The sequence below is a fragment of the Aotus nancymaae genome, unplaced genomic scaffold, assembly GCF_030222135.1.
Source record: "Aotus nancymaae isolate 86718 unplaced genomic scaffold, 86718_ANA_hifiasm-v0.15.2.pri h1tg000038l, whole genome shotgun sequence".
In the NCBI taxonomy this organism is placed as follows: domain Eukaryota; kingdom Metazoa; phylum Chordata; class Mammalia; order Primates; family Aotidae; genus Aotus; species Aotus nancymaae.
This window is the reverse complement of record NW_026988452.1, coordinates 4,145,964-4,217,864: the sequence shown is the minus strand read 5'-3', so window position 1 is coordinate 4,217,864 and position 71,901 is coordinate 4,145,964. Positions and strand designations below refer to the sequence as shown.

The 71,901-nt window shown below is 44.7% G+C and overlaps 1 protein-coding gene and 1 long non-coding RNA gene across 2 annotated transcripts; both read right to left on the bottom strand.

Annotated features, from left to right (window-relative positions):
* Nucleotides 1-24,373: 24,373 nt before the first annotated feature.
* Nucleotides 24,374-39,333, bottom strand: CX3CR1 (C-X3-C motif chemokine receptor 1). Its single transcript, XM_012455625.2, has 2 exons — nucleotides 39,251-39,333; nucleotides 24,374-27,967 (listed from the first exon to the last, which is right to left on the bottom strand). The coding sequence occupies exon 2, from the start codon at nucleotides 27,956-27,958 to the stop codon at nucleotides 26,900-26,902; it is 1,059 nt and encodes a 352-aa protein (XP_012311048.1). The 5' UTR covers nucleotides 27,959-27,967; nucleotides 39,251-39,333; the 3' UTR covers nucleotides 24,374-26,899.
* A 10,974-nt stretch (nucleotides 39,334-50,307) lies between these two features.
* Nucleotides 50,308-53,894, bottom strand: LOC110567317 (uncharacterized). Its single transcript, XR_002477769.2, has 3 exons — nucleotides 53,664-53,894; nucleotides 52,430-52,513; nucleotides 50,308-50,654 (listed from the first exon to the last, which is right to left on the bottom strand). It is a non-coding gene; the product is annotated as an uncharacterized LOC110567317 (long non-coding RNA).
* Nucleotides 53,895-71,901: the final 18,007 nt, after the last annotated feature.

The following is a 71,901-nucleotide window of genomic DNA, read 5'->3' as shown; positions in this document are numbered from 1 at the left end:
GTGGTTCTATTTCCTGCCAACAGCAGCAGATCTACTGACACCCCAGCAGCTAGTGGGCGTCTCCTTCAGCTGAGAGGTGAGAAGATCACACCCAGGGAGCTGCTGTCTGCCCCTCCCCTCCTGCGTTAGTGTGGTGACCGGGGTGAGGCGTCCTTGCTTCTGGACGCAAAGACTCCTAGCTGGAAGTCTAGGAAAAATGACCCAGGAAAAAAGGCTTCAATTGTAACTGATAAATTAGAGAAAGTTGATATTTAAGGATTAGCTCCATAGATGACTTCAGGGCATTAAAATTTGGAGCATTAAAAACATCACTTACCCCAGGGAAGAAATTAAGAACTGGCAAGAAGAGAGAGCTGGGGTCATAGTGGACACCAAATGGAGATGTAATGAATGCACTTACTGTTAGCAACATGGCAGTCAATGGGGAAAGTGGGACAGGCCTTGGGATGGTGAGGAAATGGCTGAAATGGCCACAGATCCTGGAAGAAAAGACAAGGAACTGTTTACAGTAAATCCATAATCATCTCAAGGGTTAAGGAGGAGTATGAGGCCAGGAGTGGTGGCTAATTCCTGTAATCTCAGCACTTTTGGAGACCAGTGGGGCAGATCGCTGGAGCCCAGGAGTTCAAGACCAGCCTGGGCAACATTGTGAGACCTCATCTCTATTAATAAGGTTTTTAAAAAAAGAAAACAAAATTTTAAAAAGAAAAGAGTATGAAGAGATTTTTATGTAATCATTTCCCGTCTTTAGAGGGGAACCAGTTTTTGTGTGTTTTCAACAAAAATGTGTTTGTGTGTGTGTGTGTGTGTGTGTGTTTTCAGCAAACGTGAAGGAGAACAGAGCTACAGCTGACACATCATTAAAATACACTTTGATGACAGTAAATTTTCCATGTGATTTTTAGCATTTCACCTGGAAAGGGTTCAAAAAAGTGAGAGTCATTGCTGTTAAAAGATAACCCAGCTGGGTGCGGTTGCTCGCACCTACAATCCCAGGACCTTGGGAGGCCAAGGCAGGAGAATTGCCTGAGTCTGGAGTTTGAGACCAGCCTGGGCAACATAGGGAGATCCTGTCTCTTACAACTAAGACATTTGAAATCAACTGAGTATGGTGGCACACACCTATAGTCCCAGCTACTCAGGAAGCTGAGGCAGGAGGGTTGTTTGAGCCTCGGAGGTTGAAGCTGCAGTGAGCTGTGATGGTGCCACTGCACTCCAGTCTGAGCAACAGAGTGAGACCCTGTCTTAAAAAAAAAAGAAAGAAAGAAAGAAAGAAAGTCCTTCCATTCCCATCTATTTATTTGTATAGTTAAAAAGACAGATATAGAATTGATACCAAATTCTGTCTTATTCTGCAATAAGTTATATTCACCTATGGAAATACAAACTAATTAGGAAAAACCACAATTTTTATCCCAGTGAAACGCATATTCATTGGAATTTATTTTTTATGTTTACTATTTTTCAAAATATGTGTTATTTTGATTCAATGTTCACCAGTAGATAACTGTAATAGTATCAAATCCAGAAGAAACTTTAACACTTAGAGTCTTATGGTTATAGGAAATTTTTAAAACCCCATTTCAAATAAATAGATGGTTTTCTTAATTTATTTATTTATCGAAAAGAAAATACATATTCATAATAAAAAATTCCAAGACTACAAAAAGAACCCAGGCTGAGAATGAACCTTCCTCCCACCCCTGTCCCCAGCCAGCCTGTGGTCCTGCCAGAGACACCCTCTGAAGCCATTGGTCGTCCTGCCATAGATTCTACGTGTGAACATTTGAGCGGATAGTTGGCGCTCAGTAAGTGTGTCACATTTTTATTTTTTGTCTCCTTCATCCAGAAAAATCCTTTTATGGCTCCAGCATGACTCTGAAGTGGATGTGCACAGCCTGAGATTAGGTCCTGCGGAAGACAGGACACCTTCCTTCTGCAGGTGCCACTTTGGTGGTTTCTGCCTTGGAGAGGCTGGTGGAAATGTTGGGAAGCCCAGAGAGATCCCGCCGAGCGACACACAGAAGTGTGCGGTTCCAAGGCCACAGGCTGCCTCCGCCGTATTTCACATCCCAACCCACTGGCTCAGTTCCGGGCTCTCCCAGCTCGGGAGTGTTGCAGGTTAAATTGTACTTCCCCCAAAAAATACATTCAAGTGCTAGCCCCTGGAATCTGTGAATGTGACTTTAGAGAGTCTTTCCAGATACAATTAAGTTAAATGAGGTCACTCTGGATTGGTATGGACCTACATCTGATGACAGGTGTCCTTATAAAGATGCATGTGAAGACACAGAGACACAGGCACACAGGGAGGACATCACGTGACAAGAGAGGCAGAGGCTGGAGTGATGCGTCTTCCAGCAAAGAAATGCCGAGGGTTGCCAGCATGCACCAGACGCTAGGAGAGAGGCATGGAACAGATACTGTCTCCCTCAGAGCCCACAGGAGGAACCTCAGCCTCTGGGACTGTGAGAGAATCAAGTTCTGTTGTGTTAAGGCTGCAGTTTGTGGTGCTGTGTCATGGTGGCTGTAAGAGACCAATACAGGTGGTTTCAAGCTATTCCAGTGCTCACCTCTCAGTACCTGAAGGAGGGTTCCTTCCTGCAGCAGGGGCTACCCTGCCCAGACACCTGACCTCCGTTTTAGCAGCTAGAGTTGCTGCTATAGGCTTGTGCCAGGGACCGTCTCTGGAGGCTTGCTTTCTGGAGGATGGAGCCCTGCTCCACAGATGCCTGAGAGGTATGCACCCTCCACCCATAACCAATGACACTCTGGCTCCCTGGCCTGGAGGAAGACAGACTGGGTGCTCTTTACAGTCCAGAGCTCTCCGAGGCGTTGGGCTGAGCCTTGACGTCAGCTGGCCCCGCATCCTTGCTTAACTTCTTCCCCTGCCCCATCCTGCTTCCCTCCCTCCCTCCCGAGTTTCTCCCGAGAGTGTCTCTGATCCCAAATCACCTACACCTGAACCCTGTCTCAGCCTCTGCTCCTAGGGAGGCCGAGGAGACACTTTCCAGGGCCCCACTCCTCTGTTCTTGGGTTTAGGGCTGTCCGGAGGTGCTGCGGTGTGGCATGTCCATGTGGTGAATTTAGACCAGGACTGAGTGAAGCCTTGGGGCTCCACCGGGCATCAGTGCCGTTGGGTGATCTGTAGGGGAAGACACTAATGAAGTCCTTGGGAAGGCTGGGGGAGGGAACAGCTGGCAGTCCCTGGTGTAGGTGACAGTAGGACCTTCCTCAATGGAACCCTGAGAGTCACAGAAGGTGACCGAGCACCCCAGTAACATTCCTGTGGCCGTTTGTCAGACTCACCTGCCAGCTCGTCCTGGAGGGCAGCTTCTTGGCTCTTTCTCCAAGGCTCTGAAGTCTCTCCTCTCTCAGCGCCCTTTTTCTCTCTCTTGCCTCCCCCTCATATATTAATTCATTCAACAAATATTTATTGTCAGCTTTGCCTCAGGCACTATTCTAGACGCTGGGGACAGAGCAGAGGATAAAAAAGACCAAGTCTGTGCTCTCACGGAGCTGAGAGTCAGATGGGGAGACAGGAACACACGCAGCTGTGTCAGCTCAGGTCCAGCCTGGGAAGTCTCCTCAGAGGCAACCAAAGCGTTTCCTTTCCTGCTTCTGTCAAGATGCTGCAAGCCCTTCCTCCTAAGGATTTAGAGTCTACTAATAATAGTCATTATAAATATTATTGTAGCAGCCGGCCTTCTTGTAGGATGTTTCTTTTCTGTCCTGTCCATGCTACCCGCTAATATGGAAGAGAAGAATAACATACAGGGGGAAAGAAGCACACATTAATATCTCAAAATATTACCAACCTATGTTTTACTTGTTAAATCATATCATTAGGTGTCAGCTCATAGATCCCATTAGAGAGGGAGAGGTGAGGGGCTATTTCTAGAACACTCCATCACTATCTTAAGGGGTTGGGGAAGGATATAGGAAGACCTTCTGGGTGACTTTGGGTGAGTCCCTGAACCTCTCTTAACAACCTCAGCAGCATCTGTTATTTTTTGACTTTTAGATAATCACCATTCTAACTGGCGTGTGATGGTATCTCATTGTGGTTTTGATTTGCATTTCTCTAATGATCAGTGATACTGAGGTTTTTTCATATGTTTGTTGGCCACATGTATGATGTCTTCTTTTGAAAAATGTCTGTTCATGTCCTTTGCCCACTTTTTAATGCTGTTGTTTTCTTCTTGTAAATTTGTTTTTTACTTATACATGCTGGATATTAGACTAGCACCCAGAGTATTTTAAATAAAACTTTGAATTGGTTGCTAACTAATATCAGGAGACTTTGCTTTTAACATTTCTATTTTCAGATGTTACGAGATTTGGAAACACAGGTCCTGAGCCTCCCAAAGCCAGTGTCCCAGAGATGTGTTGCTGCTGCTGTCTTATCATTCAAGGCCGCAATGTCAGCTCTTCCTTAGCTCTTCCTCGCCAGCTTCTCTGCAGATTTTGAACTTGCCATTTTCCGTAATCTTTCCTTAAAGTCTCTCTGTCTCGCTCTTACACACACACTACCACCACCAGCACCACCAATAGAGTATATGTCCAGCTGGTGCTTTGGAGAACTCTGACTAGTGCAGGTTCTAAGCTAAAGCATGCTTTTACATAACATAATTTACGTCATTTAACGGTCACAGCATTCCCTCAGAAGTAGGTATTGTTGCTTCCACTGTGTGTGTGTTTGCTTTTGAGAATGCTAAAGGGACAGAGAGGGGTATTAAGAGATTTTTTCAGGTGGGAAAAACAGATCCCTAAAGGCAGGTGTATCTGGGTGGAGAGTCAGCACATTGAGTCAGAAGATGAAATAAAACCAAGATGTGAAGAGGAGAGATGGGCTTCTTCAACTCTTTCAGGTTCTTTTGTTCTCTGGCTGTTTTTCTTGATCCTTCTTCAAGTAACAGTCACCAGAGACGTTCAGGGAGCCAAGCTGAACTAGGTGTGAGAATGCTCAGGCAGGCAAAGCCTCTCTAGTGGGTGGGGGTGTGTGCAACTTAGACAAACGAACTTCCAGTAAGAGATGTTTAAGGAAGTCCTAGTCTCTAAAAGAACCATCTCAGGGTGAGATTCTGTTCCATGTTCTTCATTGCCCAATACTTTAGGTTGCAAGCGATGAAAACCCAGATCAGATTGAAATAAATAAAAAAGGGACTTTACTGGCTTACATAATGAAGAGGCCAAAGCTTGGGTGTGTTGGGATCCAGGTCCTTGAACTAGATCATTGGGACTGTCTTTCTTTCACCATCTTTTGGTTCTGCTTTTGTCTCTAATGGTAACAAGATATTTATGAGAGTTTATGAGATTAGATTTTCTTCTTACCAGTTGAGAAACTCCAGAAGAGAGTGAGAGAGAAAGAGAGAGAGAGAGAGAGAGAAAGAGAGAGACTGCTTCCCAACAGTTCCCACAAATATCCTGAAATTGAATTTGACTCTCTTTGGGCCATCTCAATACACGTGCTTACCTATGACCAGTCTGTGTAGTCAGAGGTGTGAAATATGATGGGCTCCCCACTGGGGTCCATTCAAGCTCTGAACAGCTTAAAGCATATCAAAGTCCTTGATTTTAACAAAATAGTTCATAAAGGAAGCAATTAGTAGATTTGTCTAACTGAAAATTAAGAGCATTTGAACATCAACATCCATTATAAACAACATGAAAGAGAAAACAGAAAATTGGACAAAAATATTTGCCACATTTGTCACCAGCAGTCTTATAACAGTCTTTATATAAAAATAGCACGCACCTTGGTTTAAAAAACGCTGACTCTGTCTGTGACTTAGAAAAATGATTCATGCGTGTGAATGTTCATTGCAGCACTATTCACAATAGCAGAATCATGAAGTCAACCTAAATGCCTATCAACGGCAGACTGGATAAAGAAAATGTGATACATAGACAACGTAGAATACTATGCAACCATAAAAAAGAATGAGATTATGTCCTATGCAGGCACATGGATGGAGCTGGAGGTCATTATCCTTAGCAAACTTACACAGGAACAGAAAATCAAATACTACGTGTCCTCGCTTACAAGTGGGAGCTCAATGATGAGAACACGTGGATACATAGAGGGGACCAACACACACTGGGGCCTATTGGAGGATGGAGGGTGGGAGGAGGGAGGGGATCAGGAAAAATAACTAATGGGTACTAGGCTGAATACCTGGGTGATAAAATAATTTGTACAACAAATCCCCATGACACACGTTTACCTATATGGCAAACCTGCAATGTACTCCATAACTTAAAAGTTAAAAAAGAAAAATGAAAATTGGCAGCACCATTTAGATATCCCACAGATACTTCAAAATCAGCTTGCAAAGTGGACCCCGTTCTGTATAGCAGGTGGAATGCTCTCAGAAGTCAGTAACAGGAAATCTGACTCATACCAGCTCTGATCATAAAAAACAGAGGTCTAATGGACTCAGATATGGTTTGATCAGAATTCTAGTTTGATGTATCCGAAATTTCCTCTTTCTTCCTTTCTCCCCTCGTTCAACCTTCTCCTGAGGCTGGCTGCTCTCATGGAGACGAAGAGGCTGCAGCAACTTCGGATTTCATGGACTCAACACCACACTGTCCAGAAGGTGTGTCCCGAAATTCCAATCAAAACACTTCACATTGATTGGGTTATCCTTCAAGCCACACACAGGCAGAAAAATGCCATAGGCTACTTGGCTTAGACCTCGTTTTTTAACTAGTCTTTTTGTAAAGAGAAATTATTCTGTTTCCTCTAAGTCTGTCAGAATCTACCCTAGCAACTGGGAGGGGTCAAACTTACCAAACTTCGTGGCTACTGTCAGATGAGATGGGGGAAGAATCGTTGCTGGAGAAATGGTCACAAAGTCCGTGATTGGTCTCTGTATTCTCAGATGTCGTCTCTCTGTCCCTCTACCTTTCAGTTCTATGATGACAGAAATGAGTTTATTTTATACAATGCTGTTTCTCTGTTGTCTTCCCCTACTCCATCACGCACAGAATGTGTCCAATAAATATTTATTGAATAAATAAATGAAATAACAAAGGAAGTATAATAATTGAGAAACCTATGTAGAATATTTATCTTTGGGAAGTGAGATAAAGCTAATTTTCAAATAGCTTTCCATAATGTTCTAAATTTTCTTCAACAGCCTTTGTTATTTATATAAATACACAGTGAAGAAGAAGGCAAGTTCTTCCTAATGTCAACTGGAGATCTGATTTCTGGTAAACTTCCACACTGATCCCGGCTCTAACCCTGGACATTTGCGCCTTTTGGTCTTTCTTAAATTCTATCTTCCCCGTTTTCTAATCCTCTATTTAGCTATATTTATTCTACTGCTAAGTCTGTCTTTTGAGTTTTTAGTTCCATCATGATTTTTATTTCTAGGAGTTATATTTGTTTTTTCTGGAGCTGTTTCCCTTTACCTAATATTTTCAAGCTTCTCTGTTATTAATTGTAACATATTAAATATACTTTATCTTCTATTTCTTTTATTTCCAATATCTGAATTTAGTTAGGACTAATTCTGTCAGGTTTTCTTCCCTGCTAGCCTTTATTCACGGTGCCTTTTTTTCTTGTATGTTTTATTTATTTATTTTTGACTTTCATTACTTTGGAAATTTGTAGATATTCTTTCAGAATTGGGATGGGGGAGTTTCCTCCAGAGATTTGGATTTACCTTTATCTGGCACTAGGGATACGATCTGTTCCAGGACCACCTGAAGTCATTAGGTGAGTTTTTCTGACCTCTGGGAAAGAGTGAATTGAGGCTTCACATTTATATGAGGGAATGGCTCACGGTTGCAATTGCCAGGAGAGATATTTCCTGCTTCCGTTCAGCACAAAGGGTCAAGACCTTCACTTCCCTGTGTTGGGATGTAGGCAGTTCATTGTTACCCTTAGCAAACTAAGGCAGGAATGGAAAAGCAAATACCACATGTTCTCACTTATAAGTGGGAGCTGAACACTGAGCACACATGGACACAAAGAAGGGAGCAACAGACACTGGGTAGGCCTGGAGGGTGGCAGGTGGGAGGAGGGTGAGTCGTTGTTCGGTTCATTGTCATGCTGTGGGTACAGCTCATCGTTGTCGCTGGGTTGTTACACTATGGATGCAGTCCTCCGAAGTTCCTGCTTTGGGGCATTATCCTCTTAGACTCTGCCTTGGGCAAGCCGTGAGCTTTTTCTGTCTCTGGCTCCTTGAAGTAGAAAAAGTCAGTTAACTTCATGAGGTTTTATAAATGCCGTTAAGGTTAAAGCTGGCTCCAGAGCTCTGCTTACACACATTAAATTAGTCCCTGCTTGAACATCCCTCTTTTCCCATATTAAATGTGTTTTCAAAAGGTGGGTTTTAAAATTTATTTATTTATTTAGAGACAGAGTCTCACTCTGTTGCCAGGATGGAGTGCAGTGGTGCAATCTCGGCTCACTGCAACCTCTGCTTCCCGGGTTCAAGCGACTCTCCTGCCTCAGCCTCCTGAGTAGCTAGGATTACAGGTGCACGCCCCCACACCAGCCTAATTTTTTGTATTTTTTATATTTAGGGTTTCATCTCGAACTCCTGACGTCAAGTGATCTGCCTACCTCGGCCTCCCAAAGTGCTGGGATTACAGACATGAACCACCACACCCAGTGGAGAGTCTATTTTATTCAGCATTTTAAATTGTTTTTACCACGAGAGACGAGAGCTACAAACAAGGAATGCGGTATTTCCATTGTATTGTTGGATTAAAGTCAGCATCAATACGGACTCATAATTTTAAAAAAGAAGCGTGTGTGTGTGTGTGTGTGTGTGTGTGTGTGTGTGTGTATGTGTATCCTAACTCTATCCATAGAAAAAGATTAGAAATAATGACATCCAGTAATATGCAGGACACTTACTCCAGATGTTAGTGTTCTTTTTTGCTTCCAACTTTATTTTAGGTTCAGGGGATACGTGTGCTGGTTTGTTGCATGGGTAAATTGTGTATCACTGGGGTTTGGTGTACAAATGATTTAATCACCCAAGTAGTGGGCGTAGTAACCAATAGGTAGTTTTTCGGTCTTTACCCTCCTCACACCTGCCACCCTTAAGTAAGCCCCAGCGTCTGTTGTTCCCCTTTTTGTGTTCATGTGTGCTCATCATTTAGCTCCCACTTATAAGTGAAAACATGCAGTATTTGGCTTTTCTGTTCCTGCGTTAGTTTGCTAAGGATAATGCCCTCCAGCCATTATCAGTGGGATGGCCTATTAAAGTAGTCCCAGGTTGGGGTGAGGGACCCAGGTCTTTTTATTTCCCAGCTATTCCCCCACATTGTCTAGAATGAGGCCTGGGCATCATTGGAGAAGGCAGCTCCTTCCCATGGAGGAGGATTCCTGGGGACGGCCTTGGCTGAGAGCCCTCAGCAGACAACACTCCGAGCAGCTGGGGAAGGAGAGCCCGGTCTAAAGGAGAATCAGGAAAGCAACCACAGCATCCACTATGACGCCAGGTAAGGAATGTAGAAGGAATGACAGAATTAGAAAAACACAACTTTTCCAATTCCAATCTAATAATGGATCCAGGCGAGGACCACTGGTGATGCTAAAATCATTAGGTGAATGGTTTCAAGGGCACAAAGTATGGCTCAAAATTTGTCCCCTCAATTTTATTTATTCATTTATTATTTATTTTAATAAGGTACGGTTGACAAATAATTACATATATTTATGATTTGCAATGTGATGTTTTGAAATGTATATACACATTGTGAAACAGTAAAGCAAGTGAATAATCATATTCATCATTTCACATACTTATTTTGCTGTGAGAATATTTAAGAACTACTCTCCTAGGAATTTTTAAGTATATAATACATTGTTATTAAGCATAGTCACTATGCTGTGCAATCTCCTCACTATTTAATTACTTTACTTTTTAATTACAAACAGGAAAAAGTGCCTTTACAATCGAGAGATCTGACAGATACCATCAACTTAACCTACCAATAATGTCACAAACTAACTTCATATACCTCCTGATATATGTTCCATAACTTCATCTATATTGCATTTTTGCCTAATATTTTAACCTGATATAATAATGAGAAAATAATCAGACAAACCTAGTACATATATAGGATATCTTACAAAATAGTGTGGCCTGGATTTCTCAAAAATATAAATGTCTTGAAAGACAAAAAAGTCTGGGGGAATGACCCACGAATGTTCGTGGGTTGACAAACTATAGTCCATGGGTTAAATCTGGCCCTCCACCTCCTTTTGTAAATAAAGTTTTATTGGAACATAGCTAGATCTATTCATTTACTCATTGTCTATGGCTGCCTTCACATTGCAATGGCAGACTTGGGTAGTAGAGACACAGACCTGTCTAGCTCTTCATAGAAAAAGTTGGTCTGACTTCTGCCTTAAAGATGACTAAGGAGACATGACGATCAATTGTCAATGCAATGCTGAATCTTGATTGGATCCTAGATTTTTTTTAAAAAAAAGCTGTAAGGAAAGATTTGGGTCCAATCGGATTGTACATCAAGTGACATTACTGAATCAACATCACATTTCCTTGTTGTGATAATAATACTGTGGTTATATGGCAGGAGTCCTTGTTCTTAGGACACGTGCTAATGTGATTAGGAGTAATGTATCAGTCACTTACTCTTTAATAGTTTGGTCAAAGAAAACTCTTTCTGTCTCTTTTTCTCTTCCTTTCTCTTTCCCTTCTCACCCAAAGAGAGATCAAACACAGCTCGCAGAACGTGGAAGTTGGCGAATCCAGATAAAGGTTAAATGGTGTTTGCTGTATCGCTCACTTAACTCCTTAGCTTTGACACTTTATAAAATAAAAAGTTGGGGAAAACAGTGAAAGAAACTTTCTGAATTTAAATATTTGATCTAGTTAAATATTCCGGCAGTCAGTTTTCAGGCTATTTAGTGGTTTGTTTAATTTTTGCCAAATCTGAAACTCTCCCTCTATTCCCATAGATAGAACAATAGTTCTTGTTTGAGAGGAAGAGAGCTGGGTGCTTTCAGCCTGTGTGAGGCATTGGCAACACCCAGCAGGCTGGAAGGGAAGGCTGCCATGATGTAAAAACACCTGGTAGTACCCAGGGAAGATGACTTCTCTACCTTTCGGTTCCTAATTTTTAGTTTTGAATCTTAAGGAATGGACATTTCCAAATTAAAAACAGCTTCTTGGAAAGAGTGTGGCCGGGTAGTAACATAGCACTAAGTTCAAATCCCAGCCTGGGCCACTTTCTACTGCTAGGACATATGTAATAACGATCACCATCGCCACTATCACAAACAGGGTTCATGGAATGTGTGTCATGTGCCAGGTCCAGGTCGAAGAACTTCTCAAATACTAATTCATTTAGTTCTTACACTGTGAAGTGAGCCATTTTTAATCACTTTCATTCTACAGAGGAAGAAACTGAGTCCGAGACGTGTAAAGAGCTTGCCCAACGCCTCACAGCTGGTGGGAGGGATGACTGAGATTTGCATCAGGCAGTGTGCTTGGGAGCTCCCACTTATCACCACTACACCATAGGCTCTTTCGCGTGGATGCAGGCTGACCTTCCAGAATTGCAATCTGGTAACTCGGGTCTATGACATTTCTCTCTGGATTCATCATGCACCCAAGTCAGCCATCATGGCCATGCCATCAGATGTGGCTTTTAAGGATAAGAGTTATGGTAAAGGTCACTGGCTGATGGTTGGGTGTTGAGAAGAGGCTGGTCCATGGACATGTTGACCTTTAATGACCCAAGCAGAGCAAGGACATATCTTACCCAGAGTGGTCACCCTTATGATTGGACCATTCTAGATGCGGTGTCTGTAAGGGCAAATTTTGAAGGAATCAATCCCAGTCCACAAAATGAGAGAACCTTTATAGGGGATGAAATAAAGTTTCATCAGATTTAGTTCTGGGTGACAGGTGGGTGAGCTAGCAAGTTCCAAAAAGACCAGCCCTTTTCTTTGAGTATATGTGCCTGAAATTCCTCCTCGTAAACATCTGCAGCTCACTCACACCTTGGTTATGAACTGCCACCCTCCTCCCCTGAGAGCAGGAAGACAGCACCCAGAGTGGATACCACAGCGGCTCAGCCAGACGACTGTCTGCCAGGAGGCCTGAGGCAGGAGCCAGTCACGTAGACACTGCAGGAATGAACTCAGGAAAGATCATGCACTTGGTCAACCTGAAGTCATACCCTAAAAATACCCTAAAACCTCTTTCTTGGCCTCTTGCAGGTATCACACCACGAATGATGCTGTGACTAATTTTCAGACTTTGGGGACTGCCCTGTGGTTGGGTACCTATCACGAAGGGCCATAGAGGGCTGAGGACAATGTTGCCGAGGCTGCTTCAGCACAATGCCTGTGTGCAGCAGGCACACACAGACGGCAGTTCCTTTCTGAGTCGGTTTGTGCTGGATGCTGACATTTCCCCAGACGATGCCACCCTTTTGGGCATGCATAAGTTCCTAGACTGTCTCACCCTGGGCCATGTTCCTTAAATTAGAAATACAAGGTAAAAATGCGAGGCGTTGTCTCATCCTTCAGGGTGCACGGCTCCTCTCGTGTCCCATCCAGGGTAGCGACGTCCTGCTGGAACAGCCCCTCTTAGACCTCTTCTCTTACAGCCTTGGAAACTCAATTTCAGGATAAGTCGTGGTTTCTTTTATTAATTTTTAGAAAGGTGCTATTTGGATTTCGCACATGGCTGTGAAACTAAAAACAGGATTTATAATGCTGAAGATTGAGGAAGAGTTTTGCAACTCAAACCTCAAAGGAGAAGTATTGGATCCTCAGCTTCCCCCTGACAAGGGAGATTAATGTCATTCCACTACGCTAGTGACTAGCTGGCAGAGGGAATTAAAATAGATCTTTGTCATGCCAGGCAGGAGAAAGAATGTTCGAAGCTCCCAGCGCTGCTCTCTTCTCGGCGTTTTAGGAGCTGACAGGTGAAGGCTGGATGCCGACTGGCAAGGGCGTCCTAGACTCCTGTGGGAAGCAAGCCAGGGCGGAGGTTCAGGCACGGGTCCCCTAAGTAGGGGGCATGGCTGTGACTCTGAGGGGGACTCCTGCTTGGCCCACACTGCCTGAAGGTTCAGCGTGGGGAGGCAGAGGCACATGGAGGCATCGGTCTTGGGCCTTCCCTCACGCACGGCTAGGGCTGCGCTCTGTGGCCCACCCCACCCATCATGCACTCCCCCTGCCCAGTGTCATTTCTCCCCTGGCCTCCCGCTCTGGGGCCTTTCCGTGTAGCGGGGAGTGGGGAGCAGACAGAAGTTTCCAGAGGGCTGGATGTTGGGAGGAATATAATGGGGGCTCAACGTGAATAAGACTAGCTCTATTCTCAGCACTTCATCAGAATTAGGTACATCCTTAAATTCTGCGACAGCCCCATGGCAGACGTGAGAAAGTGCCCTCAGAGCGCTCGCTGTGGGAAGAGAACTTGACATTGAAGTTACTCCCCCTCGAGAGACTCGGTTTGGCCAGCCCGTTCCTGGGAGACGTCACCTGGGCCCCATGACATCCCAGTGGCCTTACCAAAACTTTCCTTCCATCTCTTCAACACCGGAGACAGACCTGTGTCGTGGTCTGAAGGCTCCTTGGCCTCTCCCAGCCTCCCCTTTTCCCTCACAGGTGTTCTCACTAACACATCTCTCACATGTCCAATTCCTCCCCATCTTAGCATCTGCTTCTTGCAGAAGCCGAAATAGCAGAAACTCCAACACCGGGCACCATTGTTATGTTTATTTTACAGATGGGAAAATCAAGGCACAGAGACATTAAATGAATTGCCTCAATTTTGTGGTCAGTACATACGTGGCGGGGCTGGGAGTTGAACCTGCTTCAGCCCCGTGCTGCTCTTATTACCATTTTTCACATGGAGAAGCCGACAAGTTTAGAAATAAATGCACTGTCCCTTGGCTATTGTGGCTCAAATGCCCCAGGATACTAATGGGGCCCAATGAACATCTGGAGTCTCCAGTCTCCCCTGAGGAAGGACAGCATCTCCCAACGCCTTTCTGGAGTGAGGGCAGCTCCCAGGTGCTCAGGGACAAGTCCATGCCTTCTAATGGCATCCTACACATCTGCCAGGCACCAGGCGTCTCCGGCCTGTGATCACATCTCCTCCTGGGCTCCCAGCAGCACTGTCTGTGGTTCACTCCAATGACTGCAGAGTTCCTGAGACCCCAAAACTGCCACAGCCTTGCTGGCTCCCACGCAGATCCAGGGAGTTCTCAGAGGGTCTGAAAACATCTGGGGCAGGTTTGGGGCCAGATACCTCCTGCTTCTTTTTCTCCACACTTTTCACATTGCTGGTCCCAGATACCTTTGCACAGAAGTGGCTTTCTTAACCACATGGCAGTTACCCACAAGAAGACTACATTCTGCTGACCTGGGAACAGCTGTCTGGATTCAGGAGGGCTCAGATGAAACACTCTGCACAGCTGGGAAGTGCTAGACCGAGATTGAAGCCTGGGTCTGCCTCTGCGTACAACAGCCCTGCTCTTCCTTATAACTGAGGAGGAGAAACCTGGAAGAGAGGGAAATCACAGAAGCTAGGACACAAAGTGATGAATGGAGATGGGGACAGTGATGCTTTGGGACGAGGAGAGATAAGGAGACCAGAGAGAGGGGCATCTCTGTGGATGTCAGGCTCCCTCACTAATGGTCCTGCAGGTGGCCATGGGCCAGGAGGGCATTCGGCTTGTCTGGCTGTGTGAGGGCTGTTTGGGGAAGCATCTGTCTGAGAGCTGGGGACTTTGCCTATGTGTCAGCAGGACCTTTCCAAGTCCCCGGGATCCCTGCTCTTTCAAGCAGCCACCAACCTTCTTAGCCTGGTCTCAAAAACCCAGTGACTTGGGGCTTCTCCCAGAAGCTTCCTCGGTTCCCACAGGCCTTTTTTACTTTTTCTTTTTCTTTCTTTCTTTCTTTCTTTTTTTTTTTTGAGATGGAGTTTTACTCTTGTTTCCTGGGCTGGAGTGCAATGGTGTGATCTCAGCTCACTGCAACCTCTGCCTCCCAGATTCAAGTGATTCCCTTGCCTCAGCCTCCCAAGTAACTGGAATTATAGGCATCTGCCATCACATCTGCTAATTTTGTGTTTTCAGTAGAAATGGGACTTCTCCATGTTGGTCAGGCTGGTCTCGAACTCCCAACCTCAGGTGACCTGCTCACCTTGGCCTCCCAAAGTGCTGGGATTACAGGTGTGAGCCACTGCACCCGGCCCTTCTTATTCTTAACATTTCCATGTCATTAAACCTGACTGCCACACCCTCCATGAAACGTGGCCCTTCTCTTGCTCCTAGGAAGCATGTGTGTGCGTGTGTGTGTGCACATATGTGTGTGTCTGTGCACACACACAGACCTTCCACTCCATGGACTGCTGGCCAGCCCCCAGCACAGGAGGAGTGATGGGCCACAATGGTGATGGAGGAGTGAAGCGAGGAGGTGACAAAGACAGAAAGGGGCTCCAGCAGAGGTGATCCCATTTCCCTTCATGCTGAGACTCAGGCATGCAGGCGGTCACCAGGCAGCTGGGGAGACCGACCGTGGTGCTGGCGGTGGAATTAGTGGTGTGCAGAGTGAGGGCAGGGGAGGCTACTGGCAGAGGGTCTGGCTGAAGGACAACAGGGATGGGTGACTCTGAGGGTTGACTGTGTGAAGTGGAGGACGAAGAGGACTTGGGGGCTGCTTTTGCCTGCAGCTTCCCGTGCCTCTGTGATTGCTTCTCCCTCGCCCCGTCCCCAGTTAGCACTGCGCATCTGTGGGATTCTTCCAGTCTTGCCTGGTCCCTAAGCCTCCAACCACAGCACCTGCATTATCTGACCTCCGACGTTCATGACTCTGCCATGCCCTGTGGCACACTGGCCCTCTCTTTTATTCCTTCTTTTCAAATTCATTCACTTTTATCTGACACCTTGTCTGTACTACGCCCTGTGGAGCAGAACAAGCCATGGAGAATTTTAACCTATTTTTTCCTGGTTCTACTTTTTAAAGGTCTAAATTCCTTAGGCAGTGGTAAAGAGGAAGCTGTCCCCTTTCCTCTCCTTCTGGACCATAAACAGATTTCCTGGGCAGGAGGAAGCAGGGGTGGGCAGGGCAGCTACGAATATACAGCCTTGGGTGAGCCACAGAGAGCAAGGCCCTTCTCTGCCTCTGGGGCAGAGCCCTGCAGATGCTGCAGCACCCATAATCATCTGCAGGATCCAGTGGCAACGGGGCCTGTGCCCTGCTCCCTGAGCACGGTCCTAGGAGGGAGCAGACCCCAGAGAGAAAATAGGTCTAGGCGGATAGCCATGTTTCAGAGGCCCACGATGTGGTGTGGCATGGGTCAGCAGAGTGACTCTGGCCTGCGGTGTGGCATGGGGAAGTGAGCGCAGTAGCTGGACCCGAGGGCCAAGGCAGACAGCAGCAGGGGCCGGACCACCGATGTGGCTCGATGGCCGAGGTACAGTGGGGAGACGTCTGGTGAACACCAGCCTGGCAAGCAGAGGATTCAAAGAAGGGTAGTTATCAGCTTACTGCGGGGGCCGAAAGGAGCAGAAAACCCAACAGAAGGTGCTACGAACAAGTGGGAGGCTTTGTGACTCTTGTGCTAGGAAGTCCTGAGCGGGCAATCCCAAGTGGCTGCAGCACCATAACACCGTCGCCTGGCGCCCGGGCACCTTAGGCCTGTTCGCTCTGCCATTTCCTATGGTTGGAATATGTCCTCTCCAAAATCCAGGTGTTGTCAATGTGACGCTATTAAGAGGTAATTGGGCCATGAGGGCTCCTCCCTTGTAAATGGGATTAAGTCTCTTATGAGGCTTCGTGCAGCGTTTGGCTAGCTTGGCTGACCTTCTGCCGTCTGCTGTGTGAGGACATGGTAAGAAGAGCCTCATCAGACCAAATGCTGGTGCCTTGATCTTGGAATTCCCCGTCTCCAGAACTGTGAGAAATAAATTTTTGTTGTTTATAAACATTCTAGTCTGTGGTATTCTGTTATAGCAGCACAAGTAAATTGTCTAAGAAGCTATTCTTTTATTAGGAAAAAATAGCAAATTTTGGTTTTAGATTTAAGAGATAAATTTAATTCAGAAAAAAGATTCATCCTATAAAGATGAGTCATAAGTAGCAAAGAAGTGCGTTTTTCAGACGTGCTTAAACATAGCCCACAAGTACCAATGCACTAACTGTAGCTGCTCCCACAGCCTCGAGCTCTCTCTTACTCAGCCAAATGTCAACACTCTATCAGTGAAAACTTAATCACCGTTTTTCTGGCTGCATTAATTTCACCCCACAAGCCTTTAGTACTTTAGTAATATTTTGCGCCATCTGAATATCAGCAGCTGAATTTACCCAGCACATGCCATGAAACCCAAAGCCATGTATTTCGAAGGGCCCACTCAGGTTCATCACAGAGCAGAACTCTTGCCTCCTCAACTCTGTATCCTTCACATTCTGCTTCAGGGCAAAACTGTGTTTATGAAAAAGCACGTATAACTTTAGGTCCTACTTCAGCCCCAAGATAGGTTCAAATCTGTGTATGCAGCTTAGGTGCTACTGGGGATCCCTGTGTGCATGAGGTCTCAGACAGCAAATCTTCAACTCATTCTGCTCCTGAAGAGGAAAGAGAAGAGTCCATGGGAAGGTTCCTAGACACTAGAATTAAGGCCACCATGCTGATTTCATGCACAAAAGAGGGGAGACAAAGGATGGAGGAGCATGAGCTCACCTCAAGGTGAAAGACAGGCCAGGGACACTGGGTTGCGGGCACCGGCAGATCACAAGGTCAGGAGATCGAGACCAGCCTGGCCAACATGGTGAAACCCTGTCTCTACTAAAATACAAAAAAAAAAAAATTAGCTGGGCATGGTGGCGCATGCCTGTAATCCCAGCTACTCGGGAGGCTGAGGCAGGGGAATCACTTGAACCCGGGAGGCGGAGGTTGCAGTGAGCTGAGATCGTGCCACTGCACTCCAGCCTGGCAACAGAATGAGACTCCTTCTCAAAAAAAAAAAAAGAACGGTTACAAATGGGGCAAGGAAAGCTTCCTGGAAAATCACCAAGAGCAAGGCTGACATTGTGGTGTATCTGGAAAGAACGTAAGCAAGCTGGTCCAGTCGACTCTGGGAGAGGGAGCAGAGGGGCCTTGGGGGAGGGCCCCTTGACTTTGGGGAAGCTAGCTATGTCCTCTGGGGCAACAGACAGAAGAAAAGGGAAGTGAGTCTGTTCAAAGCCCCTCTGTGGGCGACACACTGTGCTAGATGCTCTCACTGTCATCTCTTATTTTCTCTTCAATCCTGAATATAAATAATACCACCCCACTTTTCTGAGTAAGCTACAAGGCCTGAGGTAGTTAAGTAATTTCCAAAGACCAACACTCTGAGTGCAGACGTCTAACCTTCAAGTTCAGGCTCATCAGCATCAGAGACAGGGTCTGAGGAGAGGCCAGTGCAGATCCCTGAAGACAAGAGAGTGGCAAAATGGCCTCAGAGCCCTGCTGGTCTCACTGAAGACAGTAGTCGGGGAGTCTGGACTCCACGATGGCACCTGTAATACTCGGAGGAAGAGGGTGGTCTGGGGCAGGTGTTCCCTTAGACCGGGCTGAAGGGTGATAACCTGGGCTGCTTGCTTCTCTCAAGGTTGCTCTAACACTGTATTTAGGATTTACACCAGGTATTTTCAATTCTTTTTTGCCAGTAAAGGTACAGGAGATTTCAGAGATACTTTCAACTCTTAATTGCTGCAATTACACGCTCCTTAGACTGAGCATTTAAAAAAAAAATGCTTCCTGGTATAAGGTTTGGCACTGTCTTAGCGGTTCATGCCACCACAGGTAGAATACCTGGATGCCCTTATGAAGTAGCCAAACGGAGTAAGATCAGTACTCCAAAGAGTTGGCATGGACATGGATGGCTTATTATTTTCTCCAGCCTACATCTATCTGCCTGTACTTGGAGTACTGATGAATTGACGCAGTGTCGTCTGCTGCCTCTGATCAGTTTGCATTCACGGCCATGATAACCATGTTGTAACCAAAAGTCATTTTCTTGACTCAACAGGTTTCCATGGCATCCGGCTAACAGCCTCTGGGCAGCCCTTTTCAATATTCCATTAAAATGCTAATGAATACGTAGGAAAAGATGAAAATGCTCAATAAAGCCACAGACGAAGACTGAAATAGATTGATTCTCTTGTGAGAATCAAGGAGGAATCTGCATTCCACATGGTAGAGCCATTTTAAAAAAGAAACCACTGTGAGTTTTGCCGCACATGCAGTGCCAGGGAAAGAGGAGCATCTGGGATGACTCTGAGGTTTTTGACCAGCGCAGCTGGAAGAATGAAGCTGTCATTACTGAGACAGCACAGACTGCAGGGGAGCATGCTTTGCGATGAGTGCCAGGAGATGCCGATTATACATCCCAGGGAAGCTGTTAGGGAATTAAATATACACATCTGGACTTCGGGGAAGTCTGAGCTGGAGAAAAAGGCTTGGACCTTGTCAGTGTGTAGAGAGATGGTTTTGCCACTGGCTGAGATTTCCAGAGGAGGAAGGAGAGAGGACAGAAGAGAAGGGAGGGGAGGGGAGAAAAAGAGGGAAGCTAGAAGGGAAGAGAAGAGGATAAGTCTGGAGACTGAGCCTGAAGCCCGTGAGGCATAGAGGTGAGGGAGGCAGGAAGGAACCAGGAAAGAAGACTGCAGAGGAGCTCGCAGTGAGGTGGTTGGAGAACCGTGAGAGTGGCGTCTCCAACGCCGACAAGAAAAGGTGCTTCAAGAAGGAAGGAGCCATCAACTTCGCCTAATTCTGCTCATGGGTCGAGTAATGGGAGGCGTGATTACGGATCATCAGATCCGGCAATGTAGAGAACACTGGTGACTTTGACGAGGGTGTGTCTGGGGGAGGGGTGAGAAGAAAGTTCGAGAATGAGAGACAGGGAACTGGGGAGAACTCTCAATTGCCTCTGCATGGACAGGAGCTGGGGGAGACGTGAATAGAGGAGGCTCCTAGAAATGAGAAGTATTTTGGCCTGCTTGCACGCCAAGTGATAATTACCCAGCAGGGAGGAGAGATCGATAAGGCAGGAGAGAGGGGACAAATGCGGGGGGCGGCGGGGGGAAGGTAGGAGGGGCTGGGGTGTAGCATGCAGGTGGCAGGTTTGGCTTTAGATAAGCACAGGCACGATTCTTCCATGATGCCAGGAGGGACAGCAGGCTGCCCTGGCACAGCTGCAGGGAGATGGGAAGGTGTGGTTGGGGAGGCTGTGGAACTTCTTTTCTGGTTCTATTTCTTCAGTAAAATAATGTTCTTTTTTTTTTGGACCGAGTCTCGCTCTGTTCCCCGGGCTGGAGTGCAGTGGCACAACCTCTGCTCACTGCAACCTCTGCCTCCTGGCTTCAGGTGATTCTCTTACCTCCAGTCTACCAAGTAGCTGGGATTACAGGCCCGCACCACCATGCCCAGCTAATTATTGTATTTTTAGTAGAGACGGGGTTTCACCATGTTGGCCAGGATGGCCTCGATCTCTTGATCTCGTGATCCACCCGCCTCAGTCTCCCAAAGTGCTGGAATTACAGGCATGAGCCACCGTGTCTGGCCTAACAATGTGCTTTCAAAGGGAGACTCATGTAGTAGAGCTGGAAGTGTAAGTGAGCCTTTTAGTATGAGGCTTCCCAGTCTGGCAGCTGGGCGTCCTCCTCCCTAAAGCAAGGGCACCTGGACATGCCCAGAAGTTCTCAGAGCTGGAACTCACGGGCTTCCCTGATAGAGGTTGTCCACAAAGTCACTATGGTCTGAACTTTTAACAAATTTCACTTCCACACAAAGTATAAATAATTTGTGAAATGCAACCCAGAGAGAATTTACTTAAATAAAGTTGCTAATGCTTGATTTCGTCCTTTCTTTTATTTTACAGGTGTGAGCTCCACAGTATGCTGTGTTTGTCAGTAGGGTTTGGATGGATAAAGTCTATTTTTGAGTCCTATGCAATCACTCAAAATCATGTTGGAGTATAACAGATGAGAAAACGATCATACTATAATGCTAATTGAAGAAAGAAGATACAAAGCTGTGTGTATGTTCTGATCTCAAATCTTTTAAAAATAAAAATGTGCTTATGTTATATGTTTAACTCTGAAATTTGTCTTTTCGACTTAAGAATATATTATGGACATAACTTTAGGCTCATATTTATAGAATGGACTCATTCTTTTAAATTATACAATATTTTATTTTATGGCTGAATTGAAGTTTACTGAACCATTTCCTTATTGATGAAATTCAAGTGCCTTTAGGTTTTAAATTGTAAATGGACAATTTATGATCATATAGATTATGGAGTAAAAAGCATCGTTATGATTTATGAATACAATGTGAAATAATTAAATCAAGCTAGTTAACATATTCATCATCTCAAATACTTAACATATTTTGTGGTGAGACCATTTGAAATTTACTCTCTTAGCAATTTTGAAATGTGCAATACTCTGTTATTAACTAGATTCACCACACTGTGTAATAAAACTCCAAAAACGAAAAAAGCAACATATTCCTTCTGTCTAACTGAAATTTTGTACCCTCTGACCATCAGCTCTCTCTTCTCTCCCCATCCCCAAGCATCTGTAACCGCCATTCCACTCTCTGCTCCTATGAGTTTGATTGTTTCAGATTCCACATATAGGTGAGAACAGGCAGTATTTGCCTTTCTGTGCCTTATTTCACTTAGCATCATGTTCTCCAACTCCATCCATGTTGTTGCAGATAGCAGAGTTTCCTTCTTCTCAAAGGCTGAATAGTGTTCTGCATATCTACCACATTTCCCTTCTTCGCTCCTCTGTTGATGGACACTTAGGTTGATACTAAGACTTGGCTATTACGAATAGTGCTGCAGTGAACATGGGGGTGCAGGCATCTCTTGAACAAACAGATTTCATATCTTTTGGGTAAATACCCAGAAGTGGTATTGTTGGATCATATAGTAATTCTATTTTTAGCTTTTGAGACGCCTGTAAACTTTTGTCCATAACGGTTGTATTAATTCATATTTCTACCAACAGTGCACAGCGTTCCCTTTTAGCCACATTCTTGCTGACATTTATTATCTTTTGTCTTTTTGATAAAAGTCATTCTGACAAATGTGAGATGTAGCTCATCGTGATTTTAATTTGCGTTTTCCTAGTAATTAGCAATGTTGAGCATTTTTCCATTTACCTGCTGGCCATTTTTATGTCCTCTTTTGAGAAATGTCTATTCGTAAGTCTTTTTAAAAAAATATCATGGGCATGGAAGAAAATAACCTCAGCGCTAAACCACAGTAATCTCTGGGAGGTTGAATATTGTGTAAATAAAATTTTTTAAATTTAAAATTGTATATTTTTCATATTTTCCATAATGAGTATCTTTCTTTTAGAATCGGAAAAAGATACAAATAATTTAAAACACACACCTTGAAAACCGAACAATCTTACCTAGTATTCAAAGAAATACAAACTAAACGATACGTTTGTTTCTGTCTCAGTAAATAGGAAAATGTGGAGTAAAAGAGCAATTTTCCTGCTGAGCATGTTCTGCGGTTGCCAGCGCTGCTGGGTGTGTCTGGAGGAGCTCTCACTGTTGCCTAACAACGTGCCGTAATAGAACAGAAATAGAAACATCACACCACATATCCCTCAGAAAACGACCTGGCCCTTGGCCCTCCCGTGGATGGAGAGTGTATTGAAGAGAAACCGGATATTTCTAAATTTGCTAAGATCCACTTTTCTCACTTGCTGTCAGATCACACTACTCTTAAGTGGCCCCAAATTTTATTGCCAACTCAGCAAGTTAGGCAAACAATATTACAAGTCATGTTGAATCTGAAGTGGCCCCCCGGGGCCAGTGAGTGCGGTGCAGGTGGGGAAAAAATTAGCTGCGGAGATGGGATGAACTGCTCCAATTTTGAAGGCACAAATGGGCATCATCTTGGGCCCAGGCACTACCCAAGGTGGACCTCTCAGTCAGGCTGCTGTGCTCCCAGGTGTAGTTATCGGACTTTGTGGCCAGAGGTGAACTCTCTCCCTGGATGCTCAGGGACAGCATCTCAGAGAGAGGTGAACAGAAAGACCGTGAGACCCTGTCCACACTCTAGGTGCAGTGGATTACAAGGGTTGATAGTTCTTCTTAGTAACTGAAAGCATATATGCTCCATCTTTCTTGATGGCAAAATCCCTGGGAAGGAGACACTCCCTTAGAATGTCATTAAATGAGCACAGAATAAGCATGAAGTGAGTGGAATTATGTGGAAGGGATTCTGCATTTTACCCAAGCACTGGGCAGCCCCTGGGTATGGCTGTCCCTCCACAGTGCCCCGTCTGTCTAAGGCTTGGCCCACCCACTCAGATCCTCCTGGAAGCCACTGATACAGCATTTGCCTCTAGGAATTCTGCAGTGTTTGCTGAGGAGTCTCGGTTGACACCATCTGTCATTCCATATACAGATGTCTCCAAATGGCTATTGCCAAGGGCTGTGCCACACAGCACACACCTGTCCACATGCGGATTGATTCTGTTAAACTCTGCAGCCACCTTGCGGGCTGCTCTTCCCTGCCTCATTCCCTGCCTGCAGACCTTCCTTCTGTGCTCTCTGCTCTTAGAGGCCAGATTGATCTGTATTTTGATCAAGATGAGAAAGGAGATGGTAGACTGTGAATCAAGGATCTACCTCTCTCAGTAATTCACTGTGGCACCTTGGGCCACCTCCTGGCCCTCTCTGGGCCTCTGTTTTCTAACCCACAAAGTATGGATTTGGACCCAGTTACCTCCAATCACCCAAGTCTGCGAGTCTGCTACTAAGAAAAGTAAAAGGCAAGGAAGGACAGGACAGTACATATTGAGTTGCTGGGAGAAGCTCAGTCTAATAAAAATAATAAGTATAAAAATAATCGCCACCATGTACGTGAGCTTGCCTCGCCACGTCTGCACTGTGATCTTTGCGGGAGTAATCTTACTGAATCCTCTGCGCCAACCCTAGCAGGTGGGAACTACTTTTATCTTAATTTTTCTGATGAGGAGACTGAGCCTCAGAGATGTTAAGTAACCTGCCCAAAGCAGAGAGTTAATATGTCGGGATTCATCACAGATTCCTCTGCTCTTGGGAAGCCCAGAGCTCAGAAGCAGGAGTGGACCTGACTCAGGTGTGCTCTGAGGGCCAACTGTCCTTTCCAAAATGCCTCCTTTTATTTAGACACCAACATCCTTGCTATGTTGGGTTTTTCAATGAGCTTCCTTATTTTCTCCCTATTCTGTCCCATTCAGCAAAATGAATGAATAAATAAATATAGGTTTCTAATGAGATAAATGTAATTTTCTTCTAGAAATGAAGTGTTTGTTTCTCTTATTTCTCAAGCCAAAATAAATATTTCCTCTGTATTGGAAGTCCAGAAATAGGTTAAACTTTAATTAGAGTCTCATGGTTCAACAGTTGGAATGAGGATCAGGTAATAATGAAGAAACCCGTCCACACCCTGAGGAGAACCAGCGCCTCCTCCATTGGCTGTTTGAGCTCAGCCCACACCTAACAGCTCAGCTCAGAAGGTTTCTACCACCCACTCCACTTCCAATGCCTTTTAATATCCGCACAAAGTTTTCTCACATCGTGAGCTCCTCATGCTGTCACATACTTCCTGTACACATGCTGCTTCCTCAGCCTGGAATGCCATTACCTGGAGAACTCCATTCCCCTAAAGACTCAGGTCAGAAGTCACTTAGCACTCCTGTGCTACTAATGCAAAGCGTGATTATTCCTTCTCTTCTCTTCTGCATTTAAATGTTAAGCTATTGAGGGAAGAGGCTTGGTCTCATTGTCTTTGGAAAGCCTCATTGTCTGTGTTCACATTTCGTATATAATACAATTCAGTAAAGGTTTTGTAATATATGATTTTCATGTGTGTGTATCAAAAGCTAACATGCTCCCATGTCCTTTGGCTCAGTTATCCCCATGGCAATGAATTTATCCACAGGAAATAATTGAACAGGAGAAAGAAAGTTACACAGATGGAACTTCTATAAAATACGTATTTGCTAAACATTGGAAACAAGTTAAATGTTTATCAACAGAGTAAGGGTAAGTAAATTGAAGAAACATGACTTATTCTCTCATTCATTATACAAACATATAGACTGCCAAAGAGCTATCGGATGTACAGCAATTTATCAGATACCATCTGCCTTCAGTGAGTGCACGGTCTGGTAGAGTCTTCTAAAATGATAATTACCAAACTACACAGAAACTGAGCACTATTTGTGGTCTAATGTTAAGGGGAAAAGAAATGCGATTGTAAAACCATCTGTACATTATGATTGCAACTCTAAACATGTGAGAGTGTGAACAGCGTCTGGATGGGTGAATGCAGGAAGGACAAGATTGATGTGGTTAGACTGGATGACATTTTCTTTAGCATTATCACAGTCGTTTTTCAAACTTTAAAGTTTTAGATTGTCCCAAACGTTTCTAGGAAGAAAAAAAAAAGCTGTTCCCATGGCCCCGGCTCCCCAGGTTGGCAGTGGCATGAATGACGGGGTATTTTTCCAGAGGGGCAGAGGCCTGCCACAGGTGATTGGGAGGGAGTATTCGAGACGGTCCGGGAGAGTCGCTTAAGGAAGGCTGTCACTCAGTAGGCTGGGGAGTGCTTGCTGGGTGCCATTGTAAGAACTGGCCTCTTCTGTGTCTTGGCTGCGTCATGCAGCAGCACCGGACGCTCCTCCAAGTTTCGTCAGCATCACCACTTGGGCACAGTGCAGCAGCACCAGGTGTGGGGAAAGCAAAGGTCTAAGAAGCAGACAAAAAGGTTGGACCTGTGAGAGCTGGTAGCTAGTTCCCCATGCTGGAAAGGGTGATCTCTATGCAAAAGGTACCTTATCCCTCTTCTACAGACAAGGGAACTGAAGCTTGATTGGTCTCAAGCTGCCCAGGGGGCAACTGACAGAGTTGGGGTTGGAATCCATCCCTCCTTATCTGGGGGCAGAGTTCTTTCTATTTCCCCTACTGGCCTGGGAGCAGGTGGAGATGAATGAGGTCGTATGGAAGAGACGGGCTGAGAAGGTGGGTGGAGTCCTTTGGGAAGGAGGAGGCAATGGGAAATCTGTTGGTGGGAACTCATGGTGGGGGTATGAGAGGCCAAGCATTTGAGTTTGGACCTGATGCAGTAGGCAGCAGGGAGCCCTTGCAGGTTGGGGACGTGATGGAGGAGGGCTTAATGAAGAGGAGGCTGGTGTGATCAGGGGAGACACGGGGCCAGACACACGGTAAGGGTGATGTGTGGCATTTGTTCTGTGTAATCAAATAGTACCCACCCACTCAACTTCTTGGAAATACGTCTTTCTGCTTCTCTATTCACAAGATTGAACTGGAAGCTTCCCTCTTATATATCCCTTCCCCATGGAAACAGTGCCTTCCAGGATGAGCACTTGATACAAACGTGGTCTATCAGAGCACTTCCCTGGGAATTTTGCCTTTGCAGCTAGAAAAGCATGAGTGTCAGTCCCTCTCTGGTGATAAAGTTGTGTCACATAAGTCTGGGGAATCTATAATGACTAAAAGATTCAAATGAGGGAAGGGTTCAGGCCCTGGTTTCCCCTCAGTTTGAGAGCTCAGACACCCTTTTGCCTATGCCACAATGTGAACAATATTCATCACCCCCTTTTAACTAAACTAGTCTGAGTTGAATTTTTCTCATCTGTAAATAAAAAAGTTCTGACATTTGCAGTAAGAGACACGTCTACTCTTTGTCATTCAAATTTTGAGCACAATTCTCAAAAACACTCTGGGTTGTTTTGTGTGCATTGGGTCCATCATTTTGTGCTTGTAAGAAACAACAACAAAAATCTTTCCTCATTATCCAGCATCAGATTTAGGAACTCCAGTTTCTCTGTAGACACAAGGCTTTGTGAGTCCCTTCAGAGGAGGGACACACCTCCATCACTGGTGTGGTAGGTAAAATTGCTGCTCAGAACACTTCCCTGCCTGCTCCTTTGTGAGCTGGCTGGGGAGAAACCAACATGGACCGAGCGCCCGCACAGGACAGCCAGGCATTTCCCATACAGGTGGTAGAGGTATCTTCTGAACTTCTCCCCAGCAAACGCATAGATGAGAGGATTCAGGCAACAATGGCTAAATGCAACCGTCTCGGACACACTGAGGGCCAGCTTCAGCTCCTTCCTCAGGTCACAACTGGGAAAGAAGTCATACAGCTTAAGCGTCTCCAGGAAAACCATAATGTTGTAGGGTGTCCAGAAGAGGAAAAACACGACGACCACCAGAAGGATCAGTTTGACGGCTTTGGCTTTCTTTTGGTTCTTGCAGGAAAAGAGCGTCCGGATGATTCTGAAGTAGCAGAAACTCATAACGAGCAGGGGAAGCAGGAAGCCAAGAAGATTTGCTTCCACGTTGCGGAGCACGGGCCAGATTTCCTGGAGGACCTCGGGGTAGTCACCAAGGCATTCGTTTTCTTTCTCCTTTGTGAACATGAACTGGGGGGCTGCCACCAAGATGGCTGCTGCCCAGACACCTAGGCTGATGGTGACGCCATGCTGCACGGTCCGGTTGTTCATGGAGTTGGCTGCCAGGACGATGGCCAGGTATCTATCAATGCTGATGACTGTGATGAAGAATATGCTTCCAAAAAAGCCGATGAAGAAGAAGGCGGTAGTGAGTTTGCACAAAGCATTGTGGAGGCCCTGTTCACTTATCACATAGTGAGTCCAGAAGGGCAAGGTGGCTACAAACAGCAGGTCAGACAAGGCCAAGTTCAGGAGGTAAATGTCGGTGACACTCTTGGGCTTCTTGCTGTTGGTGAGGGCAAGCACCACCAACACGTTTCCTACCAGGCCGATGGCAAAGACAAGGCAATAGAAAACGGACAGGAAGACAGTCCCAAAGGCCACGACGTGCCCAATGTAACAGGCTTCAGCAGAATCGTCATACTCAAAGTCTTCTGGAACTGAATCAGTGGGCATGGTGAGGGCCTGGATCAAAAAGAAAAGCAAGTAACTGCGTTAGTTCTCAGAGAAACAAAGTGAGAATTCTGTGTGGCTCCATATGTGAGGCAGGCAGGAAGAAACAAATATAGGTTGGGTGCAAACTACATTTCCCAGCTTCCCACTTGCCAAGATGGTGAAGACAGCAAGACTCCTTTGACAGAGGAGACTCCTTTGACTTGCCCAATGCCATGCAGTAAATGGCTCCGTGGGCATTTGGCTCTAGGCTTTTTTTTTTAATGGAGTCTCGCTGTGTTGCCCTGGCTGGAGTGCAGTGGTGCGATCTCAGCTTACTGCAACCTCTGCCCCATGGGGTTCAAGCAATTTTCCTGCCTCAGCCTCCTGAGTAGCTGGGATTACAGACTTGTGCCACCACGCCTGGCTGATTTTTGCATTTTTAGTAGAGACGGGGTTTCACCATGTTTCCCAGGCTGGTCTTGAACTCCTGACCTCAGGTAATCCACCCGCCTTGGTCTCCCAAAGTGCTGGGATTACAGATGTGAGCCACCGTGCCTGGCCAGCTCTAGGCTTTTTGAAGCTTGAGACAGATCCGTATTTCTTTCACTGTCCAAAGTCTCTCCAAAACCTAGCTAGTTTGACCACGGTGTGGATAAGCAAGGGAGAACCATGGGCAGGAGAGGAGGGGTGAGATGGGCTGAATTAGGGGTGCAGCCATAATTCACACTTCCAGTCCAAACTTCCCCAAAACAATTCTCCATCCTCTTCCTTTATTTCCACCTTTCCAGCTCAGGCCCCTCACTTCTCCGTGAAGCTAGGCCTGGAGAAAGAAGTCTCAGACCCAGAACCCTGGGCAGAACAGCACCCAGAAGCCCTCATCTTTGTTTTTTGAGAACCACTTCACTTCCTCTTCTCCTTATAACCAACAAGTCCTTCTCTTTCTTAGCAGGTATCAGAGTCATTCACTCTAGAGGGAACACCGTGTTTGGGTTGCCCAGGACTTTCCTGGATTCAACCCTGAGAGTCCCCCCTGCTGGAAACCCCCCAGTCCCAGGCAGATCAGGACTGTTGGCCATCCTATAAGTCTAAGTGAAGAGGAGGAGTTGGCACCATTCAGGGTTCTGTAGTCGTAGAGGGGCTGTCTGATCCAAGATGGAGGCTGGGGCTCGGTTAGTCTGCTGTGCTAGGCTCCCGGTCACTAACTTCCCTACCATTACCAGCCTTATACTTCACTTTGGTCTGGTCTTCCCCACTATTCTTATCTCCTCTTTCCTTCGAGTATTCAAAAAAGAAGACGTTTCTGCACAGACTGCACTCCCCTTCTTTTCGCAGCCAGGACTTGCTGGTCATTCACTACAGAGCCGGCTGGGAGGCAGCCCTTTCACACTGCTCCTCTGGGCGTCTCCTCCTCTTCCCTGTGATACCACAGATGGGTCCCCCAGAAACCCTGAGGCTGCTCAGAACGGGCCTCCTGGTTGTCACTGCCTCCCTCCTCACCACAACTTACAGCACAGCTCACGCTTTAACCGAGGGAGTTTTCACACCCCACTACACCCTTTCCATGATGGTTTCACCCTGGTGGCGTCTCACCAAGATCAGGGCCCACCCAGCCAGGGTGTCACTTCTCCCTTCCCAGCCTCTGCTCCGAGCCCTGTATCTCAGCCGGACTCTCCCAGGATAAGTGGGCCAGGGCTTTACTCCCCGAGCTGTCACAGGCTGTGGAGAGTTCTCAACCCCAGGGAACATGTGCACCTTCTCTGCTTCAGGCTGCAGTGCCCTTTTCTCAGAGAAGAGTCTCTGGCTGTGACATTAATTAATAATATTTAAATCAAATGGTCTAATGTGGCTGGCATACAGCTGTTTTTGAGCCACATCAATGTCAGTTTCATATGACTCAAGCTGATATGTGGAGAAACAGGAATTGGTACTTCGTGCCTGTAGCTTGTCACAGAGCATGATCTTCCCAGACACGCTGCTGTAGGAGTAAAACTAGTCAAGTCCTTGGTGGTTCTGTGTTAGGGACCCTGGAGCTAGCTACTTCCTCCCTCCCCTTGCCCCACTGAGAAGAGCTGGCAAAGCTGACTCACGAGGTAGCCAAATCCAATAAAAACCACCCTGCGTCTCTGTGCCTGTGGTCAGTCCTTCAGCCTAGGAACTTCCGTGGACTCGGAACCCTGTAGCTGTCCACTCTGGCTGGGTGATGGGTGAGCTTGGAACCTCTGAGCCTGACAGTCCTTGTCTGCAAGATCAGGATTGATCCTCGTGCCTGCCCACAGGACTGTTTTAAATGGAGCACCGGGCACAGTGTGTCGCATACAGCAAGCACTTAATACATGTCTAGTTTGTTTCCTGCATTATATGAAGAAGAAGAAGCTCTTTGGATCTTTGGAATCATCGAGGCTGCCTGTGGGCTCCTATGTTTCACCTCTACCTGGGTATCCTGGGAATTTGGTCTTTAAAGGTCACTTTATATATTTTTTTCCCTGAAATGAGACACGCTTTCTTTTCAGATTATTCTGGGGGGAGGGGAAGGAAGCCACCCTTTACTGAGCTTTTACTAAACTGTCAGGCTCATGGCTCTACTTAGATCATTATTGATCTAATGTTTTCTGCAAATCTGAAAAAAATGTTCTATATTTAATTCACTGCCCTGCTGAATGGCTGTGGGGATATTTATGATGAGAGGAAAAGGAGGAGTGGGACAAGAATATGGAGAACTTTCCAGTAACTGACTGCCTGGTTGAGTGGCAGAGGGGTCCCAAATCAGGCTGTCTGCCTGACGGGGTGCCTGGGCTCAGGGCTGCCACCTGCACAGGGACGTCTTCTCTAATTTGCACCAAGTCTCCATATAAGCTGGGGGTGGTTCTGGCTTGTCAGGGAGCTCATGGAAAGATCAGTCAGGACAGTCTAGGCCAGGAAGGGGCTCGTCTTCTCAACAGGGAAAATTCACATAAGACTTTGATGGAGTGGGTCAATGCATCTTCTGCAGATGGGATGCAAATTCAGACATGCTCTGGGATGGAGGGTTTTGCCCAACTCTTGGTAACATTATGTATTGAGAGCCAAATGGCTGGTTATGGGCATCCATCTGGCTTGGGACTGCACCCTGCCATCCAGGGGGTCTGCAAAGGAACACTCTGCAGCCCTCATCCTGGCTCCCTGCTGTCTCAGAATCCCCAGTGAAGACCCTAGAATCGCCGTGACTCCCGCAGGAGTCTGTCAGTGCTGGCGCAGTGGGCGGTCACCCAGCATGTTGTGGTCCCTGCTGTGAGCCATCCGGACCACATGGGAAGGAACGGGACAGATATCCCTTTCTATGAGTTCCCCCGTGACCCTGAGGAGCGGCACTGGTCACTGAGGGACATTGTTGATCTTCATGGTCACATTCCCATTTTGCACATATCATGCCTCACAGGAGGACAGCTGGGTGAAGCACCTGGCCCAGGCCACGGCTAGAAGCAGGGGGAGCACGACTGAGGCCACGGCCTGTGCTCTTCCCACTCTCCCTCGAAGATGAAGGAGACTCAGGCCCTGGGCTTAAGGGCCAAATCCTGGCATCGGAGAAGAGTCAAGGATGCAGTGACTATCAAACAGTTGAGCCCAAAATCCAGTGGTTAAAAAGGCATCAAAACAACAGCCTCAGCTTCCTCCTCTAAAAAATAATGCCTTTGGTTTGCTGAGAGCATAAGAATGAAATTACATTAAATTGCTTATTGGGATTTATCCTAGATACACACACACACACACACACACGCTCCAGCAAGTGTGTACACTGTCACTGCAGCAAGCTTGAAATATACATGAAGGGAAACAACCCCAATGTCCATCACTAGGGACAGATCAAAGTACAATAAATCTAATTAATCTAATTCATGGGACAATAAACAGCTGCTTAAGAACACAGTTTCCAGCTCTTAGAAACAGGAAAAACAACAAAAACAGACATATCTAAGTATTGTATTAGGAGACCAACTCTAAGACATACTGGTAAGTGAAAAAAGCTGGGTGAGGTACCATGTACACACAGTCATTTGCGGGACCATGTACACATAGTCATTCCCGCTGTCATTTGCGAGAAAGAATGATGTGCGCGTATTTTCTATAATTTATGCTTTTCTCCCTGGAGGGGAAATCTGCAGGATACCGTAGGCCACTTCTCTCAAAGCAGAACTGATAACAGTAGACCCAGACTCCTTAAAAGAAACTGGTCCATGATGCATCCCTGAATCGGTTGGGTTTCTCCCCTCTGGGCTCATAACGCAGCAGGCTGACCCTCAGGGATTGGTGAGTGGAAAATGGAAGGTGGGATATCATTTGCCCTTCCAGCCACCACTAGGTGGTCCTCACTGCCAGACCCCCAAGAATCTAGCTCCCATCAAAGATGCTGAGGAAACTGGGGTCATTTTCTCTGGAGAAGAAAAGGCTGAAAGCTGAAGGGTTAGCCTACTTTCTGCCTTCAAATAGATGACAGTGCTTTTAAGAGCCCCATGTTTCACAGAAGCCCACACATTTCCAGGCGGGAATGTCTGAGAGGCCCTGGGCAGGTCACTCCGCTCTGCTTCAGTTTCTTGCTGGATGAAATTAAAGCATTGGACCAGACCACCTCTAGGGTCCTTGCCAGCTCCTGCATGCTCAATTTTTCAGCAAGAATCAAACACAGTTTTTTTGTTTGTTGTTTTCGTTTGTTTGAGACAGGATCTCGCTCTGTTGCCCAGGCTGGAGTCCAGTAGCATGATCATAGCTCACTGCAGCCTTGAACTCCTGGGATCTAGCAATCCTCCCACCTCGGTCTCCCAAGTAGCTGGGAGTGTAGGCGTGCACCACCATGCCCAGCTATTTTTTGTAGATATGGGGTCTTACTATGTTGAGCAGGCTGGTCTTGAACACTGGGCCTTAAGAGATCCTCCTGCCTGGGCCTCTCAAAGGGCTGGGATTACAGGTGTGAACCATTATGCCTGGCCAAGGAAGCAGTCTTAAAGAGCAACATGAGTCCTAGGTCAGCAAAAGTGTGCTCTATTGTCAACAGAGAGGCTGCCAGCAGCGTGCCCCGGGAACATGAGATTCCTGGGGCACAGCCTGTGAGCATTCAGATGAGGTTCTGTTTGGAGATAGAGAGCTGGAGCAGTTGATCAAGTCTTGGCAAATCTCATTTTCCTTGTACTAGATAGTCGGCTGCCATGCCCAGACCCCTGACAGTTTGGGAAGCCAAGTTTTACCAGGTCCTTATGGTTTTCTCATTTATGATGGCAGCAATTTTTATAACACACACTCCTCGGATTGCAGAGAGAGCTGAGGCTGATGGGGAGAGGGATGCTGAATTCCATGTGAAGGAGCTATAAGGAAACATTTTATACCCCAACCCCTATGCAAGTAAATGGAGTGACTGTCTATTCCTATAGCAATGATCCCACCTAGAACCGCACGGCATTATCTACCCACCAGGGATTCACACAGGCCAATGCACACCCAAACCCCGCCTCCAAAAAAAAAATAGCAACAGCAGAACCCTGTTGGGTTTAGTGAGCTCCCCTTTACAAACCCTACCATTATTTTGTATTTGACACCCCTCCCTTTCCTTCCCTCTTCAAAATACTTTACAGAATTTATTTATTTATGTCAAAGTAAACTGTGAAATTTTGAAGGGAAATGCTTCATAACGTTTTTAATAATTGAAAAAGAGATGGACTTGTTAACGTTTAATTATTAATTAAGTGATATTTTTGAGCATCTGTACCATATTCTAGTCTAAGTAAAAATTAAAAATAAAAGTCTTTAATTCTTCTTGTTAAAAATAAGGAAAGAGATCTTCTCACCTCCTTTTTTTCTTAGAGCATTTACTTTAGAAAACTTTTTTTTTTTTTTACACAGAGTTTTACTCTTGTCACCCAGGCTGGAGTGCAATGGCACGATCTCGGCTTACTGCAACCTCCACCTCTGGGTTCAAGTGATTCTCCTGCCTCAGACTCCCGAGTAGCTGGGATTACAGGCACCCACTACCACGTTCAGCTAATTTTTGTATTCTTAGTAGAGATGGGGTTTCACCATGTTGCCCAGGCTAGTCTCGAAATCCTGACATCAGGTGATCCACCCACCTCAGCCTCTCAAAGTGCTGAGAATACAGGCATGAGCCACTGCACAGGCTTAGAAAAGTTTTAAGTACTTTCTCCTCTCTTTGAATGTATATAAATCCTTTTGAAACTTGATAGGCTTTTTGTGAGCTTTAAGAGCGAGGCTAGTCTCTTCCAAGGACCTGGAATGTAAACAAACAGAAGGGAAACAGTACTTCTGTCTCCTAGTTTCTGTAGGAAGGTAGTAACCTAACTTAAGAGCCTTGCTCCGGGCTGCAAAATTGCCACTTGTCTTAAAGATAAATTTGTTTCTCCTCTGGGTAGAGCCAGTTAGCTAACATGAGCAGTTACCCTAATTACCAGGTAAATTTAGAGTGAAGCTTGTATGACCAATGGCTGGCAAGACCTCTTACTTGAGGAATGGTTATTGCTTGTCTCGGTAACATGTATGTAACAGGTTGCATCTGCTTGGCTGTATAAAAGGAGAAGATTTCTTTCTGTCCTTGCAACCGCTTAGTAGACGGCAGTAATGCACAGCTCATTTTGGTTACTGCTTATTCAATAATAAAACTGCTCTTTCTCTACTACTTTTGTGGAGAGAATTTCTGTGTTGAAGGAAGATTTTGTTAATTACATTTCACCAATACTAGACACTGTGCTAAATTCTGTAGAGGTAAAAGTGTTTAAGATACAGTACCTACAAGTGTTTATTATTGTTTAGTAATAGAATATAAGAAAAGTTACAGGAAGCTCAAGGATTGGACCTCTATATCTGTCTCCTTAAAAACGGGGGGAAGGTGATCCAGAGGCCATCACATTAAAAAAAAACAAAGCTGCCATTTAAGCTGATGTTTTAAGGGTGGGGGAAGTCTTCCAGGTTGACCAAGATGGAGGTGGCAGCAAATAGGGGGTGGGCTTTGAAGACAAAGGCACAGAAGGTCTAAGCATAGGAAGGTTTCCTGGGGCCGAGGCCAGGCAGAGGGAAGTAGAAACGGAAGGCAATGAAGATGGTAGAGTTGGGAGGGGCCGACGTGCTCCCGGGAGTGTGCAGGAAAGTCAGTTTCGGCAAGTGCAGGGCTTTGAGGAAGGATGCGGAGAAAGCCAAGGCTGCAAAGGCAGAATAGGGACAAAGAGAGGGGCCTCAAATTCCACACTAAGGAACTACAAGGAAAAATGATGAAACACCTTGAAATAGGCACAGCCTGAAGATTACTGGGAGTCCTTTCTCGTATACTCTTTGGGGCTTCCTCCCCCTTTTATTACCTGAGCTAATTTTATAGCACTGTAGATGATAGAAAACAGCAGTGCAAATGACTCTTTCTCATGCAAATACAAATTGTGTCCGGTGGACTTGCACTGAATAAATGCCCTGTGGATAAGGACCAATTTTGCCTTTTTCTGTAAATTTGTCTCAGTATTTCTGGAAGCATCTCACCCATGATGTTGGCGTGGCTGTAAACGGCTCATTCTCGCTGCTGCATAGGAGTCCACTGTGTGACTATTCCATCATTTATTATCATGTCTACTGCTAATGCACACATAGGTGGCTTTCAGTTTGTTGCGAGTTTGGACAATGTTGCCATGAAAATTTCTGTGTGTGTACATCTCTTACAACATGGATGCATTTTAAAAGTTTAGTGTTGGCCGGTGTGATGGCTCATACCTGTAATCCCAGCACTTTGGGGGGCCAAGGCGGGTGGATTGCCTGAAGTCAGGAGTTCAAGACCAGCCTGGCTCACATGGTGAAACCCTGTCTACACCAAAAATACAAAAATTAGCCGGACATGGTGGCGGGCACCTGTAATCCCAGCTACTCGGCAGGCTGAGGCATGAGAATCGCTTGAACCCAAGAGGCGGAGGTTGCAATGAGCCAAGATCATGCCGTTGCACTCTAGCCTGGGTGACAAGAGCAAAACTCTGTCTCAAAAAAAAAAAAAAAAAAGTTTAGTGTTGAGCTAAAAACCAAAAAGTAGACCTACTGTTTGAGTCCAAATATGAAGATCAAAAATAGGCAAAGCTAAACTATATAGTTCAGGGACATTTAAATTGAGTCAAACTACATGGAAAAGCAAGGAAGTCATCGCTATAAAAGTCAGACTTGTGGTTCCTTGTGGGAGAGGAAGGGGCTGTGGTCAGGTAGGGACATGAGAGAGGCTTCTGGGGTTCTCTTTCTCAGCCTGGATGGCAGTAATGTGAGAAATTAAATCTAACACTTTGCTAACCTGGACATTGAAAGGAGTTTATTGCAAAATACGACACACTGGAAGGAGACTTTCCATTTTCTCCTGAAGCCCACTTTAAGGGAAAAACAAAGGTGGTCTGGAAGACGTTTAAAGACACGTTGTAGAGCCTTTCCTCCCTACTCCTGATCTAAAGACACGTAATATAGCTTTTCCTCCCTACTTACAATCTAAAAAGCTGCACTTCGGCCAAACAAGATGAGGTGGTTGGAGCATCAGCTGTGGCTGGCGTGCCTTGAGGATCCCTCCTGCACAGCAGCTATCGGATTCCCAGCCCCTCAGAGGGCAGGTGGGATCAGGGTTCAGCTAGAAACCCCAACTTTCCCTTGGCTCTTCTGGGCAAAGTAATGATGCCAGAGAACCTGACCTCCTGGAAATCCTGGGCTGTGCTGCTGGGAATCAGAACAAGTCCTGGAGACGGCAGCTAAGATCTGGATTCTGCCACTCTGGTTCCACTCCCTCCCACGACCGGGACCTTCCATGGAGCAGCAGAAGGTCCCCTCCTTGTTCAGCTCCTCCGTTACAGGTGCTGGTTCCAAACATCTCTGGACTCAGGATTCTGGGTCAGAGGCTGGGGCTGGGAGGAGGAGTTGGATACCTGGATCCCGGGAAGGAGGTTCTTTGAGGCTAGGGTCTCTGGCTAGGGAGGACCGTACCTGACATTGCCACTGTGCCATAGCTGCCCAGGGCCGGGCGGGGTTCCTCGTGGGCTGAAGTGGGGTGGAAAGGGGATAGACGATCGTCCTGACTGGGTCAGCTCTACCACGTTCTTTGCTCTCCTGCCCCTACAGCTCTGGATTCTTCACAACCTCATTCAATAGTAGTCAGTGTGTGTCAGGTATTCAAACGTTCTGAGCCTCAGTTTCCCCATGATAAACAACATATATTGTTTCTTGAGCACCAAAGGTATGGCAGGCAGTGTGTTTGGGACTTTCTATACCATGCTCTTAATCCTTGCAGAAAGTCGACACACCCATTACATGGCTTCACAGGCTGATGGACAATCTCCATTTTAAAAGCAGGAAACCGACTTAGCAAGTGCTGTGCACAGTTACCACATGCAGGACTTTATTCCAAAGCCAAGCTGCCTATGTCCCCATCTGTGGAGCAGGGCCAGCTGTGGAGCAGGGTTCAGGGGCAGACTTTGTGGAGACTGGCACGTGGCTGAGGAATAGGAGGTGCTCCCTTCCCGGAGGTGTGGCAACTGCCAGGTCAGTCTGAGCACTAAGAAGAACCACACTGAATTTGGGCTGAGACTATTTCCTGCCCTGCCTTCCTTCGTGAAAATAAAGCCAAGCAAAGAGGAAGATGAAAGAATCCCACCCTAGCCTTCCTGAGCTTATTTCTCATTCCCAGGGGTTTTGAACTCTAACCCACTGCCCCCATTCCCAGCCCGCAGTGGTCCCCAAGGCTCTGCAGCACAGATCCACCCCCACCCTGCCTCCTCTTCGGAAACCCAGGTCCCTCCAAAGCGCCCTCGAGGCCTGCGATGAACTGTGCCCCAGCAAGACAAGCTTTCTTGCCTGCTTTCACATGCTTCAATTTTCCTTTTCTTGGCTCCATTTTTTTCTGCCTCAAGCTTTCTACCTCAAGTATTTCCAAAATTAATTTTTTGTGTGAGAATGGGAGGTTGAAAAAATCCTAAAACGTTTTAGCTGTTCTCTGGACTGAGCTATAAACTCACAAAGCAAGGACTGCAGGCTGTGTGAGGCTGTGAGTGCCAGAGGTGAGGCGAGGGAAAGAGCAGCAAGCCGCGACCCGTCCTCAGCTGGGCCCGATGGGTTTCCTCCTGTCTTGCACTCATAGCTTCTTTCTGAAGACCATGTTTTTCACCCACACAAACCTGAGCCTGAGTGTCCTCACAATGGCTATGACAGCATACATCCAAATTGAATATTGAAATTATGCTAGCAATTTATTAATTAAAATAGCTTTTATTATAGATTCAATATACGTTCATTATAAAAAACTCTAGATGGCACAAAAAATGGAAGAAAAAGGAAAAACACCCATGAAACTATCTGCAATGCAATTTCCTAGAATCAACCACAGCAAGCTTTTAGCTTTTCTCTATCTAAACTTTATATACACGTTTTATATTTATATTAAGTGCATTTATAGTTATATTAAATGCAGATACAATTTTAAAAACTTTATCATTAAATTTTCAAATAAAAAGCAACTTTTCAAATAAAAGCAACGAGAACCTCTTTGTAGCCATCACCTGAGTTCAACAATTAGCAACTCATGGTCAATACTTCCTCGGCTTCCCACTTAGTCTCTATGGAATAATTTAATTTCACCCATAAACACGTGTGCATCTCTAAAAGATAAGGACCCTTTTTTTAAAAAAAAAACCTTTAATACAATTTTTCACCTCAAAAAATTAGCAGCCGGGCATGGTGGCTCACACCTGCAATCCCAGCACTTTGGGAAGCTGAGGCAGGTGGATAACGAGGTCAGGAGATTGAGACCATCCTGGCTAACACAGTGAAACTCCATTTCTACTAAAAATACAAAAATTTAGCAAGGCGTGGTAGTGCGCACCTATAGCCCCAGCTACTCGGGAGGCTGAGGCAGGAGAATCACTTGAACCTGGGAGGCGGATGTTGCAGTGAGCCGAGATTATGCCACTGCACTCCAGCCTGAGCAACAGAGCGAGACTCCATCTCAAAAAAAAAATTAGCAATAGTTCCTCAACAGCATCCAGATGCAATTTTATATTATGCTCTTTTCAGTTAGTGTAAAATCATGAGCTTTTCTCCATGTCTCTAAAATGTAGTTACAAATGCTTCTAATCTTATTCCGTCAGGTTGAGTGTATTATAAATAATTCGATCAATCCTTGTCTCCCACTCCTCCATCCCCTTGGACGTGTTTAGGCTACAACATCCCCAGGATAATGGCTTCCGTTGCCTGCACATAAGGCAGATGAGCATCACTATTCTGCTGGCTGTGCACTGCTCCACCCCACCCACAGGTACCCAACTAGTCCTGTGCACCTACCTGCCGTGGACTGCCAAGGGAGCCTCTAGATGTGCCAATCAGCCACCCTGTCCTGTGCAGACGCTACCAGACACGAGTATTTCCCTTTCCCTCCCTCTAAGGGCATTTTATTTGCAAAGTTAGCCAATAGTATCTGGTTTCCTGTGAGGGAGACTATCTTTAGATGCCACCACAGCCAAGCTCACATACTCCAGGGTGGAGGCCAGCTGTCAATGGGAGGGCCTGACTTTACAAACCTGGAAGACTTGGACCTCAGGGAAGACTGCGGAGCTGGAGGGAGAGAGGTGTCACTTACCCCAACCTGGAGGTGGGGGCAGGGAGCAGACCCTGCAGTCAGCACAGCACAGTCAGCGCTCATCAGTGGGGAGCCTTCAGGAGCTGGGAGAGCTCGTGGGGCTCTCAGCTTCCCTGTCCATAAGAGGAAGCTCATAGTACTCACTAAACTACATTGGGGCACACATAGTTCTTCTTCTCAAAGTGTGGTCCCAGGCACTGGGAGCTTATTAAAGACTGCCTCAAGCCCTGCCCTGTATCTACTGAATTAGAATCTGCATTTTAGAGAAATTCTTGGAAGACTGATATGCACCCTGAGTTTGAGAAGCTGTGGTGCTGAAGGCGTCTAGTGAGTATCTTGCACCTGGTAGATACTCAATAAATATTTTTTCCTCACCTCTCTGCCCCAAGGCATTTAGTGGCTCCCTGTACCCATCAGTCAAGCCTGGATCACTTGCCTGAGGACACAGCTTTCACCCGGGACCTGGCGTAGGCTCCTTTCACAGTCTCTCCCCTGCCCCTCCTGCCCCGCAGTGGGGAGCCTGGTGGGCTCCAGTGTCCATCTGTGCTCCTGCACCCTGGCCTGGCCAGCTTGGCCCTTTGACTGCAACGTGAATCTCAACCGCCACTGCCTCCCCACCTTCCCATCACTTCTTACTTGCCTGGCCCCTCCCTGCGGCACGGCAAGGCACGTGCTATCCAGTTCTGATCCCGGCCCGCTGTAGGCCTCCAATACACCTTCACTTGATGGCCCATGACTCCTTCGAGTCCCCTCTGGCCCGTTGCTGCCCACGTCCCAGCCCGTGCCCGGTGCTCTCTTGACTCTAGTCGCCGCGGTCTCCTGAGGACAGGCGGTGCTTTGTGTACTCCCCACCTTGCCCCTCCTCATCTCCCCCAACCCCAGGACAGAGCTGGGGCTGCAGTGCAGTGCCGAGGGCAAGGCGGGCTGCTCACCGCGGAGGAAGTCCACCTCCACCGTCAGTTTCCCTTCTTTGTTCCTGGCCTCAGCGTTTGGCCACCTTCCCCTGCCTTTGGCCAGAAGTCTGCAGGACAAAAAGCCGCTCCCCGCCCACTCTCTGGCACTGGCCCCTCCCCACCCCACCCCACCCCATGGCACATCTCCTGGGGTCCACTCAGCAGGGCCAGCTGCCCCAGCCCCTTCCTTGCTTCTGACTCTCCTCCTCTTCTGAGGGCTCCTTTCTGGGATCCGGCTGAGACTCTCCCTCTCTTCCCGTCCCACCCTCTTGAGGACCGTCTCATCCACCCATATCAGTAATCCCCTCTGTGGACGAGGTCACAGCTCTACCTCCAGCAGGGCCTGGATAACTTCCCAAGCCCACCCGACCTTCTTCGTTTTCTGTCTTTACCCCACTGGCCGTTCTCCACCCAGAAGCCAGAGAGCTCTTCCTGAAACCCAAGTCTGCCAGCTGAAGAGCCTGCAGGGGGGCCGCCCCTTCTCACTTCCTACAGCGCTCCCACCACTTCCACTTCCCCAGCACGCCTGTGGTGGGCTCTCTTCCCTTCCCAAGTCACCTGGCTGTCCTGTCCGGGACGCGATTTTACCCTCTTTTAAAGCTAACAAATAAGCCTTTATGCGCCACAGCTGCCGGCAGCAGGTAGGACTTCCTGCGGGGCAGGCATGAGCACCAGCGTCCAGCGTTATTGCCCTGTCCCCCAAGCCCCAGAGTGATGCCATGGCTCAGACAGATACCTGTGCATGTGTGAGGGGTGGGGAGGTTAGAGGAGGGGAACGCTGAGCTTGGGGAATGGGCCATTTTAGAGCAGGCAGTAAGCACGTGTGTTATTTTGCCCTGAGTGGGAGGTCAGCTGAGCCCTCAAGGTTGCTCACCGCAAGCTCAACCCTGCGAAATGGACCAAGAGAGGAGCATTAGTGCCTTGCGTTCTTGACACACTCACAGAGATGGAAGGAGCCTCAGCAGCCTTCCCCTTCCCTCCTCGCCTCCTTGGGCCTCTGTAAAGCGGTCTCTGGCTCTGTGCTGGGAACCCTCTCCTCCCTGAACTCTTGTTCGCCCCTCCCCAGTACTCCCGCTCTGTGCAGCCTCATTCCCGAGGCCCCCATCTTCATCTCTCTTTCTGCCCAGCCCCTTTGGCTTAACTCTCTGTTGGAGCTGACCCTTGCTCACAAGTTCTTGGCCATTCTCCATTTCTCTTCCAGTTGAGACAGTACATGCAGAGGACAGTCTGGTTTCTGCTGAACCGAGAAATGAGAGTGTGGTAGGATACCCTGGACAGTGAGGGGCTCACACAACGCAGGTGAAGACCAGAGACTTGGTGTGAATAAAGCTTTGTGGGAGTGTGGGGTAGAGATGCAGATAAGGGAAGTAAGAGCATTATCTAGCTTGATTGCCAAGCCAAGGTGCTTCCACGCTCTTCTGTGGGCTCTGGAGACCTTTGGGAATATGAGCAACTGTGCAGCACTGGGTCTGCCTGAGGCACTGTCTTAAGTCCTCTATGTACATGAACTCATATAGTGTCCGCAGTGACCGCGTGAGGCAGGCGCTAATTTTTTTTGTGTGTCAGACATGTCTGGTTCTGTTGCCCAGGCTAGAGTGCAGCCACATGATCACAGCTCACTGCAGCCTTGACCTCCCAGGCTCGAATGATCCTCTCACTGCAGCCTTGACCTCCCAGGCTCAAATGATCCTCTCACTGCAGCCTTGACCTCCCAGACTCGAATGATCCTCTCACCGCAGCCTTGACCTCCCAGGCTCAAATGATCCTCTCACTGCAGCCTCCCAAGTAGCTGGAACTACAGGCCACCACACCCAGCTAATTTTTGTATTTTTTGTAGAGACGGAATTTCACCATGTTGCCCAGGCTAGTCTTGAACTCCTGATCTTGAGTGATTCTTCTGCTGCAGCCTCCCAAAGTGCTGGGATTACAGGGGTGAGTCACTGCATCTGGCCTCAGGTACTATTATTACCCTCATCTTAGGTGTGAGGAATCTGAGACAAGGAGGAGAAGTTATGTAACTTGCACAAGACCACACAGCTCATGTGTGGCAGGGCCAAGATTTGCACTTAGCATTGAGGTTTTATGGTCTATGCTGTGCATTCTCAGTGGAGGTGGTGCTACTTCCAAGGCGGTGAAAATTGGTTCTGAGGGTTCTTGTGCTTTATGTATAAAACACAGATATACATACAGTAGCTAAAGCAATAGCATATCTATGTAATAAAAGTCCATGGTAGCGGGAGGCGATGAAGAATGTAATGTGGGCCGGGCATGGTGTCTCATGCCTGTAATCCCAGCAGTTTGGGAGGCTGAGGCAAGTGGATCACAAGATCAAAAGTTCGAGACCAGCCTGGCCAACATGTGAAACCCTGTCTCTACTAAAAAAAATATATATATATACAAAAATTAGCCAGGCATGGTGGTGTGCACCTGTAATCCCAGCTATTCAGGAGGCTGAGGCAGGAGAATTGCTTGAATCCAGGAAGTGGAGATTGCAGTGAGCCAAGATCGTGCCACTGCACTCCAGCCTGGGCGACAGAGCAAGACTCTGTCCTCCCCTGCAAAAAAAGAATGTAATATGGTTAATGGGTACAAAAAATAGTTAGAATAAATAAGACCCAGCATTTGCAAGCACAACAGGGTGACTATAGTCAAAAAAATTAATTTACATTTAAAAATAACGAAAAGAGTATAATTGGATTGCTTATAACACAAAAGACAAATGCTTGAGGCGATGCATACCCCATTTCCCCCGATGTGATTATTACACGTTGCATACCTGTATCAAAGCATTTCATTTAACCAACAAATAACCTCAAGTGATCCGCCTGCCTCAGCCTCCCAAAGTGCTGGGATTATAGGCATAAGCCACCACGCCCAGCCAAGAAACCCTTGTCTAAGGTCTTAATCAGACCATTCTACTACCTCCCAGTTTAAAGCCTGGGGTTTAGAGGGTAACATGACAAAAGTAGTCTCTTCAGAAAAATGAATCAATGGGTGGGTGTGAGGGAAAGTGCAGGATAAAAGGGAAGGAAAGGACGCACATCAGGGGTTTCCCTGCACCAGGCCCTGCGCAAGGCACATTGTCCATGATATCTCTTTTTGACTTTCACCTTCAAGTTAGGTATTATTTTTTCAGATGATGAAATGAGGAGAAAAGAGCAATGAGTCCTAGGTCACATACCTGAAAAAGGGTCAAGTCAGGATTTGAACTTCCTGCACAAACGCAGGTAGGGAACAGCGAGAGGGCAGCCGAAGCAGTGGGTGGCGGAAGACAGAGAAGGGATCTCGCTAAAGGAAAATGCATAGAATTGTAAAGAACCAGACATGTTGAGGGTCGAGTGAGAATCCAAAGGCTGTGTTACTGTTGACAAGTCAAAAGCCACATGCTAGGAAATTTCAGAAACAGAAACAAAGTCTCTCTTTCCTCTTCTCCCCTAAGAGGACAAAAGATCTTCTCCTTCTAAGAAGAGAAAAGATCAGACTTAGAAAATGGGAGGCCAGTAGACAATTGGAGGTGGCTCATGCCTGTAATCCCAGCACCTTGGGAGGCCAAGATGGGAAGATCACTTGAGTCCAGGAGTTCGAGACCAGCCTGGGCAACATAGGGAGAACTCATCACTACAGAAAATTTAAAAAAAAAAAAAAAAGCTGGGCGTGGTTGCACTGACCTATAGTCCCAGCTACCGGAAGCTGAGATGGGAGGGTCTTGAGCCCAGGATTCAAGGGTGCAGTGAGCAGTGATCCTGCCACTGTACTCCAGCCTGAATGAAAGAATGACTCCAACTTTTAAAAGTAAAGAAAAGAAAAATGGAAGGCTGGAGAGGAGTAAGTCTGGACAAAGTCAGTGCCATTTACTACCTCCTTCTGTCCTAATGTTTACATTTAACATCATCCGTTACAATTTCTCAGGTTTGTTTCATAGATTCTGCTCAACAGTGATTAAAGCACTTCCGCTTTGGAACCACAGCAAACAGGATCTGGCAGGGAACTCCGGGAGTACTTAGGATAATTTTTTTTAACGGCATCATTCAACTTTTGCTTTGCAATACTTAAAAATATCTGTCTGCAGACAGTATGTGTCATTTTTTAAATTTAAACATAAAAAAGTCTGCTCTCTCACCAAATAATGGCATGTGTTTCCAGTGGAACTTACCAATGGAAGAATAATGGAAGATGAATAAATGAACTACAATCTTGAATTTTAAAATATGCCCGTTTTAGCCCTTTGAAATACACAGGTGATTCAAATTAATTGCTAACATGTCTTTATATTGTTTGCTGTTGTTCTGGAGGATCTACTTTAAAAAATAGAGAAAATACGCTGGGTGTGGTGTGTCATGCCTGTAATCCCAGCACTTTGGGAGGCCGAGGCGGATGGATTGCCTGAGCTCAGGAATTCAAGACCAGCCTGGGGAATATGATGAAACCCCGTCTCTACTAACAACACAAAAAATTAGCCAGGTGTGGTGGTGGGTGCCTGTAATCCCAGCTACTCAGGAAGCTGAAACAGGAGAATTACTTGAACCCAGGAGGCAGAGGTTGCAGTTAGCCGACATCACACCATTGCATTCCAGCCTGGGCTACAGAGTGAGACTCTGTCTCAAATAAATAAATATATAAATTTCTAAAAAGAAGGAAAATAATAGTTGTCTCTCACAAACATCTTTAAAACAGCCTTTTCTTTCCTCACTGTACAGATATATAATGTTCAATACCTAGGAAAATAAAATATCAGAACTCATGGGTCTATATCATTGGCCAGATACTGAAAAATAAGCTGTTTTTCAGCTGGCCAGGGTATACGTGCACCTACCTACAAGATAACCTTACACGTGGCATCGTGTGATTATAGAAGTGACAGGTAGATTTCCTAAGCTATTGTTTTCAGGATTTTACTTATTTTGAAGCAGGAACGGAGGGAACAAACCTCTCGAACACTGAACTGAGGAAGGAAGTGGCTTTTTATTCGGCCAAGAGCTGTGGGGGGCTACAGCCTCATTCGCTGAGCTCTCCAAGCTGCAGCTTCTCTCCCCTTTTATAGGCTTACAATGCTAAGGGGAAACTGAGGCAGAACTATGTCATTGTCCATTTGCTGGATGTCCGACCTTGCAATCTTTTGGCTTCAATGATTTGCTAATTCATATGCAGCGTGAGCAGGGACCAGCAGGGGAGGAGGCTTACAGAGACAAGACAGAAGCAACGAACTGTTTGTTGGCAGAGGTGTTTCCAGGAGGGACCCTGGTCCACGGAGATGTGGGGGCGTGACCCAGTGCCGCGCTCCTGCCAGCACACACAGCATTCATTTACGGCTCTTTCAAGGTTAACAGATAGCAGAGATGCTGGGAACTAAAGAGGGAGTCATTTTCCCAGCTCTTTGGTATATTATTTCATCTTTTTTCTTTCTTCACCCTCCTTCCTATCTGGAAGGGAGGAGGCAGGAGGTGAAATTGAAGGAAGTGAGGGGGTCTCCCCTCTCGATTTCAAAGGGTAATTCCAACAACAAAAGCCAAGGGACTTAATAGTGTTGTACAGAGTGAGGAATGCGTCCAGAGGCAGCCTGGCACTCGCTGACACAAATGCAGCAAGTTCACTGACACGAAGAGACTAACAACGGGTGATCTTACGGGAATTTGGGGGCTGCAACGGATGCTGTTTAATATAAGACTGTAATTGGACCACAAATGAAGTTGGCAGGTGGGGTTCCGGGTCCAGTGTAAGCCAAATTAGCTCCTGATAAACTCCCTCAGTTGGACAAATTTGAACCAAGAATTTTAGACACCTCAGGTGTGCTTTTCATCCCTTGGAGGATTAAGTAATCCTTCACCTGAACTGAAACTTGTTTCAGAAGTACATTACAAGATACAAAGACAGCAAAGGCTGTGAAAGAAATGTCTACTTTCTTAGCATTCAGAATATCCGAAATAAGCAGATACTTGGCTGCTGTTGTCAATGAAAACTTGAACAGTATGAAATTGTAGCTGTGGCTACAAGTGAATGCAGGTGACGCCAGACTGGAGAGTCTCGCACAGCAGCCAACCTGCGGTTACAGCAAGAAGCCCTCCCGTGGGTACTTTTAGAGATCTATATTCTTTTACAACAAAAAAAAATGCTGTGCTAAGTGAAACAATTCAGAGCCAGCTTCTAATCTACTTGACTCTACAACAAAATATCAATATTTATTTCTGCTTGGTCTAGCTGCCAAAAGACTCTATGTCAATCACAGTCGTATTTTCATCTATGTTTGAAGGTAATGAAGACCTGCGTCTGGATGTGGCTGTAGAAGGTATTTATTTGGCTGTTTACTGTGGTGCAGCTGTAGTTGGTAGAGCAAGCGACAGGCCTCAAGTGGCAGTTTGGCCGGGAGGGAGTGCTTGGTGTCCAGCAAGCAATCCACTCATTTCACTCAGTCAGTACACTTGGTGATGGAACCCGCAGTAAAGCTTCAATTTAGAAAGACCACACGTAGATGCTCTGCTCAGTCCGAAGTTTCTGACACTCTACTCAGTAAAGAGACTTCAGATTATTTTAATGCCTTCAGTGCACTTATTTTTGACAAAGTTGAAACATCCTTGAAGCTGAATTGGGCACAAGGAGGTATATCTTTTAATAATTTGAATGGGTTTAATGGAAGGTTCACTTATTCTCCTTTCAAAAGTGTTTTAGATCAATGATGAAGATTTTGTAAATACAATGTCAAGTTAATTTCACCCGCACGCAAAAGAGGCTGAGAGGGATACGTCCTTGAAGCCAGTACCTAGTCTATAGCTTGAGTGTATGTCTGCGTTCCAGGAAGAAGCTAATGTTTGTTGAAATCACACATTCCCATCATGGCTATAATTCCTGGGTTGTGACATTTCACCAAAGGAAGCAAGTTAGGATGTGAATTAAGCAACAGTTGTCATATTCAAAAGCTCACGTATGTGTGTGTGTGAGAGAGATGATTTAATGGTTTGTTTTTTTGTTAAGTAAGTGAAATCCATCTGTGATTCATATGTGAAATGTGTCTGTCATTCTCTGGGAACCTAGCTTGGGTTGAATTATTTTTAAACCTCAATATGTTGAGGCAGAAGTCCTAAAAGGCTCATTGCAGACTAAAACAAAAGTGCCTCTTTATTCCCCAGTGAGCCACCACTTGCCCCATTCACTGTTTAATACTTACTGGTAATTGCTACTATTATGTGTCACTCTTGTACACAAGCCATGCATCACCCGACTGTTGCTCACTCACGTGCCAGGTGTTTAGAAAGCACATGTTGCCTGCCCACCTCCTGCTCAGGGCTGTTTGTTGAGGATACAAAGATGAATAGGGCAGGGTCTCTGCCCTTTCCCTTGATGGTCTTCGTTTGGCTTCCACTCTTCCAGGTAGCTCAGGAAACCTAAGGTAACCTACAGTCATCAGAAAGACACAGGAGTGAGCTGCCTTGCCTCTGTCCCCTGAGCTCTGTCTCCCCCTCCTGGTGTCTTCGGTTCTCTCCAGAAACAGCTGGCAGAGCAGCCAATCATCAGACATGGCCCCACTTGGGGGCAGCCCTTTGGCTTCAGAGCACCCCTCTGATTCACTGGTTTTGCTCAAAGCACTTGGCTTTGTTGACAAAGACATCTGTGGTTGCTGCATTTCTCCGGAAGGAGTGGTGTGTGCAGGCAAGTCTGCAAGCCTTTGGGTTGCAGTTTTGTGATGAGCCAGTCGGCCCACAATTACCTGCAATCCCACTCTCCTGGTTCAAATCCTGACCCTGCTACTCTCAAGCTGTGTGGCTTAGGGTAAGTCATTTCTCTAAGCCTGTGTTTCCTTATTGTTAATATCAGGGTAAATTTATACAGCAAAGTTGGCATGAGGATTAATGATGACGTGTATAAAGTACTGTGCGTGGAGCTCCAAGTAGGGTATTGAGGGTAATAGAAATCTGTGTTCTGGGGATACGCGGAAGGAACAATCCCTTCCAAAGAGTCTTGGTGGATGCATTCACCTGGGCCGGACGTGCCAGGAGAGGGATCAAGTTGTACAAAGGGTCAAGAGGGTAAAGGAGCCTCCCTCATTAGGGGGGCCTCTCAGAGAAGCCCCCTTCTAGGATCTCTGGGGCTTTGCTGAAGCACCGCTGTTCCCCCAGAACTCATTGCACTGTCTCTGGTCGTGGTTCCCTCTTACTCCACGTGCTTGGCAAGAATTTCTGAGTGACAGCTCCCTTTTCTACTTGAAGCTGGTGGGCAATCTTGTCCCTCTCCTCTCCTGAATGGCCTTTTTACTATCCTTAGAAAAAAATTAACACCCAAGTGTTTGGACTGAATTGTGTCTCCCCCAACTCCCATTCATATTGTGAAGCCTTAACCCACAATATGACTGTATTTGGAGATGAGGCCTCTAAGGAGGTCGTTAAGGTTACATGAGGTCAGAAGAGTGGGACCCTAATTCAATAGGACTGGTGTCCTCATCAGAAGAGAGACAGCAGGGATGTGCATGCATCAGGAAAGGACGCCATGAGAGGCGGCATCTGCAAGCCAAGTGTGAGGCCTCAGGAGAAATCAAGCCAGCTGACACCTTCCTCCTAGACTTCCAGCTTCCAGCCTGTGAGAAATACAATTCTATTTTTTAAGCCAGCCAGTCTGTGGTATTTTGATGGAAGCCCAAGCAGATTGACCCCCAACTTTCATGTCAATTAATCAGGGTGAAATTCTTTCTTATAGTGTGTGGGCTGAAGCCATGAGGAACATCTAGGGTTTAAAAGTTAGGTCTGTTTAGCTTACTGCGGTGAGGGAAGACACGCGCCAGAGGAGCCAGGGAGGTGTCCTTCAGGGGGAGGGGGCTTGTGCTGGACATGGTCTGAGGGAGGATTCAGGAAGCGGAGGCAGTGCTGGATCAGGTGCTGTCAAAAAGCAGGGGCAGTTCAGTGACTGGGAGTCTTAGTGGATTTTATCTGGGAGGACTGAAGTGGGCTAGAGTCATCATTGTGAAAGAAGCAGCAGTTCCTCATGCTGATCAGAGGTGGGGACGTTTAGTTGTGTGGTTGTGGAGGGGTCTTGTTTGAGCCTTTTCCAAACATGGTCTCGGTGTGTGGGAACATCACAGTCTGGCAGCTGACAGGCAAGTTTTCACTTTCTTCTTTCATATTAGGGAGTCCCATGTGGTACAATCTGCCAAACGTGAATGTCAAAGGAAAATAAAATCTTGGGACCTTAATTCACTGTGACAAAGGGAGAGATTAAGCTGGAAGCTGAGTCACACAAGAAACTGCCTTCCTTTTGTTCCTAAGCAGACAGCCACAGATAAACGGTCAGATAGATGGCCAGGTGTCCCCACAGGTAGCTACCCTATGCTTACTTTATCTTAGGTAAACATTTACTGAGCACTGGATAAACACATAATTGACTTTTTTTTTTTTTTTTTTTTTATCTTATCGCCCAGGCTGGAGGGCAGTGGTGCGGTCTCGGCTCACTGCAACCTCTGCCTCCCGGGTTCAAGCAATTCTCCTGCCTCAGCCTCCCTAGTAGCTGGGATTACAGGCACATGCCCAGCTAATTTTTTTGTATTTCTAGTAGAGACTATGTTGGTCTCACTATGTTGGTCAGGCTGGTCTTGAACTCTTAACCTCAGATGATCCACTCGCCTTGGCCTCCCAAAGTGCTGGGATTACAGGCGTGAGCCACCATGCCTGGCCATGGGCTTCGTGGTTTTACAAGGTTGTTTTCACACTCGTCATCTCTTATAAGCCACACAGAATCCTGTAAAGCAGGTTTTTTTAAGGGATGATTGTCTCCACTTGAAAACCAAGACAACAGAGGCACAGAGATAATAACAGGTGAAACAGTAATAGACACTGTTTATTAAATGTTTGCCATGTGCCAGTGCTTTCTGCTTGTTATCTTGTTGAATCCTCCAACAATGTTAGTGCTGTCCTCACTTTACAGATGAGGATAAGGAGGCTCAGAAAAGTTGAGTGTCTTTCCCAAATGACCCAGCTCAGGGCCTGGAGCCACAGTCTGACTCTGGAACCTGAACTCTTGCTTACCACACTGTGTGGACAAGTGTGACTCATTCCAGGCACCAGTCCGGTAAAGGATGGGCACACACTGGCATCTGTCTGCTTTGACACTGCAGACAATGTTCTTCCCACCACATCACACAGGCTCAGATGTCCTCTTGCACTATCCGGAGGGAATGCTATAGTTAGAAACAAAACAACACAGAAGACCAGTTACGGTCAGTTCCTTGAGGGAAAAATGCTGGAAAGACTAACAGGGGAGACTCAGGGCACCGGGAGGGGCGTGCTCTTGTGGTACTGTGGGCGAGAACTAAGGTCTGGGTCAAGCTCTAGGCCAAGCCTGTGACCTAACCCGGCTGCAATTCACACAAAGCTGCTGTGTGTGCCAGCTGCTTCCTTGAATGTTGTTCTAAAGCCCCTCTGGCAGGTGCCTGAAGCCTGTGCCAGTGAACCAATCCTTCCTGGAAGTAGTGGTTGCAATATTATGATAGTCACAGGCTACATGTGGCTATTGAGCCCTTGAGATATGGCTAGTCTCAGTCGAAATGCGATAAAAATGTAAAATATTTGCCAGATTCTTAACGACTCAGTATTTAAAAAGAAATGTAAAATATCCCATTAATTTTTATGTTAATGATGCGATGATACTATATAAAATGCCTTCCATTTAATAAAATACCCTATTAATATTAACTTTACCTATTTCCATTTACTTTTTAAAATTTATTTATTTATTTATTTTTGAGACAGAGCCTCACTGTGTTGCCCAGGCTGGAGTGCAGTGGCACAGTCTCGGCTCACTGCAACCTCTGCCTCCCGGGTTCAAGTGATTCTCTTGCCTCAGCCCCCCGAGTAGCTGGGATTACAGGCACCCGCCACCACACCCAGCTAATTTTTGTATTTTTAGTAGAAATGGAGTTTCACCATGTTAGGCTGGTCTCGAACTCCTGACCTCATGATCTACCTGCCTTTGGCCTCCCAAAGTGCTGGGATTACAGGCACAAGCCACCACACCTGGCCTCCCTTTACTTTTTAAATCACTACTAGGATATTTTAAATTACCTACACGGGCCGGGCGTGTGTAGCCACTATGAACTCACTTCAGTTCTCAAACTCCCGAAGCTTCCTCCAGCCTTGGCCCCTTCCCCTCCATCCTCACTACTTAGGTAGCTCCTTAGGTGGCAAGTCTGTTCTGCAGAGACCTCCTGTGACCCTCTAAGCTATATTAGGTCCCCCACTCTGTCAGTCTCTCAGTCTATTATATCTTCTTTGTGAAACTGACCATACTTCATCACCACCCTTTTGTGTGTGGCTGTGTGTTCAATGTTTGTCTTCTCTACTAAACTGGAGCATCATGAGGGTAGGAATGGTGTCTGTGTAGCTGTGTCCTGGTGTTCACACAGTCATTGTCACAAGGATTTGTCCATGACTCCTTGCAGAAGTAGGAGAGAAGTTGCCACTGGCTATCATCCCATCTAAGCCAGGCGCTCTGCATGCCTTATCACTCCCCAAGGCAACCTTCAGGGCACCACTGCCGCACTTCTGCTGTGGAGCAGCCCAGTGGCTTGGGAAGGGAAGCCACGTGCCCAGAGTCTGCTTGTCGGGGGGTGCCCAGGCGGGACTGGAAGCCAGGCCTGGCTGCTTCCCACCCTGTATGCCTCCCTCCTTGCCAAGAGTGCCCCCGTTTTCAGGTCCCATCTCAGAGAGGCAGCGCTCATCCTGGCCAGCCTTGGCTCTGCTCTGTTCTTTGGGAGATCCCAGGTCAGAAGACCATAGGCCAGGTGGGTTATGGGTGGAGATGCTGAGTGCATGGGCAGGGAGCACTGAACCCCAAGCTTGGGGTTGGTTCCAGCCAGATAGGAGAAAAGGAGCTGGCAGCAGGTCCGTGCAGCCTCGCTCCTCCCAGGTGCAGCCCCAAGGGCCCCACGCAGCGTGCTGAGGCGCTTGCCCTCACCTTCCACTTCCTCAGGGGAATGAGTCCATGAGAAGAGTATGGGATGCTTGGATGACCGGGCTGGCAGAAAACAACCTCGACAGGCTGGAATGTGAGCAAAAATGGAAAAAGTCAAGCTCCTCGATGGCAGAAGAGCAAGGACCTGGCTTGAAAGGGCTTCTTCGAGAGGAGACTGAAAGGGATATTCTGAGGACCTGTTGACAAGGAAAGCCAACCACTTCATGAGGGCCCCCCGTCTTCCTCTCAGTGGGAGCCTACACAGGCCCACTCATGACTCCACACACATCTTAGAACCCACTGAACAGGCCCCATAGTCCTGCTTTCCTAGTCCCCTCCCTGACACAGAAACACTCGAGGAGACAGTAACGTGGACTCCAGTTGGCCAAAACAGCAAAAGTTATAAAGGCACAAGAACAGCAAGCGATCTGCCAGATACTGAGGGAGGCAGAGATTCTCCTGGAGGAGGGGACACAGGAGCGGAGAGGTTAGAGGCCCTGGCCAGGAGAAGCATGAAGCCCCGAGCTCCACAAGACGGGCTTCCCAGTGTCCCAGGTAATGTCTTGGGACATGCTCGTGCTCTGGGCAAGGGGAAAGGCAGCCAGATGGGGGGACAACACCTGACCCTGTGCTGTCTGGAGTTATCACTGGAGGCCCAGAGGGAAAAACTGCATGAACCGTCTTGAGAGTTCCTTGAATTCAGCTTTGCACATAAAACTCCTGTCCCACAGCTAGGCTTTGGAGATCCCACACAGTGAGTGACCAGGCCACAAAGGCATGCCCACTCAGGTGACACCTAGGCTGCGGGGCCAGCCAGAAAGGCCTTTGGAAACCCCCTCTCATGGACAGCTGGCACACAGAGGCTTCATGAAACTCCATTTCTCAGGGTCATTGATTACGAACAATGGCAATACTGGGGTTCAATGTATGACTTCATCTGGAGTTTCACTTTGAGTGAATGGCACACTGTGTGTGTTTTCTTTTCATGGTGAATAAGAGCTATGCATGGGTTGACTGGGAGGAGGAATTGACAGCTATTTTTAATACTGCTTTTTGGTCATTTTTCAATCCTTCTCACGGCTGTATGCAAGGAGCAGGTTCTGGCTGGTGTGCTGAGCCCTGATGTGCCATGCCTCAGTTTCCTGCTCTGCACAATAAGAGGAAGTGGTCAAATTCTTCCCTAGAGCCCCTCCAGCTCCACACCACCGGCGTGTGTGCCCTCCGTTTGCCAGATCACCTAGTTCTAGGAGACGTAGGGAATTCTCTTGTAGATGTACTGCGTGAAGTATTGAGCTAGGCTGAGCATGGGATGCAGAAATCTGAATTCCAGAGAGTCAGTCTGGAAGCCTCTGAGATGCACCAGTGCCATGGCCTGGGAGGGATGGAAGACTGTGGCCTGTGAAAAAGAAAGAGGGAGAGAGAAAAAAATAAAGGAGAGAAGAAGCAATCTCCAGATAATACAGGTGCAAGAATGTCTAGCGTCCCCTTTTCTGGTATAGAACACCTAGGATACTGGATAATTACTCAAAAACACCTTTAAATAAATGGTTGGTTTGGAAGAAGGGTAAGAAGAATCCTCAGAGGCCAGAATGGAAAGCAGGTGGGAGAAGGGAAGGCTGGAGCCTGCATTCGCCCTGGGACCTCTGTGGCCCCTTTGGCCAGGAGCCTGCTCTTCACGGGTCGTGTGCCTGCAACATGGAAGACAGACATGTTTTGGGCTAGGAAGGGTGAGATTCTATCTGAAGCCCACACAAAACTGTATCTCCAAAGGGTATCTCCTTTTATGGGTGAAGTAGATTCTATCTGAAGCCCACACAAAACCGTATCTCCAAAGGGCATCTCCTTTTATGAGTGAAGTAAGAGCTCCACCCCTCTCTCACTCCCACACAGAAGGGAAATTATGTGATGATGCCTGTATTGGGTTTGACTCCAGTGAGTAGAAAAAAAGAAAAGTCCTCTCCAGAACTTTCAGTCACAAACCTGTGTTCGTGAGTATTGGGGCTGAATTTCACACTGCCTGTGTGGCCAAAAAGCCAATCAAACACAGAGGTCCCAGGTTGGAAGGACCCCAGAACACTGGCTGAAGTAAAGGCAAGTCCCCTCGGGAGAAATGCGCTTTACAGCTGGGCCTCAAGTAATAGCACCATTTCCTCCAGGGCTTGCTTAGCGCCTTCCCTAGGCAACAGAGGCTGAGGCAAAGCCTGCATGGTGATGCCATGTTGGAGTGTGCAATTCAACGGGAACAAAGTGAAGGAAGAAGGGAAGTGAGGCAGGGAAAGAGGGAAAGCAAATGGTGCATTCCTGAGCTGGCCATGGCTACAGCAGGAAATGTAGCTGATTATGTAGGCTCTCTGCAAAAGGCCCATGGAATGGCCCAGTGCAGTAACTTACACTTGTAATTCCAGCACTTTGGGAGGCTGAGATGGGAGGATCAATTGACATCAGGAGTTTGAGACCAGCTGGGACAACATAGTGAGACCCCATCGCTACAAAAAAATTTAAAAACTAGTCAGGTGTGGTGGTACACACCTGTAGCGCCAGTTACTCAGGAGGCTGAGGTGGGAGGATCACTTGAGCCCAGGAGTTTGCAGCTCCAGTTAGCCATGATCATACCACTGTACTCCAGCCTGGGTGATAGAGTGAGGCCCTGTCTCTAAGAACCTCAAAAAGCCCACGGCACCACTGCTTCTTGGAACTGTTGGCTGTGGAAACACAGAGCAAAAATTTATTCCTCAGCTCTTTCTCTTCTCTTATGTCTCTTTGGTCAACATTTTCTTTATGGAGCATTAACTTCCCTGAACTTTCGGCTTGTGTTACCTGGGCTCTCTAATTCGCCACTAGGAAAATCAGAGCCTCCACGGGTCCAGGCAGATCCAGCCTAGAAACCAGAGCTATTGTGTCTCCCAGTGCTGTGGAAACAATGGAGGCTGTGCCAAAGCCTAGCCGTCACCCCTGGGGAAATGAGACAAAGGAGGTGGAGGCCTAGACTTGACAATCCTGGAGACCGCATGAGCTACCTGGGAATGCTGTGTCTGCAAGCAAAACAAGCAGCCAAGGTTCAGAAGGCAAGCAGGGCTGGGTGGTCCTGGGGAGGCACTATACCTATGTCTAGTATGGATGTTGGCAAAAACAGATAACACACTTAGGAAAATTCAGGGATGGTTTCTTTATAAAGGGCTATTTATAAAGATATGTGCAAGTCAAGGAACCACAAGGACCAGTGCAGTGACTCAAGCCTCACAGTAGTAACTGTACCACTACTGTGCCACTGGTGGTAACAAAACAATCTGTTGTTTAGGCTTAAAACGACAAAAGGGCACTGTTGGGTGCTGCTGTCAGGACCCAACTGTAAGCCACTGGCAGTGACCCTGCTGCCCCCAGTAGCGGAGCTGCTATGCATTTACAAGTACCTGGGGAACAAACAGGCTACCCTGACTGCAGCTGCCACTTGCAGGTGAAACGTGCAGTCCCCAGTCACCTGACTATGGCTGCTGCCTCTGAAAGCAACCCTGTCCATCCTAGTAGCAGAGTCACAGCTCAGCCACTGCTGCCCCATTCTAAGCATTTTGCCAGGGATCTGGAATCACCTCATCCAGCACCTGCACATACCACCAGGGGCCTGAGAACCCACTGGCCTGGCCCAGCACCATCCCCCTGCAGTGCCCAAGCATGTTGTCTGGGGGTCTGGAGATTACCCAGTGCCATCCACTATCATTGGCACCTGAGCATGCATCCTGGGAAGCAGAGGGCAGGCCAACCCAACTTGCTATCATCACCACAGCTGATACCACCCCATGTGCCACCTGTTGGCCTGAGCACTTTCCTGCACAACCCATCTCAGCCACCACCAACACCAGTGCAAATTGTTTTGGGAGCCTGAGGGTTGTCATACCACTGCACTGCAATGGCCTATACTATGCCTGCTGCCAAGGAGCCTGAAGACTTGCCCACCTGCCCAGCCTGCCACTGCAGTTACTGGCACCTAAGAAAGCCACCTGGAGCCCAAGAATCAGCCCACCTGGACCCAATAAAAACAGTGCTGGTATATGTCACTGTGGGGCCCAAGGATAGCCACACTCAGCCTGCTACTGCCCCCAGTAGCAACCAAGTTGGAAAACACTCTTCAGGATATTATCTAGGAGAACTTCCCCAACCTAGCAAGTCAGGCCAACATCCAAATTCAGGAAATACAGAGAACTCCACAAAGATAGTCCTCAAGAAGAGCAACCCCAAGACACATAATCGTCAGATTCACCAAGATTGAAATGAAGGAAAAAATGTTAAAGGCAACTTAAGAGAAAGGTTGGGTTATCCACAAAGGGAAGTCCATCAGACTAACAGTGGATCTCTCTGCAGAAACCCTATAAGCCAGAAGAGAGTGGAGGCCAATATTCAATCAGAATTTCATATCCAGCCAAAGATTTATAAATGAAGGAGAAATAAAATCCTTTATAGACAAGCAAATGTTTAAAGATTTTGTCACCACCAGGCCTGCCTTACAAGAGGTCCTGAAGAAAGAACTAAATATGGAAAGGAAAAACTGGTATCAGCCACTGTAAACACATAACAAATTGTAAAGACCTATGAAGAAACTGCATCAACTAATGGGCAAAATAACCAGCTAGCATCATAATGACAAGATCGAATTTACACATAATAATATTAATGTTCAATGTAAATGGGCTAAATGCCCCCAATTAAAAGACACAGACTGATAAATTGGATAAAGACTTATGACCCATTGATGTGCTGTATTCAGGAGACCCATCACACATAGGCCCAAAATAAAGGGATAGAGGAAGATTTACCAAGCAAATGGAAAGCAGAAAAAAGCAGGGGTGCAATCCTAGTCTCTAATAAAACAGACTTTAAACCAACAAAGGGACAAAGAAGGACATTACATAATGGTAAAAGGATCAATGCAACAAGAAGAGCTAGCTATCATAAATATATATGAACCCAATACGGGAGCACCCAGATTCATAAAGCAAGTTTTTAGAGACCACAAAGAGACTTAGACTCCCACACAATAATAGTGGGATACTTTAACACCCCACTGTCAATATTAGACAGATTAATGAGACAGAAAGTAAGCAAGGGTATTCAGGACTTGAACTCAGCTCTGGACCAATTGGGCCTAATAGACATCTACAGAACTCTCCACTCCAAATCAACAAAATATACATTTTTCTCAGCATCACATCACACTTATTCTAAAATTGACCACATAATTGGAAGTAAAACACTCCCCAGCAAATGCAAAAGAATGGAAATCATAACAGTCAGTCTTTCAGACCACAGTGCAATCAAATTAAGAAACTCACTCAAAACCACACAACTACATGGAACCTGAACAACTTGCTCCTGAATGACTACTGGATAAATAATGAAATGAAGGCAGAAATAAAAATGTTCTTTGAAACCAATGAGAATGAAGACACAACATACCAGAATCTCTGGGACACATTTAAAGCAGTGTGTAGAGGGAATTTCATAGCACTAAATGCCCACAAGTTAAAGGAGGAAAGACCTGAAATCAATACCCTAATGTCACAATTAAAAGAACTAGAGGAGCAAGAACAAGCAAATTCTAGCAGATGACAAGAAATAACTAAAATCAGAGCAGAACTGAAGCAGATAGAGACATGAAAAACCCTTCAAAAAATCAATGAATCCAGGAGCAGGTTTTTTGAAAAGATCAACAAAATAGACTGCTAGCCAGACTAATGAAAAAGAAAAGAGAGAAGAATCAAATAGTCACAATAAAAAATAATAAAGAGGATATCACCAATGATCCCACAAAAACACACACTGCTATCAGAGAATACTATAAACACCTCTACATAAATAAACTAGAAAATCTAGAAGAAATGGATAAATTCCTGGACACATACACCCTCTCAAGATTAAACCAGGAATAAGTCAAATCCCTGAATATATCAATAACAAGTTCTGAAATGGAGGCAGTAATTAATGGCCTACCAACCAAAAAAGCCCAGGATTCACACCCAAATTCTACCAGAGGTACAAAGAGGAGCTGGTACCATTCCTTCTGAAACTACTCCAAACAGTAGAAAAAGAGGGAATCCTCCCTAACTCATTTTATGAGGTCAGCATCATCCTGATACTAAAACCTGGCAGAGACACAACAAAAAAAGAACATTTCAGCCCAATATCCCTGATGAACATCGATGCAAAAATCCTGAATAAAATATTGGCAAACTGAATCCAGCAGCATATCAAAAAGCTTATCCACCATGATCAAGTCAGCTTCATCCGTTGGATTCAAGGTTGGTTCAACGTATGCAAATCAATAAATGTAATCCATCACATAAATAGAACCAAAGATAAAAACCGCATGATTATCTCAATAGATGCAGAAAAGGCCTTCAATAAAATTCAACACCCCCTTATGCTAAACATTCTCAATAAACTAGGTATTGATGGAACGTATCTCAAAATAATAAGAGCTATTTATGACAAACCCATGGCCAATATCATACTGAATGAGCAAGAGCTGGAAGCATTCCTTTTAAAAACCAGCATAAGAAAAGGATGCCCTCTCTCACCACTCCTTTTCAATGTAGTATTGGAAGTTCTGGCCAGGGCAATCAGGCAAGGAAAAGAAATAAAGTGTATTCAAATAGGAAGAGAGGAAGTCAAATTGTTTCTGTTTGCAGATGACATGATTGTATATTTAGAAAACCCCAACATCTCAGTCCAAAATCTCCCTAAGCCGATAAGCAACTTCAGCGAAGTCCCAGGATACAAAATCAGTGTGCAAAATCACAAGCATTTCTATACATCAATAATAGACAAACAGAGAGCCAAATCGTGAGTGAACTCCCATTCACAATTGCTACAAAGAGAATCAAATACTTAGGAATACAACTAACAAGGTATGTGAAGGACCTCTTCAATGATAACTACAAACCACTGCTCAAGGAAATAAGGGAGGACACATACAAATAAAAAAAAATTTCCATGCTCATGGATAGGAAGAATCACTATAGTGAAAATGGCCATACTGCCCAAAGTAATTTATAGATTCAATGCTATTCCCATCAAGCTACCATTGACTTTCTTCACAGAATTAGAAAAAACTACTTTAAATTTCATATGGAACCAAAAAGGAGCCCATATAGCTGAGACAATCCTGAGGAAAAAGAAAAAAAGCTGAAGGCATCATGCTACCTGACTTCAAACTTCATTACAAGGCTACAGTAACCACATCAGCATGGTACTGGTGCCGAAACAGATGTATAGACCAACAGAACAGAACAGAGGCCTTAGAAATAACACCACACATCTAGAACCATCTGATCTTTGATAAACCTGACAAAAATAAGCAATGGGGAAAGGATTCCCTATTTAATAAATGGTGTTGGGAAACCTGGCTAGCCATAGGCAGAAAATTGAAACTGGACCCCTTCCTTACACCTTATACAAAAATTAACTCAAGGTGGATTAAAGACTTAAACATAAGACCTAAAACCATGAAAACCTTAGAAGAAAACCTAGGCAATACTATTCAGGACATAGGCATGGGCAAAGACTTCAAGACTAAAACATCAAAGAGGAGGTACAAAGCCAAAATTGACAAATGAGATCTAATTAAACTAAAGAGCGTCTGCACAGCCAAAGAAACTATCATCAGAGTGAACAGACAACCTACAGAATGGGAGAAAATTTTGGGAATCTACTCATCTGACAAAGGGCTAATATCCAGAATCTACAAATAACTTAAACAAATTTCTATTTTTAAATCAAAGTTTTTAACATATTGTATTTAGACTTCTAAAAAATAGCTAAGGATATTTTAAAACTTTGCATTATGAGTTTGTTTATGTCATTGAAAATTTTATCATACATGTTATCTCATACATTCTCATACATCATACAGGAGTCTCTAAATTTATTTAACTGCTTCCTTACTTTGGAATTTGGGTTGATTTAATTTTTTTGCATTGTAAATAATGTTGTAAAAATACATTTAACTATATATTTTTGAATATGTTTCAACAATTTCTTGAGATTCCTGTCTTTAAAATAATTTAATGAATCAAAGTAAATATGTGTTTCTAAGATTTTTGAAACTCCCTATCAAATTGCTTTCAGAGGCCAGGTGAGGTGGCTCACTCCTATAATCCCAGCATTTTGGGAGGCTGAGGTGGGCAGATCACCTGAGGCCAGGAGTTCAAGACCAGCCTCGCCAACATGGTGAAACCCCATCTCTACTAAAAATACAAAAAATTAGCCAGGCATGGTGGCTGGCACCTGTAGTCCCAGCTATTGGGGAGGCTGAGATCATGCCACTGCATTCCAGCCTGGGCAACAACAGCAAAACTCTGCCTCAGAAAAAAAAAAAAAGAAAAGAAAGAAAGAAAAAAAAGAAAAAGAAAATTGTCAATGATATTGGCCTGAAAAATATCAAGTTTCCATTTTTATAGGTTAAAAAAAGGTTAAATATTAGCACTTTCATATACGTCAACCTAATATATTAGCAGAAAGATTTGTCAGAACCAAAGGGCATAAACCACGAGCTTGAAAATGCCAAATGAATAAAAGAAGAATCACATTAAGGCACAATATTATGACATTTCAGAGCACTAGGGATAAAGGAAAGATCCTGGAGGATGCATTGGAATCAGGGGGTGAGGCAAGGGAAGACAGAGAGAGAGAGAGAGAGAGAGAGAGAGAGAGAGAGAGAGAGAGAGAGAGAGAGAGTATGTCACCTTAAAAAGGTAAAGAATTCTAATGCATCAGACATCTCAACAGCAAAATGCCAGTAAACACTTGAAAGCACTGGAGCAATGTCTTTACAATTCTAGAGAACCTAGAAGTTGCCCAGAGAATTATCAGCCAAGTGAAAGGGTAGAATGAAGGTTTTTCAGACATGTAAGAAGTAAATGAAACTACCTCCCAAATGTCCTTTTGTAGGAAGTTACTGCAGGGTGTGCTTCAGAGAAACAGAAAAGAAACCAAATAAGCAGAAGATATGGAGTTTAAGGAACAGGAGCTCCAGCCCAGGAGAATAGAGAAAAGGAAAAATAAGGATAATAACTATTACTTAAAGAGCAGATTAGGGTGGAAGAAATGAGGGCCAGGAGGGGCTGATTCAAGGTACGGGAGGAGGGCAGAAGAAACCAAAAGCACATTAGGCATTTAGAAAAATTACTAGTCTCTGACTGGGCAGACCTGCAGAAACATTTGGAAAAAATAATTGTAGACACAAAGAAGACTAAGCAAATAATTTAAAGTGAGATAATAAAGGGAGAACAAAAAGTAGCTTAAGAAAGGAAACAATACTTTTTGTGTTATAATCATTCTGAAAGGTTGAAGAAGTGAGGAAGGGTAAGAGAACTAAATCCTCTACCATCTCAATAGATAATCAATAGAAAATAAAAGTTCTGAGCTGAAAAATGACATGATAAGCATACTATTTAGAAATTTTGATGGTAAATCCCAAAATGAATAAAAGAGCAAAAAGTGCTATTGGTGATCTTTTCTGGAGTGTGGAACTAGTGTGGGAATTGGGGATAAGAAACAGCTATATTTTGTTATAAAACTTACAGTACTGTTTAATTTTTTGCGTATATTACTTAGAAAAAATTTAAAATTTAGTACAATTTAAAAATCCCCTGCTTACCCCTTTTTCCCCACCTTAGAAAAAGTATGTGAACTAACCTTTATGTACTCCATAGGTCAGTCATTTTTATTTCTGTGCTGATGTTTATCTGGAAATAAAACCATTTTGATGTTCTCTAAGAACTCTCTGACTCATACCTGGAGATGTATCAGCACATGTGACCTCAGAGATTTCTAGATATGTCCCATTATTACAAGAAATAATGTAAAGGATTTTATAATTTTCCTCTCCCTTCTTTGAATTTTCTTTCTGGCATTTGTCAGTGGCTGGAGAGAAGGCCTGTTTCACACCAGAGATGGGGCACAGGGTTTTGGTAAAAGTATTAGGATATTACGGCTATAATAGGGTTGGCTAGGGTAAGGGTTCTCATCTACCACAAGTCCCCTAAACTCCCCTAAAACTATAATTGCCTGATCGGATCTTCTTGCCCACTGCACAAACAAAACCAGTTCACTGAGACCATGATCTTACAGTAAAGAGAGTTTAATTGACCTGAGGCCAGCCACACGGGAGATGGAATTATCACTTAAATCCATCTCCCTGATGGCTTGGGGGTTAAGGTTTTTCAAAGATAGTTTGGTGGGTATATGTAAATGAAAAATACAATTCTAACCCCCCCAAGCAACTGGAAGGACCCTTCCTCTCAACCAAGACATTCAAAAGTAAACCTGAAACACTAGTGCAGGCCATGATGGAAATGGGTGGTTGGACATAACTCATTATTCCCGCCTTCCTTTGGAATTCAAGCACAGCTGACCAGCATTAACACTAAAACAGAGCCCTTAAGATTGATAAAGGGCCAGGCACAGTAGCTCATGCCTGTAATCCCAGCACTTTGGGAGGCCAAGGCAGGAGGATAGCTTGAGCCCAGGAGTTTGAGACCAGCCTGAGCAACACAGTGAGAACTTGTCTCTACAAAAAATAAAAAATTAGCCAGCTGTGGTGGCTCACACCTGTGGTCCTAGCTACTTGGGAAGCTGAGGCAGAAGGATTACTTAAGCTCAGGAGGTCAAGGCTGCAGTAAGACCACTGATCATGCCACAACACTCCAGCCTGAAAGAGTAAGAACGTGTCTGAATTTAAAAAAAAAAAAAAAAAAAAATCAGTTATCTTTCACATTTTTCTTATTTTTTTGTAATAAAAAATAAAAAAATTAAATTTTAAAAAAAGACTGGTAAAGCAGACTCTTTGTAGCAAGAAGATACCAACATGACAGCAGGCTTTGACAGATTTTGAAATGTCCCTGCAAAGCTGTCACTTGTGGGGAAAATGTACACTCTGTAGAGAATCTTCTTCCCTTTCCAGGTCTTCTTCCTGATCCAGGAGAGAATTAAACTGAGTCTGACACCTTTTCAAAACAAGAAGCATTTACAGTCTATTTTCTAGAAAGCCTGGTACCAGAAGTTTTCATCTGCATGATAACTTTGGTCTCCACAACCGCTCATCCTAACCCAGACACTCCCTTCTAGTGACTCCAGGTCTTTAGGTAAACTCTTTCAACCAATGCCAGTCAGAAAATCTCTGACTCCACCTATGACCTGGAAGCCCCCACTTCAAGTTGTCTCCTTTCTGGACTGAACCAATGTACATCTTACATGTATTGACTGATGTCTTATGTCTCCCTATAGTGTATAAAACTAAGCTGTAGCCCAACCACCTTGGGCACATGTTCTCAGGATCTCCTGGGGCTGTGTCACAGGCCATGGTCACTCATATTTGACTCAGAATAAATCTCTTCAAATATTTTACAGAGTTTGGCTCTTTTTGGCAACATAAGGGACTAGGGAATGGGGAATGCTGCTTGGCTGGGGATGCCACTATTGGGGGTGTGGAAAATGGTTCCTGTGCACTGAGTCCACCTCTTGGTGGGAGGACACAGGACTGGTTGAGTAATGAGTCATGAGTCATGATTTCAAAAGACCAGTCTTAGGCTCTAAAATAGTGATGTTATCTATAGGAGCAATTGGAAAAGTTACAAATCTTGTGACCTCTGAACAGTGACTGGTTACTGTTTAACTGCATCTTAGCAGAATTCAGACTTCTTTCATAATCCTAACCTTATTGACTTTCATTAGTTTTACAAAGGCAGTTTAGTTTTAGAAAGAGCGATTATCATTCTTGCTTTAAGGTTAAACTATAAACTAAATTTCTGCCAAAGTTAGCTTGGTCTATGCCCAGGAATGACCAAGGACAGCTTGGAGGTTAAAAGTAACGTGGGGTCAACTATGTCAGATTTCTCCTGCTCTCAAAATTTCACAAAGGTGATTTCAAAACCAAACATTTTTATAAATTTTGGTGCCTCAGCAGCTGGATTTGAGCTGATCCTGCCATTTATTAACTTCCTTAACTTATCTAAGCTTCTATATTCTCATCTAAATATAATAACCTCTCCTTCTTAAAGTTTTGGTGAGGACTAAATGGAAGAATATATGTGATAATATATGTAGCATATTTATCTGGAATGGTCAATACATTAGCTATGATGAGTATTATTTTAAGAACAACATTGACCTTATACAAATCACCTATATATACTGTTAGCATAAGTGGTATTGAAAATGATGTAGTACAGTAAAAAAAAATAAAAATCATGGAGTTGGTATCAGACAGATTGAAGTTCAGATCTGGGCTCAGTTACTTGCCTTTTTATGATTCAAGTGAATGATCAAACAAAGATGAGGTAGTCAATGCACCACACTGGGGGTCATGGCATGCCAGTAGCTCACACAGCTGTGTCTAGGATAACCAAACCAAACTCAGCTGCTAAGTTTTTAAAGTTTTAATGATTAGAATTTGAAAATCAGCTGTCCTCTTAGAGTCATGCAAATAACATATTCAGTGCAGTAAAGTTCATATATATAAAGAGTTCTTACATATCATTCAGAAAAAGGCAACTAAGTGGAAAAATGGGCAAAAGATATGTCAGAAGAAATAGGCCACAATTATAGCTATGTACAAAGATTCCCAATATTCAAATAAATAGAAAATAAAATAATGATATAATTGGTTGTTTCTGATATATAGTAACCAAATAAATGTTGGTGTATTTGTTTATTTTTATTTTATTTTGAGATAATCATACATTCATATGGAGTTACAAGTAACAATTCAAAGAGATCCCAGGTATCCTTTACCTAATTTCCACCAATAAAAATCTTCTACAAAACTGTAGTAGAATATCACAACCAGGATGTTGACATTGATATAGTCAAGATGCAGAATAGTTCAATCACCATAACGATCTCTCATGTTGTCCTTCTATAGCCACATCCAAGAATGTTACATAAATGAAATATGAGATTTTGAAATATGAACTTTTGAGACTGAATTTTTTTCAGTCAATCTAACTCTCTAGAAATTCATCTCAGTTGTTCAAGTTCAATGATGAGGAGCCCCCTCCCCTGCCTCCCAAAAAAAATTAAATAAATAAAAAAGAAAAAAAGATAAAAAAGAAAGAAAGAAAAAGAAATTCATCCCAGTTGTGATCTGTCTCAAAAGTTTGTTTTTTTTAATCTCTTGATTACTGGATAATGTTAAATAGTATGGATGTACCATAGTTTAACCATTCAGCCACTAAAGAATAATTAGGTTGTTTACAGTTTTTGACTCTTACAAATACAGCTACTAGGAACATTTAATTTTCATGTGAATGTAAGTTTTTATTTTGCTGGAATAAATGACCAGAGGAACAATTGCTGGGTTACATAGTAGTTGCACATTTAGCTTTTTAAAAGAAACTACCAAACTATTTTTCAGAATGGCTGTATCATCTTACATTTCTATCAGCAGCATAAAAATGAACCAGTTTCTCTGTGTCCTTGTCAGCATTTAAAAATTTTAGCCATTTTAATAGGCATTGTAATAGTATCTCACTGTGATTTTAATTTGCATTTTCTAATGACTAGTAATGTTGACAATATTTTCTTGTGCTTATTTGCTACTTGTTTATTTTCTTTGGTGATCTGTATCTTCCTGTCTTTTGTCTACTTCCTAGTTGGACTGTTTGTTTTTTCACTGTTGAGTCTTGAGAGTTCTTTTTGTATTCTAGACACTAGCCTTTTGTTGGATATATGGCTTGCAAATCTCTTCTTTCATTCTGTAGCACATATATTTTTTTGTTTTCTCTTAACCTTATCTTTCACAGAGCAAAAGTTTCTTATTTGGATAAAGTTCAGTTTATCAATTTTTCCTTTTTTGAATTGTGCTTTTGTTATCATGTCTAAAAACTTCTTGCCTAATCATTAAATCTTGAAGTTTGTATCTGTGTGTTTTCCCTAAAAGTTTAATAATTTTGAGTTTTACATTTACATTTGTGATTCTTAATTTTTCATAAAGTGTGAGGTTTAGGTGGGGTTTACTTTTTGCTATGGATGTCCAGTTGCTCCAGTCCTACTTGTTGAAAAGGTTACCCTTTCTCCATTGAATTACCTCTGCATCTGTGTAAAAAATCAACTGTGCATATGTATGTGGCTCTATTTCTTGATTATCTAGTCTGTTCCATTAATCTATTTGTCTATTTCTCCAGAGTACCACACAGTTTTAATTACTGTAGTTCTATAATAAGCTTTCAAATCAGGTAGTTATTCTTCCAATTTTATTCTTTTTTCTTTTTTTTCTTTTTTTTTTTTTTTTGAGGTGGAGTTTCACTCTTGTCACCTAGGGTGGAATGCAGTGGCACAATCTCAGCTCACTGCAACCTCCGCCTCCCAGATTCAAGCAATTCTCCTGCTTCAGCCTCCCAAGTAGCTGGGATTAAAGGCACCCACCACCAAGCCCAGCTAATTTTTATATTTTTGGTAGAGACAGGGTTTCACCATATTGACCAGGCTGGTCTCAAACTCCTGACCTCAAGTAATATGCCTGCCTCGACCTCCCGAAGTGCTGAGATTACAGGCATGAGCCACCATGCCCAGCCCATTTTATTCTCTTTTTAAAAATTGTTTTAACTATCCTTGTTCCTTTGTTTATCCATATAAAGTTCAGAATATCAGAGTTATATAGGCTTCATAAAATGAAATGGGGAGTGTTTCCTCCTATAGTATGGAGGAGATTGTTTGGAATTGATGTTAATTCTTCTTTAAACATTTGGTAGAATTCCTCAGTGAAACCATCAGGTTTTTAAATTGAGAGTTTTAAAATTATTAATTTAATTTGCATAATAATTATAGAACTGTTTAATATTGGGTGAGTTATGGTAGTTTATGCTTTCTGGGAATTAGTCTGTATCATCTAAGTTGTCAAATTCATGTGTTTCGGATGGTTTGTAGTATTGTTATATTATCCTTTTGATGTCTTCAGGGTCTGTAGTGATATTCTCCATTTCATTGCTGATACTGGGAATTTGTGTTCTCTTTTTTCTTGGTTAGCCTAAGTAGAGGGTTGTCAATTTCATTCATCTTTTCAAAGAACGAGATTTCTCCCTTGATTTTATCTAGTATTTTTCTGTTTTCAATATCACTGATTCCTGTTCATATCTTTATTATTATTTTTCCTTCTGCTTGTATTGTGTTTATCTTGCTTTATTTCTTCTGGGTTCCTGAGATGAGAACCTAGATTATTGACCTGAGTGGCTCATGCCTATAATCCTAGCACTTTGGGAGGCTGAGGCAGAGAGATTACTTGAGCCCAGGAGGTTGAGACTGTAACTGCCTAGTGGCTTCACCTTCCCCACTGCTTAGACAGAGCTGATTTATCTGGAGAGGGGGATTGCAATAAAGAAAGAATAATTCATACAGAACTGGCTGTGCAGAAGACCAGAGTTTTATTATTACTCAAATTAGTCGAGGATCAGAGATTTTTTTTTTTTTTTTTTTTGAGATGGAGTTTCACTCTTTTGCCCAGGCTAGAGTGCAGTGGTGCAATCTCTGCTCACTGCAACCTCTACCTTCTGGTTTTCAAGCGATTCTCCTGCCTTAACCTCCCAAGTAACTGGAATTACAGGTGCCCACCACCATGCCCAGCTGATTTTTGTATTAGTAGAGATGGGGTTTCACCACATTGGCCAGACTGGTCTTGAACTCTTGACCTCATGATCTGCCTGCCTCAGCCTCCCAAAGGAGGATCAGAGTTTTTTAAACAACTTGGTTAGTGGCAAAAGCCAGTGAGCCAGGATTTGTTGATTGGTTAGGTAGGACATGAAATTATGGGAAGTTGAAGTTGTCCTGTTGCACTGAGTCAGTTCCTGGGTGGGGGCCACAAGATCACATGAGCCAGTTGTGTGGTGCCAGGTGATCTTCAAGTGCAGGGTCTGCAAAATATCTCAAGCACTGATCTTAGGAACAGTTTAGGGAGGGTAAGAATCTTGTAGCCTCCAGCTTCATGACACCTAAACCATAACTTCTAATCTGTGACTAGTTTGTTAGTCCTACTAGTTGTTAGTCCTACAAAGGCAGTCTAGTCCCCAGACAAGAAGAAGGTTTGCTTTGGGAAAGGACTGTTATCATGTTTGCTTTAAACTATAAACTAAGTTCCTCCCAAAGTTAGTTCAGCCTACACGCAAGAAAGAACAAGGACAGTTTAAAGGTTAGAACCAAGATGGAGATGGTGGGCCTGGTGGGTGGCTCACGCCTGTAATCCCAGCACTTTGGAAGGCTGAGGCAGGCAGACCACCTGAGGTCAAGAGTTCAAGATCAGCCTGGCCAACATAGTGAAACTGTGTCTCTACCAAAAATAGAAAAATGGCTGGGCGCAATGGCTCACACCTGTAATCAACCACTTTGGGAGGCCGAGGCTGGCAGATCACGTGAGGTCAGGAGTTTAAAACCAGCCTGGCCAACATGGTGAAACCTTGTCTCTACTAAAAATACGAAAAGTAGCTAGGCATGGTGGCGGGTGCCTGTAAACCCAGCTACTTGGGACACTGAGGCATAGAATTGCTTGAACGCAGGAGGCAGCGGTTGCATGAGATTGTGCTACTGCACTGCAGCCTGAGGGGGGGAAAAATTTAGCTGGTGGCAGGTGCCTGGTGGCAGGCGCCTATAATCCCAGCTACTTGGGAGGCTGAGGCAGGAGGATTGCTTGAACCTGGGAGGTGAAGGTTGCAGTGAGCCGAGATCACGCTACTGCACTCCATATGTGACAGACTGCCAAAAAAAAAAAAAAATGAAGTCAGTTAGGTTAGATCTCTTTTAGTGTTTCAGTCATAATTTTGTGAAGACGGTTTCAAGGCCAGCCTGGGCAACATGAACAACCTTTTCTCCACAAAAAGAATACAAAAAATTAGCCAGGCAGTGTGGTGCATACCTGTAGTCCCAGCTACTAGGGAGGCTAAGGTGGGAGGATCACCTGAGCCTGAGAGGTCAAGGCTTCAGTGAGCTGAGATCACACCACTACACTTCAGCCTGGGTGACAGAGTAAGACCCCTGTCTCAAAAAAATAATAGAAATAAAAAATAATTTCCTTTTGGCACTGCTTTAGTTGCATCCCACAAATTTTGACAGTTTGTACTTTCATTTTCAGTTCAATTCAATCAGAGTGTGTGTGTGTGTGTGTGTGTGTGTGTAAAATTTCCTGTAAAGGAGGAAAAATAATTTTCTTTCTATTCCTCATAGTTCTTAGTGGAAACAAACTTCGATAGCAAAAGATAAATTAATAGGAGGGAAGAAAATAGAAGTTATAATAATGTATATACCTTATGAATACCTAGGGAAAATGAGTAAGTCTCAGAAAAGTGGCTTTGAGTTCATGCTTCACTACCATCTTCAACTGAAATAAAGAAGGAAAGGTGTTGGGGAGGTCATTAGTAGGGAGCTGGCCAGGGAAAGTATAGTAAACAAGGGTAAGGTTTGCTATGCAAATTTATGTTAGAGCCTTCTCCATTGATAAGACTGTGGTAATTTAGAGTCATCTCTTCCTGGTACACAGAAGAGACACCTTGCAAATGGAGATTTCTTTTATAGATGTAAACTTCTCTTGCAAAAAGAGCAATTTCTACTCTTGTTTTCAGAGTTTGTCCTGTGTATGCTGTTTGCCAAAATAATCATCTCAAAATTAATCTTTATGCCAAAAAAGGTATATTTGGAGTGACATATTCTGGTCTCCTTCAGTCATATTTTGGGGTGCCATGTCACCTTCATCATTCCCTTGAGACCACCTTCTTGAGACATGAGTTATTTAGAAGAATGTTTTTAATTTCCAAGTGTTTGATGATTTTTATATTCATTCTGTTACTGATTTCTAGTTAAATTTCCATCTTGATCAGAGAACACAGTCTGTATAATTTAAGTTCTTTTAAATTTGTTAAGGTTTGTTTTATGGCCCAGGAAACGGTCTCTATTAATATTAATATTTGATCTTTGCAAACTTAAAAAGAACGTGTATTCTATTGTTGAGTGGATTATTCTATAAATGTCAACTAAATTTTGTTAGTTGATAGTGTTGTAGAGTTCTATATTCTCATTTTCTGTCTAGTTGTTTTATCAGTTGTTGAGGGAGAGGTGTTAATGTCTCCAATTATAATTGTCGATGTGTCTATTTCTCTTTTAGTTGTATCGAGCTATGCTTCACATATTTTGCAGCAGTGTTGACTACTATATACCTGATTATAATTTCTATGTCTTTTTGGTGAGTTGACCCTTTTATTGTAATTTAATAATGTCATTTTATGTTTCTGGTAATTTTCTGTGCTCTAAAGTCTACTTTCTCTGATATTAATATATCCACTCCCACTTTCTTTTGATTAATGTTTGCATGCTATATCTTTATTCATACTTTTACTTTCAACCTGCCTACACCATTATATTTGAAGTGAGTTCCTTATGGACAGCATATAGTTGGGTTATATTTTCTAGTTCTTTTAATTGGTATATTTAAATCATTTATTATTAATGTAATTATTATTTTAAGCATTAAGTATTTTAATTAAATACGTTATTTTTGTTTTCTCTTTGTGATTTTTATTTCTCTTTCTTTTTTCTACCTTCCTGTGAGTTACCTGAACACTTTTAGAATTATTTTTTGATGTATTTGTAGACTTTTGACTGTATTTCTTTGCATAGCTTTTTAAGTGTTTGCTCTAGGCATTAACATTATATATCCATAACATTAAAGTCTACTGGCAAACAACATTTTACCAGTTCAAGTGAAGCACAGGATCTTACCACCCTTTCCTCTCCCTGTTTATAATATAAGTGCCTTAGATAGTTCTTCTATATCCATTTAGAAATACATCGGACAGTGCTAGAATCTTGCTCCAACCATCAAATAACTTAGAAAACTCAAGAGGAGAAGAAAAATGTATTTATTTACTCATATTTTTACTCTCTTTTTTGTTTTCTTCCTTCCTGATGTCTCAAACTTTTTCTTTATCATTTCTTTTCATATATATATGTGTGTATATATATATGTGTGTGTGTGTATATACATACAAACATATATATACATTGCACTTTCGGTTCTGAGGTACATGTGCAGAACATGCAGGAGTGTTGAATATGTACATAAATGGTAATGTGGTTTGCTGCCTCCATCCCTGTCACCTATATCTGGCACAGAGATACATTCCATTGATAGCTAGTTTATTGAGAGCTTTTAGCATAAAGGGCTGTTGAATTTTGTCAAAGGCCTTCTCTGCATCTATTGAGATAATCGTGGTTTTTGTCTTTGGTTCTGTTTATGTGGTGAATTATGTTTATAGACTTGCATATGTTGAACCAGCCTTGCATCACTGAGATGAAGCCTACTTGATCGTGATGGATAAGCTTTTTGATGTGCTGTTGCAATTGGTTTGCCAGTATTTTATTGAAGATTTTTGCATCTGTGTTCATCATGGATATTGGCCTGAAATTTTCTTTTCTTGTTGAGTCTCTGCCGGGTTTTGGTATCAGGA

Excerpts from the sequence above, each read along its gene's own strand:
- CX3CR1 (XM_012455625.2), bottom strand. The coding sequence starts at position 27,958 with ATGCCCACTGATTCAGTTCCAGAAGACTTTGAGTATGACGATTCTGCT.